Source organism: Cavia porcellus, unplaced genomic scaffold, assembly GCF_034190915.1.
Source record: "Cavia porcellus strain 051 isolate PalLab524CR breed Dunkin Hartley unplaced genomic scaffold, mCavPor4.1 scaffold_6, whole genome shotgun sequence".
Classification (NCBI taxonomy): domain Eukaryota; kingdom Metazoa; phylum Chordata; class Mammalia; order Rodentia; family Caviidae; genus Cavia; species Cavia porcellus.
The window spans coordinates 12,044,800-12,116,888 of NW_026947489.1; the positions used below are offsets into that span (position 1 = coordinate 12,044,800).

Sequence of the window (72,089 nt, forward strand, 5' to 3'; positions counted from 1 at the left end):
ACTAATTTTTCTTTTCTTTTTTATTAACAGATAGAGTTATCAGCTCATCCCATTTTGCACAGGATTTTCTTGGCTTTAGTACTCAAACTTCCATGCCTTAGTAATTCCTTTAGTTTAGGCAATTGGGACACTTTGTCCCCTAAAACCCACTTGACTGTTCCCTGCTCCCTATTAATGCAAGGTGAGTTTTGTTTCAGTTTTTTATCAGTGCCATCATGACAGCACATTTTAGTTAAAAGATAAACTTGCCATGTGGATTAAACTTTGTACCTATGATGGATACAAAGAACACCAAGAAACCCCTCTCAGTCTTTTTATTTTATTTTATATTTTATTTTATTTTGGATTGAGACGAGAAATCCCTCTTAAAGACATCAAAATGTACAACTTATGAAGCCCCTGTTTCTCATATTTCCTCTAAGATTCAGGGAAATGTAAGAATAATAAAAAATTTTACAATTACTACAGAATTTTTTTTCTCACCAAAATCCACAACATAGGCTTTTCCAAAAGTCACCAAAAACTCATCTGGGAACTTATTGAGAAAGAAAGCAGATGAATTAGATGTGATACGAAGGCTGCCAAGTGGCTCTCATTTCCCCAACACCCAAATCCCAGTGATCTGTAATGTATCTGAATTTATTATTAGGATTTTATTATACCATGAGCTAATTTTCCTTTATCTTTCTTTTCTGATGACTTATCTGACTCAAAATTTCTGCTTTCCACAGGAAGAGACACGATCTTAGATTAAGAGGGCTCCAATCAATTGTGTGCTTGGTCTGGTGCTTTGCAAAACCATGATCATGGTCTCATCATTAACGGGGACAGTAAGGCTGATGCATTTTGGCTGTGAGTATTTAAAGAAAATGTATGAAAACTGTGCACCACAGCTCCTGAGAAGAAGTAAGAACTCCAAAATGCATTCACTGAAATGAAAACCACTTTAGATTTCTTCCTCTTTACTAATTTCGTAACAAATCTTGTTCTTGTACTTTAGTGACTTTTTATCTGAGTCAACCAAAATCACAGGAAGACAACGTAGTATGAAGCCTTTCCGAAATGCTGAAGACAGAGATGATTGCCACTTTATGTGGTTACATTACGAAGTCTTTAGGTTTTCTTCTGATCCCTTAAGTGGGGAATGACCTCCATCCTTCTCATTAGAGATAGCAAAAAATAGTGGTAAAGACTGAGCTCTGGCAAAAGGTACCTGTGCTTGAATCCCAGCTCAGCGGTTCTGTAGTCTAATGCTGTGCTTAATACTTAATCCTCTGTAATTCCGTTTCCTCGTCTTCAATAGGATAGCAATGACTGATAAGTTTTTAAAATTGTATTTTCATTATGCATATTATGTAGATGTATTAATGCATGTAAAATAACACCAATTAGGAAACACTGTGAATTCTAATAGGGTTCAGCTATTAAAAATGTCCTAGCCTTCCAGGAGTTCACGTTACTGCTGGTTGTTCTCATGGTTCTGCTTGTAGCCTGAGACATCTTCAGCCATACTCTGCAGCAGGCCGTTCTAGCAGAACACTTAGCTGTCATGAAGATTTTGTGACAGTTAATCATGCTGGTCAACATGATTAAATTAGATTCCTGACGAGGTAATTGGACAATGAGAATGCTGTCCTCATTAGTTAGTCAATTCACTGATGCTCCAAGCTGAGCATGTTGTTGGAGGTTTGCCTCACAGGAGTAGGTAGGTACTAGAGATGCAAGGTGGAAGGCTTTATCTTCCCCTGATGGTCTTCCCCTGTGATCTGTTTCCCAGCTGCCAGGGAAAGAACAACTTTGTCTCATAGCGTCTTCCACAGTGATGCTTCTATCTTGGAAACACTGGATCATAGACTAACACTGAGCCAGCTCATTTCCTTCTTCAAGTTGTGGGTGTCAGGCTTTGCAACAGCAACAACAACAAAAACTGACTAATACAAAAAATGTTTTACTTAAGGAAGACTAGAACCCAGTAAAATAAAGTGTGCTTGGCTTTTGTTGATTATGCGCTCTGAATTTATACTGTGTGTCTCTTAAAAAACTGGTTCATGGAATCATTTAAAGATTTACAATTGGTGTACTCAGCTTTTGTAATTTATTTTCCAATTTATGTACTTTTTCCCTTAACAGTGATGACTTTATTCAGGGCTGGGAGATCTTCTGTGCCAGATGTATACGTTTGCAATTCTCCCTGAAATATTTTTTACATTGCTGAGGTTAATCACTGGCTGAATGCTAGACTACATACAGGCAGTGACTTAACCTGATCATACTACTTTGAGCTTGAGTAGTTAACTATATTAGTTATCCAGGGATATTCAGGAACACTGATGTTAATGAGTGTTCCTGATATGTGTATGTGCATCTTTTAAAATCTCAAACCTTAATGCAAAAATGTTCTCTTTCACCAATAAAACATAATTTCTTGTGTACAAGGTTATCTATTATATTCCCTTTTGCCGTTCCTACAGTCATTCTTACAAGTTAGTTCCTTTATTTGGCCATTATTTCAAGTGCAAGATTTGGAAATATCATTCTCCTTATCAATCACATAAGGATGCTGACTCTGCACATGGGTGTCATACACACATTACATGCCTGGCATACACACAGCCCCCTCAGTCAAGACACCTTGGCTCTTGCTAAATAGGAACACAAACCGTGGCACCTCTTGGTACCATAGAGAAGGTCCTTTGTTCCAGGTCTTTCAATTCATGGCTCTACCAAGTACATGATTTTTAATTTTATGTATCCACTCAACTGTCCACAAGATGCCCAGAAATTTGGTTTAACATTATTTTGTGGGTTCCCATGTCATGTTTCTGGATGAGATCAATATTTGAATTGGTTGGCTGAATAAAGCACATAGCCTCCTCTGTACAGTGTGTGCCTCTCTCAGTCCAAGTCTAACTCAGAAGATCTTCATCTTGAAGATAGAGAGAATTCCTTCTTACTCCTCTTACTATATCTAGGCGTGGATTGGGATTTATATATTTGGCTCTCTTGGGTCTCTAACTGGTCGAGGTCAGAATATAAATGTCTCAGTTTTCACAATCATTAGCCAATTTCTACAGTAGAGAAGAAGGAGGAGGAGAGGAAGAGGAAGATGAGAAAGAGAAGAAATAAGAGAAGATAGAAAGATTTTAGATAGGTAGCTAGCTAGATAGATAGACAGACAACCTATTTTCCCTAAATATGCACATGTGTGTGTGTGTGTGTTTGTTGTCCTAGAGAATCCAACTAATAGAGCCGCTGGCCTTGCATTTCTCGCCCTTTTTCACCTTGCATTCATTTAGTCCCTGCATGCTTCTCAGTATTTTAAGTTCACTTAGCTGAATCCAGGAGCTCCATTCAGACAGCGTAGGACTGATTCTAATTCTAGGTAGGACTAACTTGTATCACTATTAACTTCCTCCTCAGCCTCTGGTCTTAGTCCTCAGTCCCAGAGGTTAAGTGTCTCTTCCACGGCCATTCTTGTCCTCTTCTTTGATTATTCTTCCTCCTTTAACTTGTGTCATCATTTTCTGACATTGCTTCCCCCACATATCCCATACTGCCTCCGAAAGCTCTCATAAGAAGTTGTTGCAAAATGGAAGTCATGATAAAATAATCAGTACATAAGCCAGAAAATGCTACAGTTAATAGTTACTGATATGGAGTACAGGCTTGAGAGAAGCAGCAACAACAAAATAGCAAGCAACACCACAAACATGATTAAGATGAAGAAGGCTGCAGACAGACATGGCCCAGCTTAGTAAGATTCAGTGTACCTGCTGAAGGAGAGAAAGAGTTGGACAAGCAGTCTTGATTGAAAATAATTTGACTTTTTAACAACTGACATATAATCAATGAAATAGAATAAACTGAAAAAACTTCAAATGAAATGAATTACATATTAGATCCGAACATTTATTTTTTCAGTTAACATAGTTTTATACTTTTTAAATCATACAAAGCATGTTCTTTATGTCATTTGCATATCATTTTTATCTGTGATAACATGCAGTGCTATCAAAGATCAACTTCTTGTGAAAGAGAAATCTACAGTCAAGGAGAAGCCAGAGTTCTCTCATGCCTAAAATATGCTAAATGTCCTACCACTGAGGGCATTTCTGTTGTTATTTATTCATAAGGGATTAAAATCCAAAAATAACAACAAGAAAATAAAAACTATTAGATGTCCTGCACAAGATCTTTCCAGATAAACTCGATAGTAACTGTACAATTTTCATACAGAAAACACCAAGAGTCTCAATATACTCTGCCCTATACCTATGAAGCATGATAAAATGTAGAGTGAATATTTACATTTTTAAAATATTTATTAGGGTACAAAATATATTGCCTCAAATTACTCTGCCTCCCACCCCTACTGACAGGTTGTGCGGTAGTCCTGAAGTCCTCTTTCGTGTTTTAACCAGGCCTGATCAAAAGTACAGTGGACACTGTTGCTCAGTACAGTCTAACAGAAAGGCAGGCTTGTAAAAACGTTACAGCATGTCCTCAGCCCCCTTAGTCACCCTGTGGGGAACTGTGCAATGCCTGGCTCTTCCCCATGTCCAAATGACAGTGCAAGACAATATTCTCAATCAACTCAGGGCAAGAAGGCAGCCAGGAGAGCACAACTAAGGACAGAAAAGAGGACACCCACAACTGTCTCGGAAGATGTCGGGAAGGACGAGAAGATACAGGGGAGTATTTTCAGGGGGATTGGTGAAAACACGTCTTGTACTATCACTAAAAATGTAAACTTTCCTTGTATTTTTAATCACACCTTTTATTTTAAAAAAGAATTGGCCCTAACCTGCTTCTCTAGCTCAGTGCTTCCCAGTGCAGGATTAGAGAGTTATTTCAGTGGATATCAGGCACTGTCTGGAGACATTTTTGGTTGTCACAGCTAGAGTGGGGGAAGTGCTAGTGACATCTTGTGGGTACCATCCAGGAATGCTGCAATATATCCTTTAAGGAAAAGGACACCCCCCAACAAACTTTCCAGCCCCAAATGGGAGAAGTGCCAAAACTAGGAAGCCCTGAGCATTCTGAGCACCCGGTAAGATGATTTTCATGGAGGCAGAATATGCAGTTTATTTTTAATTGATTGACAGTGGCTGAAACAAAATACAACTTTTCTTCCCTCTCATTTAACCTTTAAGAATTAACACCTTCAGGCATATAACAGACAGAAGGTTAGTCTCTTTCTTTCTTTCTTTCTTTCTTTCTTTCTTTCTTTCTTTCTTTCCTTCCTTCCTTCCTTCCTTCCTTCCTTCTTTCTTTCTTTCTTTCTTTCTCTCTCTCTCTCTCTCTCTCTCTCTCTCTCTCTCTCTCTCTTTCTTTCTTTCTTTCTTTTTCTGCAACATACCTTGATACTTTTGGTTTATTTAATGAACAAACCTTATTATAACAAGAGAAAATGAAGCATCTATTAACAGAAGTAGCACTGAATGTAGGCTCTTGGTAGATTCTGATTTTAGGTATTGGCTGTGTATCCATGAGAAAGGCAGGAGAATTCTGTGTGTTTTAGTAGCTTTCATTGCTAAAATGATGGTCTGATATTATATTTGTTCTTATTTCAGTACTAAGAGTAAGTCTTGGGTCAAAGGACTGTAGCAACCTCCCTGTATCCCACATCAGACAATTGAGACTGAAACAAATGAGCCCAAGTCCTCGCAGCCCTATAGTGCGATCAATAAAGTTCACAGAGACTCAGTCATCTCAATAGTCCTCACTAAGATGAAACTTCAGTCTATTGAAGGGGTTTTTGCCTCATTATTATGATCGCTAGTTTTTATGGACATCTCAATGTGACCACAAATATCAGACACGGATAACTTACACTCAAACTGTTCACTTTTCCCTGTTTTTACTTTGAAAAATGACCACAGCCAGGTGTGGAGGTGAGCCCACAGGCATATCATGACCCTATCCTGAAAATATAGGTCTTTCATTCTCTTGGCCGCAAGAGATGAATTTTACTTCCTTACACCTTCACCTTCTGAGCAGCCTCAGAAATACATCTGTTTTCGATAAGTTGAGGGGGGAAGCACAAATGTTTTATTATGCCTTACATAATCTAATACGTTACATTGCTTATGGGCTGTGTACTTTGTTTAAAAAAAAAAAAGTTCAGAAGTCTCTGGAGGTACAGAGGCACAGACAGACCTAGAAAAGAAAGCTAGGTGTACAAGAGATGCCAGGGCAACCTAAGACCCTCAAGCCGCCAGACTCAGGAGTTCAGTGGACTCCTTTCAAAGCTGACAAGTGATCACTTAATCCTCTAATAAACTTTATTTATGGAGGAGCACTTGAGATCGCAGGCCACCTGTGCACATCTGCTTGGAAGAGCCAGCCGGGTCTTGGATGGCAGCCGTGTTTCTTAATCACTCAGTTAAATCAAAGCGTAAGATGTGGACTCAGGCCCCTCGCAGAGCATGCTCTGGACACAATCAGGCACTCTCTCATGACTGTATCAGGTTCCTCTGCAAATGAGAAGCCCACCACCATCACAACCTCTAGTGTAATTACATGCAGGAGAGATGCCCCTCTTAATGCCTTGCTTGTCACTTAGCAGGATCCTGAGTACTACTGTGGTCCAGTAAAGAGCTTTACCTTAGCATTCAACTTTACCAAAGAGTAAGTAGTATACAGTGGCCATGTCCTCGATAATATTAAATTGCCTGGGTGCTACTCAAAAGAAAAGACATCTTTTCAAACACGTTCTGGAATGATTTTTTGGGAAAATACTATTGTAAGAAAGAAATGCAAACTGATAGAAATTTAATCATAAGATTCGTAAGACTCAATCAAACAATTCACTCAGGAGGAACACTGAGTGACTATGAATATATAAAAATATTATCAGGCACATCAAGTTGAATAGGAGGAATAAAATAAAAATCTAAATAAGCACTTTTTATACCCATATCAGGTGTGGAAAAAATTAACAAATCTGATGATATCAGTAAGGATATGAATAAAAGTTATTACCCATTGCTGGTGATCTAAATCAATTTAAGCTATTTGAAAAATGATTTATGAATATGTATAAAATTAAAAATGTTTGGTTTTATCACCTAGCAATTTTCTTTCTTTATTATATATATTACAGAAACTCTTGTAGTACATAATTACTACAAGACATGAGAAACTACTTTTAGAGGACGTTTTCTTCTTTATGATTGTTTTCAATCATGAAATAGAAAACAAAATCATATTCATCTGCAGAAAGTGGAAAAGAGTCAAGTGTGGTGGCACAGGTCTGTAATCCAGCACTCAGGAGGCTGATGCAGGCAGATCACTGGGAGTTCAAAAACAGCTTAGGACATATAGTGAGTTCACGACCAGCCTGAATGACACAGCAAAACTCTGTCTCAAAAACAAACCAGCAAACTAAATATAAATAAAAAGAGTTATGCTGTAGGGGCTTCCCAGAATGAGATACCTTTATCCGTGGGAATGAATTCATCACAAATACTAACAAGTACTAACATCGCTGCACCTCCAAGCTGCGAAAGCAAACACCAGTTCAGTAGGCATTTTACATGTCATATGTAATCTGTGCTTGTATGTGTATACAAACATATACATACATATTATGTCTCTGTGTTCACTAGAGCATGTACACATGATACTTATGTGTGTGTCCAACATGTGTGTGTGTGTGCATATTCTGTATCAGTCCTTAGAAAATAGAGAAGAATAGTTGAATCAATGTGCTGAAATACATGGTCTGCAGTGTATTCCTCTCCCTCTGGAAAAGTCAGCCCTCGGACTGTGTGCAAGACAGTGAAGGAGAGAGAAAGACAGAGACAGAGAGAGAAAGGTAGAGAGAAAGAGGGAGAGAGAGACAGAGAGAGGGGGAGAGAGAGAGACAGAGAGACAGAGACAGAGAGACAGAGAGAGAATTATAAATTTATAGCTATTTCTATGATCTGGACATGGAAAAATCACAAGAGAAAGTAGCTAAATCACTGTTTCAGCCACACTGCAACCAATAGTTGAATGTCCATCCTGTCTGCCTGCTCCTCAGTTTTCAAAATATGCAACATTAAGTCCAAAATAAGGTATCGATTTGCTACCAAGAAATTCTAAGTCTGGAGAGCACATTAGCCAGCACCCATCACCTGAGCTTTAACATGAATCATCGGTCTCCTGATTTGTGTACTTTAGGGAGTCCTGATGACACCCAGCTCTGTTAGTAACCACACCTTTCTGACACTGAAATTCAGGCATGTTATTCTGAAATGTTTCACAGACATTGTTTTCCACTCAGCCCAAGCATGGAAGTCTTTGTCAGCTTTCTAATCTGTGACTCTAGAAGTGTGATCCCATAGGACAGATAATAGTGCTACAGCTTTTATCTGAACACATACATATGTGTGTCCTTTTTAAATGATAAATGCAGTAATGCATATGTAATAAATTCTAAGAATTACTTATGGTTTTGAGTATCAAGAATGTTCTTATGCCCTTGGTTTGATTTAAGCCACTCTCTTTGTCATGAATGGCTCCCATTACATCACTTACCTCTGTGGTTGCTTCCAGCTGGAAAGTGGGTGGGTAGAATTATTGAAAAAGGCAAATTATCAAAATAAAGAGTACAAAAATACATTTGTTTGACCTTTGGATTTTCTTGATTTAATCCTGGACTGAAAAAACAAGAAGGTTACTGAAAAAGCAATTCAAATATGATGCCGTAGGGAAGTCAACAATTTAATGATCAGAGCAACAGTTATAAAAAGAATACTGACTACTCCATCTCTGCTATACTAGTGGATTTGTAAGTGCGAGAGAACACAGGTAAACCACTTCCAAAGCATAAAAATGTAGACATGCTTTAGAAGTTATGGTAAACTTTAGTTTTCATTTGTGGATGGAAAGCTATAGTTTTCAACAGAATCCCCGGCGTTATTAGCCAATTTTTGAATTCATTCTATACTATGAGAAATAAATAATTATGAGATTCTTATTTATAATTTAAACCTAAAGTTGACAGCTTAACTCAAGTACTATTTTGTGCATTAATAATTAATAATGGAACTTGCATAGTTAACACAAAAGGAGTGCAGTGAATATCTAATATTATTAGGTCTCCTCAATGAAAGAGAAATGATGTAATACAGCTTCTATAGGAAATGATGAGACAGAATATGGAGGTGAGTAGCACTGATGGGTAGAAAGGAAGGAGAATTAGATTGGGTAAAATGCCGAGGACGTTAGTGATCGAGAGCAAAGACTCAGGCAATTACGGACAAGAATATATGCAAGTACTCCACATGAGGCTGTCAGCTACAAGAGACTGTGTGCAATCTGGATTTTGTTCACAGGACTGTGCTACATGGAAGTATTCAAAAACACTTTTTCAAAGAGTGAGGGAGATAGCAAAGGGTACCAGGTAAGTTATCTAAGAAAGAATAATATAACATGTCTTAAAAATCAAGTTAGGACCAGATTGTGTAGTTTAAAAGCCAGGATAAGCACTGAAGCCTTTATTTTTATATTCAAGTTGGGTGGATCTGTATGAATTGCTTTGATAAGTAGCAGATATCTCTTACTGAACCACACATTGAACAGAAAACAACTGTCAACTCTGGATAACTTATTACAAAGCAAATAGAGACAGCCACTTGCCCGAAGTTGATACTTGCAATCTAAGGCAATAGTTCTACATGTTTATTTCACTTTAAAAGTTTATTTTCTGAAAGATAGGTCCTATGATGCAATCACATCTTCAATTTTAATGTTCTAAAGATGAGAAGACCGAGTTCAGGACGCCTATCACCATGGAAAGTAAAGAAGAAATCCCAGAAATGCAAAAGTAAAAGCAATTGTTGAATTCTGTGACTCAACTCTACGGGAATCTCTGGATGACTCCCGAGATCCACATCTGCAATGCGAGCTGCAGGCAGAGCATCCAACCTGGGTGGCACAGACCTGAAAATGAACACTGACCACCAAGGTGGAAGAGTTTGCACTTTAAACCTGGCCACACTAATGGCTATTCTTCACATTCAGAATTCTTTGAAAGAGAGTAACAGAATCTAGAAAGCCTATAGGATATTATTTAAAATGTTTGAGTTAATCTGAGAATTATAAAAATTTTTCTTTTTTTTTTTTTTTTTTGTCTTTTTCATTTTTATCAGTACTAGGGATCGAACTCACAACCGCCTGCTTGCAAGGCAGGTGCTTATGCCGCTGAGCTAAATCCCCAGCCCTGACAAATATAAAAATTACCAGAAGAAAATAGACATAGGATGAAGAGAATTAGAGAAGGAATTCAGTAAATACGAAAATAGTAAAAATTACAAAGAGAATACAAATAGAAATAATATGAACATCAAAGGAACAGTGCTTCAGAATCTTGTGGAAAATATAAAAAGTTCTAAAATATACATAATTGATGATCCCCAAGAAAAGTGATATAGAATTGAATAGAAAATTATAAAAATACATATTTACTAAAGTATTTCAAAGCCAAACAATTGTAGTTGTAATAAATTTAATGATTTGTACATATAATAAACATAAAAAACAGCAAATGTGCTTATATTTGCATTAAATAGTTAAAAACTGAAAAAAAATACAAGTTATGAACATGACTAAGAAAAATGGCTACACTACTCAGAGAAAGACTCCAATGATAATTACTTACTATCAGAAACAATAAAATCAGCAGCTCATTGAAAAGAAAAGTTTGTGCTAGTAAGTGTAAGATATCATTCCTATGTCTTGTACTCTGAATAACTACTATGAAGACAAAAATATACCATGTATTAATTATTGTAACTGTCCTATTCTAACCTGTTTTGAAACTGTTTTATTGTTATTTTTATTTTTTCTTTAAAAGGAAATAATAAAGTCCAGATTAACATCGATACATTGTTAAATAAACTCTTAAAAAGTATATATATATATATATATATATATATATATATATATATTTCTATATATATAATAATGATGAAATGTAGTTAGTGGAAATATTATTATTATTATCGTTATTATTATTATTTTGTCTTTTTCGTTTTTATCGGTACCAGGGATCAAACTCACAACTGCCTGCTTGCAAGGCAGGCACATATGCCACTGAGCTAAATCTCCAGCCCCGGAAATATTATTTTTAAAAGTTAAAGAAAATAGATATTTTCAAATAACTAAATACTAAGAATTGGACTCTGAAGTTTGTAAAAATTTTCAAGTATAAGTGAAATTATATTCAATAGAAAAATTGAATATTTATGATTGAAAAATCACTGGAAATGTATACAAGGAAATGGTAAGTTTACAGAATAAGGAGACTTAATAATAAAGTTTTGTTGTGGAGCTCATTTTTAGTTTATTAATATATGAAACAACCCATGAAAATATAAAGGAAATTTAAATGATGTGTTTCATACACATCACTAAATAAAAGTAGTAAAATAGTAACGTATAATGAAGTTAAAATTCTGATTTGGAGGAATATCTGGGTTGTAATTGTATGTAAATCAAGTTATGGATACACTTTACAAAATCAACTTACAAGTGTGTGTGTAAAATTTAAGTTTCATGTGGAAAACACTTAAAGAATTTGGTTTACTGCTATGTCCTGGTAAAATACGTGAAAAAATAGACGAATACAACTGATAGGGATGTTAAAGGAAGGCTTTTGAACAAACATGGAGGCCAAATAACTGAGGATGAAATACTTTAGGGAAGAAAAGCAACATCAGCTACTAGGTTTGTATCAGCAAGGTTCAGACACAGCTGGAGGATTCAGAGGGCCTTTATGATGAAACCATGTCTGTTTTTGTAACCAAAGCATCAGGCTATAAAGTTCCAGAACTTTCTTGAATATTTTCACGAGTATTTGGCAATCATCAGACAGGAATATCTCCAAAAAAAAGGCCAAAGGCTTATAACCCAAATTACTGTTTCAGAGGACCTGAAAGAATCAGAGTTAATGAAGTGGAAGGTGAGTCCAAGGTCAGAAGGCAGCCTGTAACATCAAGTGCTGAGACCTCACATGTATGTTTAAGAGAAAGTTTCAAGTGTGATTCCTTATGCGTGATATTGACTAAATGAGTAGATTGAATGCGTGCAATGTGAGGAAGTCATATTGCAGAGTCTCCAAGCTGAGGTTACTCACATGTGATTATTGAATCCTTAAAGGAATCCACTATTACTATATGAACGTTTAATTCTTAAAGTAATAATCAAATACTTTTCCTTATTCTACCCAGAGGTGGCTCCAAATACTAAGAAAGAAGGATTGTACTAATGATAAAGCCAGGACTCTGTTCCATAATGGAAAGGACAGGTCTTCCCAGAGAAAACTCAGGGGCCAGTCCAGGGACTTTCCTTCCAGTCAAGAGGATTTGCAGTGCCCGTAGAGCAGTATTAGATCATTACCGTGAGTCTCTGCCTTAGGTGCCATGTCGATTTTTCTCTTTTTTTCCCATTAGAAGTTGATATTAAGGCGACTATGATGTTTAGGTCATTGAAACCCAAGGAATCACACCTGGTTTCGGTAAGGAAAACTCTATAGTTTGAGGCTTTAAAATAAATGAAATATTTGATGCAATGAAATTCTCCTTGAGTTGAGGTCAATGTTGGTCAAACTTGGAGCCCATGTATTGGTTGCCAAGAAAGGCAGACTGGGATGGAAGGCTGGTTTTTCTCTCAGATTTGACCACTATTTTCTACAGAAAAGGATGCTGAGGTCTGAGAGCTTTCCCTCTTCCTGGTCTATTATCTCCTTTGGGTGACGTTCAAATCTCAGGACTACTAATACTAAAAGAGCTGCATCCTCCCTGCTTGACATTTATATCTGAACTGAGCAAAAGGACTCTCCACTCTTGCCAACACTTTGGCTCTTAGTTTGTAGATTGCAGCGTAGCATTTAAATCTCTTCCCACATCACGATATTTCTCTCTCTACACTGTAGATCTATACCCTGCATATTCTGCAAACAGCTCATTCTTCCCCAGTCCCTGAAAGCTATAATGACTTTTTGAAAACTTTTATAGTCTGTCAATGTGCTGTGTATTTCTCTTCTCATTTTGTGCACAAAATCCAGCTCATTCACCTACTACTTGAGTTTACATTTATATTTGCATAAATAATGAATCACAACACACTATTTTATAAATAATGAATCACAACAAATAGTTATGATCACAACTACATTTTTGCCATTAAACTATCTATTGTGGATACTTTCCACATAGCTTGTTATTTTAACTAGCTTCTTAATATTGTGTATGATTAATGCTCTATAGTTTTAGGCCATTCTTGTGGACAAAATATCTCCTTTCAGGAGTCTCCCCCAACTCTCTGCTCTCATGTACTTCCACACCTTATACATTTTTAGCTACAGACATGCTGGCACAGTGTTCTACACTGGATTCTGATTTATGCTGTGTGAAGTTGCAATTCCCTGCAAGTAGGGAGTGTAACTTAATTTTCTTTTATCCTTACATAATCTAGGACAACAGCTACAAAGTGCTAAATGTGTCAGAAGTTTTTAATGCATCTGTATCTTGGTAGTGTCTAATACAGTGCCTGGCACACAGGAAGTGCTTAAAGCATATTTATCTGCATAGCATGGCTCGGGAAACAATGTCTCAATTAAACTTGATACTCCTATCTGGGAAAATACTTTAATCTCAAATGGCAATATTTGAATTAAATTGTGGCATATTTTAATCTCCTTTCTCTTTGCTCTTTCTATAAGACTGCTACAGAAGAGAAGATTGCTGTGTGTGATGTTTTCACAATATTATCTGTTAATAGAACGTAAAGAAAAAAATGAAAGCAAGGTAAAAATCCTATAAGTGATTTTTGTGAGGTTGGGAAACTACATTAAAGCAGAAAATCAATCTTGTAAATTAATTCTCAGGTGTTAGCAATAGGGGAAAGATTGTCTCAGAGTTCAGAACTCGCCCACAAGTGGGAGGGGGGTAGTGGCAGAGGCGACACTTTAAGAATACTAGAAAGGATTTTATAACAAATTAGGTTCCAGATGGAACTGCTCCTGATGGTATAGGCCATGATTATGCACAGCAATGGAATGCTGGCCTGCATTAATAATAAAGATCAGCGTCTCCTTCGAAGGAAAAAGAGTCTTCCTTTAATTAACTTAATTTTTTTTATCAAATTGACTGAAAAGTCTTATCTTTCTTATTTATTTACTTTCAAGTATTGTATGCATGGATCCAGACCAGCTTTTTTCTTTCCAGTTGTTGGTACTTGCTTTGTGGTTGAAAACTACCAGAACAAAAAAGCAGATTAAGACAGAGAATGCAATGAGAAAGGAAAAGAAAATCTATACAATCTATTAAATGAAAAAATATCTTGTCCTCTTACAGGCAAGGTAACAGCACCACATTTCCTTTCACAAATTCACAGAAAAGCAACTATATTTTAGCAAATGGCTTACCTTTTAGAAGTGATTTGATACTTCTGCATATTAGACTCAAAAACTGTTCTGGCGGCTCAGTGTGGACTGTTTTTGCCAGCTCCTTCGGTGTGCATGTGCACATACATAGGTCAGCCTACTTCCTAACTGCAGCTGTGTGTGCACGGGTTTCCACTTTCAGCCCCGCACTGATGTCACTGGTCAGGGGACAGTCATGGAGAATTCTCATGAGATTAAGAAGCTCTTGCTGTCATTTGAGCTTGAATTAAAGCCATAGCAATATGTAAGATCATCAAGAGGAAAAAGAAAGGGAAGAAAATATTAGATGCTTCAGCATGTACTGTATTTTCAAACAATTCTAAAGTGAGGTTCACTTCATACATTTCATTCCCTGTAATGTATCAATGGTCTACCATGTGTTAGATCTAAAGTGCTCTCCCATCTGTTCAGCAGCGGGTTTTTCTAAGGATGATTGGATGACGACGCCAACAATACCTACAAGAAGATGAACCAATGTGAGTTCACTGCTGCACACGCTGTTAGGAAACGGGCCCTGGAGGGGAGAAGTGAGTTCCTGAAGCCTGACCTCCAAGCATTCCTTCTGTGTCCAGCTCCATTGTCTCTGCCTCTGTGTCCTGTCTGTCTCTCTGTTTCTTTGTATCTTTCTGTCTGTGTCTCTATCTGTCTATCTCTGCCTCTCTCTTTCTCTCTCTCTCTCTCTCTCTCTCTCTCTCTCTCTCTCTCTCTCTCTCTCTTACTCTCATCTCACTTCTTTGCTGCCATGTGTTGAAAAGACCTCTGCCAGGTCTTTCTGCCATGTTTGTGCTTGGAGCAAACCAATCATGAGCTGCATTTATTGAAAATGTCAGCCAAATAAAACCTTCCTTTTTATGTGGTTGTCAAGTATTTTGTCTAGTGATAGTAAACTGAGTAATATATAGATATATAGTTGTAATATATATTTATATATTTGTAATTATCAGTGAGTATAAATTATTTACCTACTTTGGGTTACAGATGACAATTGTAATCATTATATAATATTTGTGTATAAAATACTAAAAATTACTTGTAACTGATGCAATAGACAATAATTATGTTGGAAGGCCCTAGCTTCAGAATAAAAGTAGTTATTCCTTAAGTATTCACCCATTTCATTCACTTGCTCTCAGAGGTTAGTTTCAGGTGGAGACACATTTATAACCTTTTGGGGGTTGAGCCTTATAGGAAATTTGATAAATGATAGGGACCTTCTTAGAAAAATCATACTTACGTGTGATATTTCTCATATTTTAAGGGGTTTTTGAATTGCTAAATTTTCAGTTACGAAGGGAAACAGCCTGCGGCAGATCTCAGAAGATGAGAACTCTAACATGAGAGCACAGACCTAAAGGACATGAAGTGTTCTATACCAGCGAAGTAGAAGGACTCGGTGTAGTTAATCTGGACTTCCCATTTGTATCCAAATCCATAGTCAGGGCAGTTAAACATGGTTAAATCCTCTCCTTTCAAGTATTCCAATAAGTTTTGCTAATGAGTATTCATTGTAATGAACATGGAGATTAATGAAAAATAATATAAAACATAAACAAAAATGGAAAGTGAAAGAGTCAAAGCTATTTTGGATGACAGTTGGTAATCTTCTATTAAATATTTATGGCAGTTGTGGTGGTACATACCAGTAATTTTAACACTCTGGAAGGCTGAGGTAGGATAATCACAGTTTGCAGCTATCCTAGACAACTTACTGACTTTGTAAGAGCTTGTCTCAAAATAACCAATTTGGGAATGCATCTTAGAATAAAAGCCTTGGGTTGTGTACTTGGGTACTGCAAAGAGAAAAATATGATGCAAGCCAAAATCTCACTAGCCATGTGGCCTTGGTACTGGCAGACCACATATTTCTGGGGAGACCATGGTGGAGCTTTGTGTATCATTAATTAATATCAGTCCAGAACTTGTGACCCTGCAAATTCTGATTATTTATTTACCGGTGCATGACACCCTGACTAATAGTTTTAGAATTCTCTGGAGAGGCCTGAGAGAAAGTGTTATGGTTAAATTATTGCAGTTTAGCACAATCTTCTCTAATGTGTGGCTGATTCCCTTCTCTCTTCCCTTTATACAAATTTACTCTTTTTCTCTGAAACTGCCCAAGTCTAAGGAAGTTAGTGATGTCCCATGTCTGTCTACGATGGTGATTCATTTACACTTCTTTCCACCAGAAGAAGTTTTCCAGTTTTACATATAAAGTAAAGCAGGAGTCTGGGAATTTAGCTCAGCAGCATAAGTGCCTGCTTTGCAAGCATGTAGTTGTGAGTTCGATCCCCAGTACCAAAAAAATAAGATAAAATAGAAAATAAAGTAAAGCAGGAATAAGATGTACAACTTTTTAATTTATAAAGATGCCTTGATCAATTAGCCAATGCCTAAGGTCTCTGTGTGTCAAGTATTTTTGATGACCCCATACTTCTGTTGTCCTTTAGGGTTACCACAAACATCTTGTCTCTGGTGACCCAGTGCTTTCATTTGACCCCTGCAACCTCGTTTCCATCATTGTCATCGAACTCTGGAACCTAATGTGATGACAGCATCAGCAGCTCTTGTTTTGGGGAGGCAAGAAGAGACCCCACAGAATTCATGATAACATCATCCTGCTTACAAGTGCATTTCTCACAACTCCAGGGAAAAATGTTCTCAGGTTCTTCAGAAGAACATTTTTATGGGATGGGAAAATGAATTTCACATAATAAACCCATTAGCATTCCAACTTCACTCAGTACTACTTACAATTTCATATGTCATTCAAACAAGGAAACCATAATTCTCTCTCCGTCACTCTACTGGTACAGCCATATCTACAAACGTGAGTCAGTCTGATTCGATTTCTTTTCAGTTTTACTCAGAATGTTCATAATTCATTCCCACATGTGTACTTGAAGGTCTATCATTATACAATGATTTGGACATTAAACAAATGTATTTGCTCTCCTAAGACCAACAGAACATGTCTGGTTACAGAAAGAGGCATAACGAGCGTGAACTAAACTAGCACAAGAGAGGTTCACTTGTCTTCTTCAAGACACTCACCAAAGAGCAAGTTGCTACAGATTTTTGAAGGAAATGAGGAATGATCTCAGGAGTCAGGAGAGGAAAGGTTTTTTCTACTGTAACTGGAAAGTTGGTAGATTGAGAGAGTCAAAGAAGCTTTACTGAATTTGGTATACATGCTGTTATTGCAGTTATCAATGTCGCCCCTCATTAAATCAGTTTCATGATGCCGATGTAAGTTGTTGTATGACTGTGAAGCACACTTGAAAAGTAATTCAGCTACCATAGACTTCAGGCTTGTTTTCATGAACCTTGTTTCTTTGCATCTCCAAGTTCTTCTCTCCAGGTGGAAATAATCAACAAACCTGGCTCACCCACATTATCAATGAAGTGTGCAATAGCAGCGGATGAATGATAATTTCAATTTGTATCTTCTATAATCACTTAAAATTAGCATACATATATGACAATGTAGGGAATCCCACAGAAGAGGCTGTTTCTTTCATCACTGGGGAAGGATTTATTAATTTGGTAAAACCAAAGGTGATGCTTGAGATATTACTGTGACCAAGTGGTGAACTTATACAGCAACCTGTTCTTACGCCAAAATGGTGTCAGTTAGATGGTACTGAGAGGGTAAAACACAGTGGGACGGAAGGCGAATGAAACTTATAACAGGGACTGGAACATGTACAACTGTGGAGGAATCTATAGAAAGACACTTCTGAAAGGTTTTAGAGGAGAAAAATGTCACCAATTCAGAACTTCGAAGAGAGGCTAAAGAAGTCTAGGAAAGCCTTTTTTGGGCTCTGCATCTTGTGATGCCTCTGAAGTCAGCACTGTGGAGATTTCCTGGACAACTCTCTCTGAACGAAGAACTATGATCTCCATTTTGAGGAAACATGGCCCTGTCCCCATGTGCTAATATGTGCAGAGCTGGCTAAGCCATTTTCTTTCCCTCTCAATTGTCTCTCAGCAGTATAATTAGGGCTTGCTCACGTGCTGATGCATAATCCCTGAATCTAGAGCAGCCACTGTCTCCCCACCCATGAATTCCGGAAAGAGGATTGAGCCCCACAGAATGAACAGCCCTGGCTCCCAGGCTGTCAACCTGGAAGAGCCTCAAGATAAGAGGCCTTGATTTCCCAGGGCAGAGAAGTTTGCTTGTCAGAGCTGTAGCACTGGCCCCCAACATATTAAATGCTACTTCAATTGTGTTATGCAGATTGGTCTTCCTGCATATCCTTCTCTCTGCCTATTGCAGAGATGTTTTCAGGCCTCCTACCCAGCCCAGCTCATAGTAATCACATATTTCCTGCCATTTTTTCAAGTATCCTCAAACCACTCTTTTCATGAATTAATAAAATCCAGGCTAGTCCCTGGGTCAAGGCTCGCGTTCCCATGAACCTTCTTCCAGGCTAATCTTAGCACCCTTTGGCTCCCCATAACTATAAATATGTCTTAGTGTCTTTATTTTTGCCTTGGGTTGTGCTGCAAGTGGTAGATTGGAATTAACATGCTAGAATTCTTATGATGTTTCCATGGGATTATAAATATGCATGTCCCAGAACATGATGAGCATGAAAAAAGCACAAATCATGGTGAGAGGTTGGAAGATTTAAGAAAATTTGCAAGCAAATAAAGCATAATCTAGAATCTGTGAGGATAAAGCGCACCCCCAAAATGCAACTGGATTACACTTTGTTGTTCTTTGCATTTAAACCTGATGGTGCAGATGACTTGAAAGATGTGCTGATTCCCCTTGCTATCACAAAATTCCTCTCCAGGAACTTGGAAGTTGAAATGACCTATCTGATGGGAACAGAAAGAACTTGAGTACTGCCTTATACCAATGAAGCTGATAGAAGACAAAGGCTCTGCAGTGACTTCTCACCCGTGTCAGCTGAACCTTAAGTTCTACTTCCAGTTCTCCTGTAAAAATCATCCAAGAGCTGAAATAGTCATTACAGGAGGCTGAGGATTGAAAATATTGGCAAGATGTTTGTACAAATTATGGAACTTATGTTAGAAGAACTTATGTTATCTTATACATGATAATGAGTATAGTTCTATTATATACTGGAAACTTGCTAAGAGAGTAGATTTTAACTATTCTCCCCATAAAAAAGAAGCATATGAGTAGTGCATATGTTAATTAAATTTTTTAACCATTTCACTACACACACACACACACACACACTCACACACACACACAATGTATCAGGCTGCACACTATAAATATACACAACTTTAATGTATCAATTAGAAATCAATCTAAAATTAAATATAAACTAAAATAACCCCTTAATTTGGAAGTTTATAGAGCATCAACTACAGTAAAAAACAATAAATCTCTTCATTCCAAATTTCAAACATTTTTACAAGGTAGGAAATTCTAGGAAATCTTGCTATCATGCTTTAATTTTAGCAATAGCTGGTAGACAGGATTGGCACATTCTATAATCCTAGGCCAAAGCCTAAGTTAGACTGAGTTCATGCTTAGGAAATTAAAATTTATAGACTTCCATAAACTAAACATAGCTCTCCAAAGCTTATTGAACAGTACTATGTGTCAAGTATTCTGATACCTGTTGGGAAACAGATATATGTGTGTCGGTTACTATTCTTGTCATTTACTTAATATTCTTTGGACAACTTATTTCATTATTTATTAAAACTGTAAATAGATGTGCTGTACTAATGTCAGAAAGTCTCTATTCAGCTTGAGTCTAGTCCTCATGACCTGAAGACATAATAACCCAATGATCTTTTTATCCCCTGCATGATTCATATACAAGATTCACGTTCCTTGATGTTTCTAACCTGTCCTTGGAATCTTTGTAAGGATTTTAAATCCATGTATTTTCACTGCATCTGAAACATTTGCATATTTCTTTCAGTGGGTTTTTCAGTATTAAGTCATCCTTCCTAACATCCTCTCCACTTGCAGATCTATTTTTCAGGAAAGAATCTAGTTCAGCACAATGCTCCTACCATACACCATCAGAACAAACTATCAAAGAATTGAAAAAAGCATGGAGAATATTAAAGCCTTAGAATGATGAATAATATAACATCATAATTTCCAAACTTCATATTACAACCCTGAAAAGGGCACAGTCATCGAATAAGATCTTAAATTTTGCTCACCTCTGTTACTAAAAAAGATGAAGAGGTAAAGAATGCATATTGAATATATTTCCAGGTGGAAATATTCTTTAAGGATAAATCAGTACTGTAGGATAAAAGTCTGGAGGCAAATAGATATACAAATTTGAGAGAGATCTTAATTTTTTGTCAAAAACATTTAAAAGCACTTTTTATGGCCGTGATCTCTTAGAAAATATGTTATATCTATCTTTTTCAAAGTCACTACCACAGGACTAGCTTATCGCTTTTTTTCTTCAATTCTTGTTGCTTGTGTGACACCTGCTCAGGCCTTTAATGTAGAAAGCCCTGCAGAATGCAGTCAGACAAGATTAAAGGTCTCACCTGATGTGGAATGAAGGAGAATTATACAGTTTGCAAGAGAAAAGATAATAAAGCAGTGAGTCTATACACATACTTTGATGAATTATATAGAGGCAATTTTCTGACATTAGTAATGTAGGGCAGAAGACAATGTTTCTGATATATAGATGTAAATTCATCATCCAGACTCCATTAAAGAGAACTACAAAAGATCTGTTGATTTGAGCATTGCTTACCATAGCTCTTGGGTAATGATAGCAAACCTCTTGCATGAAACTTGGGCATCTCAATGGATGAAAGCTCATTTGGATGAAAATGTCTTATTTTCAGCAATGCTAAAAATATTAACCAGCATAGAGCAAAGCTCAGTCACCTGAATTTGTGAGTATCACACCAGATCAATGATTCGGCACTACATGCTAAAATGAATATTTCACAAATATTACTTATAATCATTGAATTGTTATATAATGAAAGGCAATGGTTACATCTTAAACAAAGAAATATTCATTGAAAATGTCCCTCTAGAAGCTCTGAATCTCTCCCCTCTTTATACTTCATTCTCAAAAATGATAATTGTGGATAAAGTATCTTTAATAATTATGATGCCAGGAAATATTTTGATATAGGAACAATGGCATGTATTTTTTTAAAATTGTGCTTATTATCAGGAAAAAATAGCACCATCTGTGAGGTTTTCTATACTTTTGTTTTACATTTTTGTGACTTTTATTATCTTATCTTGCATAACATAAGAACTTACCTCTATATGCAATAAGTTTTTTTTTTTCCAGAATCTCAGCACCTTTTACTTCCCTTCCTATTCAACTTCTTCAAAATTTTTGAGGGTTTTTCATTAAATAGGAATGCACCATGAATCTGTATCAGCCTGTTACATTAATTACTTTATACAAAGTCAATGTCAAAGTAAGGATTCCAGGTTGAAACTTCCCCCGTGTGTCTCAATTGTGTCTTGCTAACTGGCAGGCATTGTAAACTAGCAATATATGTACAGATGTTACTGTTCTCTTGTTCAAATCTGCCATGAATGAAAGCATCGTAAATTGCTTTGCATTCACAGAGTAGGGACCACCATTCTTCTGCTCCATCTAACTTTGGGGCCCCTATTCCTTTGTGGGAGTAGAGATTGTGAAGCTCCTGTACCCTTATCTGAGAATGATGAGAAAACAGTCCCCTTTTGCCTGGTAAAATGCCCATGTGGACACACAGAGTAATGCATTTGAAAACAATATCAGGGAGCACAAAGGGTGCTAGTGGCCACTCATTAACACCCAGGGATCCACAAATCTCACATTAATAATCCCTTTATTTATAGAGTAAGCAAATACTGTGGAACACCTTTCTCTTCAAATATAGCCTACTCTGAAAAAGATGTCTAAGGATGCTCCCAAACTTACAGTGACTTAATATATGACTTTTCAATCTTACTGTGGTAGGAAAGTTACGTGCATTCAGTAGAAAAATATTTTAAGTTTTGATCTTTTTCCCAGAGTACAAATCTTTAGACCAAAACTGTTCTGAAGAGTAGCAACAAGCCAAGCCAAAGCTCCAGAGTCAACTGCATAATCAGCAGAGTAAGCAATAGATAACTCTAGCATATTGTGTTGCTAAGTCTTGATGTTTGATAAATTAGACATGCAGTTTGACTTGACAATATTTTAATTTACATTGGATTTACCAGGCATAGGCTTGTCATAGGCTGAAGATTGTCTATAAATGTACATATATATATATATATATATATATATATGCATGCATATGTACATATGTATGTATATATTAGATAGTAATTAAAATTACTATAAATATATAATGTAAGTGTGAAATAGCTTAAAAATGAATGAAATCATTGAAAAATTTAAGTGATTAGGAGCTCAATGCTAAATTGTAGTAAATCAATAACAAATCTTAGGTCCTAATCTTGTCTCACCGAAATCGATAACTCAGCCCAAGGACAAATCATTCTTCATTGTTTTGAATCAGATGTGGAGATGATTAATTTCTTAACATTTAGCAGCATCATTCCGGGTCTCCAGATCCTTGCCAGCCCCTTCTCACCTGGGCTCACATACAGCCTCTACTTCCCTGTGCAGAGTCAAAATTCACTTTTTCCCGGGCATCAACATATGAAAGAAATTTCAGAATATTTGAAATGCATCCCAGTTGAAAAATTCATACCTCTGTTGATGTTTTAAAATGATATTGTCCCACACCATGTTGTCACCTCGTTTTCTTTCCTGAATCCCACAGGTGGGTTTCTTTTTCTCAGAAGCCTTTTATTGCTTCTTTCCCGTCAATCTTGGTTTCATCATCATTGAGAGTTTAGTACTTAGCTCCTCATTTTGCAAAATGTTCTGCTGATATATCCCATTAGTTAATGATTTTGATCCTGCATCTCTGTCTTACAAACAGCAAAATGTACATATGTCTGTAAAATACGTATTCATTGTGGCTGTGTATGGCTCTTTAATCTAAAACATCCTCAAATATATAAATGCCAAACTAGTGAATAAAATTGCATAGAGGTGGTACCCAGGGTAATGTAGATTAAAACAACAATTAGATATCAATTCATGCCTACTGGAATGATTGTAAAAAAAATTACAATTATTATCCAAGATACGAATAAATTTGAATCCTCATATATCATCTTAAAAATATAAAGTGAGTAGACTACTTTGGAAAACAATCTGGAATTCATCAAAAATTAAAATGCTATCACTTCTAAACATAAGAACAGAAAATACAATAGAATAGAAACCAGATAAATGAGTGCACACATACAAATTTTTACAAGAATGTTTATACCAATATATTTAATAGATAAAAATCACCAATTTTACCAATTGATGAAAAGGTAAACAACATAAAATCTATCTATAAAAAGGATATAATTGGCAAAATAATTAATAAAATATTGATTTATATATGTTACAATGTGGATGAACACAAAACATGAGAAACGGGAGAAACCAATAATAAAAAGCCACATACTGTGTAATTTCACTTACATAAAATTTATAGCATAAACATATCAATAAAAACAATAAGTAGAGAAAGAAAGTACGTTTGATATTACTTGAGTCTATGCCAGAATTTCAGTCGGGAACTGGAGAAAATAGAGAGTTATAACAAATGAGTAGGATATTTCTTTGGGGGGGCGGTGAAAGTTATCTAAAATTGATAATCATGGTAGTTGTACTATTCTGTGATCACACTTAAAATACTGAGTTGTACACTTTAAATGAATGAATTGAGTAATGTGTCAACTTTCTGTCAAAACAATGGTTATACTAAAATAAATTAAAATAGTCAAGATTCCTCTGACCCTTCACTAAATAGGTTACCATAGACATAGACAATTTTAGTATAGTGTATAAACTGCAGGCTTCACTTATATTTAACACTTATATTTAACAGATGCTTCTTGATGTGGTAATCTTCAGGTGAGATCTCAAAGGATAGTAATTTTGTCTTATTTATAAAATATTTTTCATTAAGAGAGTGTGGTAATACAAATTTTTGAAACTAATCAGCTTATTAATCAAATATCTAAGGTTTTCCTAGAATTTGTCAAAAACTAAAACGTGTTTCTGTTTTAATATTTAGATCTTTGATCCATTTAAACTTTAGTTTAGTTCATGGTTTGAGGGTTCCTGTTGCATGAAGTATTGTTTTGCATCCCTTGACTTACAGTCTGTGGGTATCCTTTTGGGTTAGATGAGTTTCTTGTAGACAATATATGGTTGGATTTTGTTTCTTTATCCATTCTGTCAGTCTGTTTCTTTTAATTGGTGCCTTGAGACCATTTACATTAGTGGTTATAACTGTTATATATTGGTTTATTGTTGACATGTTATCTTTCTGCTGTTGCATCTTTATCTTTCTATTCTGCTTAATTGTCTGCTTTGTTTAGTGGTTTTTTCTTAAATGTATCTAGGCTGTCTTTCAGTATTCTTGGCAGGGTTGGCTTGGTGATCATGTAGTTTTTCAGCTGTTCTTTGTCATGGAAGTATCTTATTTCTCCATCCATTTTGAAAGACAGTTTTGCAGAGTACATCAGTCTAGGTTGGAAATCATTTTCCTTTAGGATCTGAAATACTTCACTACGTGCTCTTCTTGACTTGTTTGTGCTGAGAAGTCTGCTGTGATTCTGATAGTTTTTCTTTTATAGAGGATCTGTCTTTTCTCTCTGACAGCTTTTAATATTCTATTCTTTTGTTCAATTTCTGGGATGGCCATTATTATATGCCTGGTTGTAGTTTTATTTTGGTTATGGCTATTTGGAGTTCTATATGCTTCATTGATCTTGATATCAGTTTCCAATCTCATGTTTGGGAAATTTCCAGCTATTACTTCTCTAAATATCCTCTTGACATCCTTTACGTTGTTCCCTTGTTTTTCATTTATCCCTATCAAACTTATGTTGTTCCTCTTTGCGTCATCTTGCAGGTGTTGAATTGTTATTTCCTGATTTGTGTTATTTTAAAAAGATCTTTCCTTTTCTGTTCACTGGCTTCAATCTTGTCTTCAAGGTCTGAAATTCTATCTTCACTTCATTGAGGTGGTTTTTACAACTTTCAATGGAGTTTTTGATTTCCTGTATATCTCTTTGCATCTCCTTTATATATTCTGTTTGTTTCTTATATTGTTCAACCAGGGATTCTATATTTTTGTTTAGTTCCTCCAATTTTTTAACTGTGTCTTCTTTAGACATGTTTAGCATCTCCTTCATTTCTTTTATCATTTCTTGTTTTACCTGAGAGATTATTTCTAGTTTGAATTCCTTTAAGACTTCCCAGAGTTGCTTCTTTATTTCAGTTAGTATTATTTCAGATATTTCAGGTATGCGGCATATATTTTCTTCTATGCACATGGTTCCTAGTCTTTCTTGGGATGGGCTGGATGTTTGAGATTGCATTTTGGTCTTTCGTTTTGTCATTTTCCTATATTTTGGAGCTTCAAGGGTTCCAAGTGAGGGAGAGAGGTCAGCCAGGCTGGGATGGGTTCTGGCTTGGCCTACTCACTGTTCCAGCAGGAAGCTGTGTTCTGTCCCTCAGGCAAGGGAGAGAGGTCCACCAGGCTGGGACGGGATTCCCTGTCCCCTCCTGACTCACTGATCCCAACAGGAAGCCTGGCCTGGCCCCTAGTCAAGGAAAAGAGCTCCGCAGGGCTGGGGTGGGGTTCCACGCCTCCACTGAACTTACTGGTCCCAACAGGAAGCCTTTTTCCATTTTTGCCATCCTCTTCAATCTTCTTTTTTAGACTAGTATAATTTTCAGCATATAGGTCTTTTAAATTCTTTGTTAGATTGATTCCTATATATTTAATTTTTTGAATGTTACTGCAAAAGGTGTTATTTCCATTGTTTCTCTCTCAGTGAATTTTCTGTTTATGTACAAGAATGCTGTTGATTAAGTATTGAATTTGTATCCAGCTACACTGCTGAATTTAATGCATTAACTCTAGTAATCTTTTGATGAAGTCTTTGGGGTCTCTTATGTAGAGTATCATGTCATCTGCAAATAGTGATAATTTAACTTCTTCCATTCCTATTTTATTTCTTTTATTTCTCTCTCTTGTCTAACTGCTCTGGTCAACATTTTCAGAACTGTATTAATAGGAGTGGTGATAGTGGATATCCTTGTCTTGTTCCTGACTTTAGAGTGAAAGCTTCCAGTTTTTGTCCATTTAGTATGATGTTGGCTGTTGGTTTGTCATAGATGGCTTTTATCAGATTGAGATAGAGCTCATTTATTCCAATTTTCTGTAGGGTATTTTTTATCAATAATCAAGTGTTGGATTTTATTAAAAGCTTTTTCTGTATCTATTGAGATGATCACACGATTTTTTGTCTTTGTCTCTGTTGGTGTGAAATATTAAAATAGAGACTAAATCTACTGGATGACAAAGTAAGTAGAAACCTTGAAGGTATAGGTGTAGGCAATGAGTTCATGAAAAAATGCAAACTGCATGGGAATTACTTCAAAGAATCAACAACTGAGTTCTAATTTTATTAAAAAGTTTTGCACTTTGCAAGAAATCACCAACAGAGAGAAAAGAAAACCAACAGAATAGGAATGAATTTTTGTCAGCTATTCCCCAAATGACTTATACCTAGAATATATAAACAATTGAATAACATCAGACCCCTCGTCCAAAAATGGGTTTCTGAGATGAGTCACACTCCTCAAATGAAGAAATACAAATTAGAAATAAATACGTGAAGAAATGTTCAGCATTGCTGGTGATCCAAGAAATGCAAATTATAACAGCATTGAGATTCTATCTCACTCTAGAAAGATTAGCTTCTCTGGTCAAGAAATTAACAGACAACACATGTTGGCTGGGCTGTGTGGAAAAAAGAATGCTTCTCCATTGTTGCTGTGAGTGCAGACTGGCACAGCATTGTGGAAACCAGTATAGAGATTCCTCAAAAACCTAGGAATACAATTCCCATTAAATCCAGTTATTTCCATTTCCCAAAATCTGAAAACTTTTATATGTGCACCCATGTTTATAGCAGTGCAATTTGTATTAGCTAAATCTTGGAGACAACCCAAATTCCCATCAACCACATAGTAGATGAAAAAGATGTGGTATTTTTATACAATGAATATTACTCAGCTCTAAAAATGGATGATCTTGAGGACTTCATAGGTAAATGGAGGCTATTTGAGACTGCCCTTATAAATGAAATAAATAATCATATTTATAAATATCACATTGTATCTCTAGTGTAAAAAGTAATAAGAACTTTAGCAGTAATAAAATGCAAAATGTGTAATTGTTATTGAAAAAAAGAGAGGAAAAGAAAGTGCTCTAAAGGATATAATTACATATATGTTTAAGTGTGTAAGATAGATGACCATATTACTATGTTTTTGTTGGATTGTTGAACAGAACTGTTTGCAGTCTCACTGTCTGAACGTCCACTTTGCATGCTTTAATTTTGTAACTTGAACAACTATTTCTAAGAGGGCAATATGTAATTTATCAACTAGTGATTTCTTACTGTTTAATTTTTTGGAAATTTTATATTATTTCTACCCTTTTTCTGTTTTGCTTTTCTTCACTTTAAATAAAAAAAAGATGTGTTATTGTTATACAATGGAATATTACTCAGCTATAAATCAGAATAGTTTTGAGCCTTTATAGGTAAGTGGAGGCAACTTGAAACCATACTCATAATTGAAATAAATCAAACTCACATTTGTAATATCATATTGTTTCCATAGTGTAAATAAGTAAGATTCAAAGTACATAATAGATACTGTGATATTGAAAGGCAAAGAAAGTGCTCCAAAGGAAAGAACAACTGGGATATGAGAAAGGAGAGAAGAAAGAAGGAAAAAGTATATATATATATATATATATATATATATATATATATGCAAGTATATATGTATGTATGTATATACAGATAGATGGTTATACTGCAAAGCTCTATTATTTTATCCAAAAAAATTTGTGCTTTTGTTGTTTGTTTCATCATTTTTATGCCTAAATCTTGTAACCTGAACTACCCTTCTAAAATAACATTATGTAATATATTAATTAGTGTTATATTCCTAATTCTTTTGAAATTCTACATCATTTGTATCCTTTTTTTTTGCTTTGCTTTTTAAAAATAAAATAATATTAAATTAACAAATGTAAATTGTAGCTTGTTTAAATTATTAATCGTTTCTATTGTGGTAAAGTATGTCTCACATAGAATTTACCATTTTGTGTGTCCGGTTTGTGGCATTACAGATATTCATATTGCGACACACCCATCACCATCATGTATGCACAAAATTCTCTCTCTTGAAAATCGAAAATCTTTGCACCTGTTGATCAATAGCGCTCTGTTGTCTTCTGCTCTTAGTTCTTTGCACAATCCTTTCATTTTATGTTTCTATAACTTTTCCTACTTTAACTGCTTAATTTAAACCAAATCATATACTATTTTTCCTTTTCTAACCGCCTTACTTCACTTAGTATATTTATGCTCTCAAATTTCATCAGCATTGTAGTGTGCAAAAGAATTTCTCTTTTACTGTATGTTTCTTTTCTTTTAAATTTTTGTTTATTTACTTATTTTGATACTTGGAATTGAACCAAGCGAGTATTGTACTACATCCTTGGCCTTTTAAATTTCATTTTGCCACTGGGTCTTTCTGTGTTTCCAACGTGGGCTTCAAATGTGTGATTTCCTTTCCTCGTTTTGCTACATAGACGTGATTCCAGGTATGTACCACTGCAACCAACCAGAATCACTTCTTTTTTTAAGGACTCAACAACATAATCTCTTGTTTATCCATCCATTCTTTGATGTAATCTTAAGTTACTTCTGTCTTTTTATATCTAGAAGTAGAATATCTGGGACATATAGTAATTTTATTTTTTTAGTTTTTGAGGAATCAGCACACTAATTTCCATAACACCTATTGTTTACATTTCTACCAGCAAAGTGTAAACCTATTTATTTATCCACATTCTTGCCAACATTTGTTATTTTATGTCATTTTTAAAAACACTAACAGACACCTTAATTGTGGTAAGTTTTAGCATGGTTTGATCTTTGCTTCTCTAAGATTAGTGCTTTGATCATTTTCTTGTGTCCTTATTAGTCATTCGCATATCTTTGAAGAAATGTCTAATGGAATCCTTTTCCCACAAAGCAGATCAGAGACTTAAATGTAATAGGTAAACCTCCAAAACTCTTAGAAGAAAACACGGGAAATGGAAGTTACTATATCTGGAAGTGAGTCCTTGTATATGACACCAGAGGGATAGGCATCCAAAGGACAAAACAGACAAATTAGATGTCATGGAAAATCTGTAAATGTGTACATCAAAGAGAATATGGACATCAGCAACTTAAAGGTAACCAGCAGAATAAGAAAGGTATTTGCAAATCACATCTCTGAGGAGAAGTTTGCATCCAAAACTTGGAAAGCACTTCTAAAACCCAACAATAAAATTGCTTCAAACATCAGAGGTAAAGATAATCATTAGAACACTACTTGAGTTTCATCTTTCAGAGTATTCAGGTATTTTCATGGTTAATATTATCTCTGACATTTAAAATCCCTTTTAAAAATCCTTTTTATGCGACATATACCTGACCTGATACATACTGGTAAGATCTGAGCTCTTCAGGCTCAAAGTATTAAAAATGTACTATACCTAAATGAAGGGAATTTATTTCCTTTCAGGTTATTGTCTCTTCCATTTTGCATATTTGTCTAACGTAATATAGTCAGATTTTGAAATACAGCTGGTATTGTTATTAGTTAGGTTTTTGTCTTCAAAGCAGTGAATAAGGAGAGAACCTGGCAAGTCCAAGCAAAATCTACTCCATTTAGTCTTCTAAGTGTGTGGGGATAAGGACAAATTATTGATTCCTAAATATGTTGATCAGCTTTCATTTGCAGACCAATTGCCTGATAGACACAGCTTAAAGGAGTAAGGGATTATTTTGTCTCCCCGTTTTAGGGGTTTCAGTCCACAGCCTGCTGGCTCCAAGGCAGAAGCTTCCTGTTGGAAAGGCCTGGCCGAGGGGAGCTGCTCTCCTTCCGCACCTCTTCCCCGTAGGTAGGAAGCTGAGTAAAATGTCTGTCTTATGCAGACAGTGGTTCCTCCTACTAAAGCAACTTGAATGTCGATGTATATTATTATTGTGTGAATCATTAAGCAAAATTGGAAGGGAAAGCAATGGAGCAATATAAAGGATAAATTTACCCCTGTAGTTCCCTTCCTTCATGACCAGGTGAGGGTTTGGCATATCAAGACTAAGGCCACATTTTGATGCTTTCTCTCATAAATGCTTTTGAATCGTAAAATACAGGGAATCAGTAGCTTCTCTTAATAGAAATTTTCTGTCAATAAAACTAAATAGAGATGAAATAAAAAAGCTGATATTTCACAATTATTAGAGCTATTTTTTTCTTTTCATCTATTAAGAAATGAATGAATCTGATCATTTATCTAATAATGTTTTTATTTTCATCTTTAACTGTTTAAAATCCCCGCACGAGTTAAGAAGAGGTTCAAAAATGTCTCACCATTGTCTCCTTAAATTGTTACAAACAAGATAAGCCAATTTCACATAAATGTGAAATGTCACAGTTATTACATTTCTCAAATAATTATAGCGTTGACAACCATAATTATTTACTCATGGCAGAACAACTTGTGGCTGTGTTGGTGCAAAAGATGAGACTTATTCTAAGAAGAATTAAAGATGAAGTGAGTTTCCTGGTGGAAGATTCTTTTGCCATCAATCTGGTATTAATTTCCTGTTCAAAAAGTGCTATATTGTCAACGTGACACTTTAATCAGCCATGAATCTGGCTGGGAATCTGGCTGACTTCACAGTCAATGTCAGTGTATTTCATGGCATCTGACTGCTTTCAGAAGTGTGTAAGGAGGGTCAATCCATTTCATCAGTTTGTTTCATCCAAAGGAGAGGGCAACCTGAGAACTTTGCTTACATTGTAAGAATTGCCTTAGGTTGACATGGATTCTCTGCTTGTGCAAGGAGATACTCAAGTGCTGGAGTGCAACCAAATTATCCTTTGTCCAAAAGTTCATGCAGCCACAAACAGAAAAATGTGCTGTAAGTGAAAGCAACCAAAAGAGGATCTACTCAATTTTCATGGTAAAGATGAGACGATTCCATCATAAATGCCTGACACAACAGGATCACAGAGATGAGCTGCAATGCATACCGTTGAAAAGTAACGCTTCCTTTCCACTATATAATTGTGGCAGTAAAGATATTTATGACTCTGAAGTTTAATGGTTATTTTCATAGTACTGTCACATAATTAACTACAATAGAATACTTAGGTCTTTTATCTCAACAGATTTTATAGCTATAGGACTATCAAATAAATATGAAGTGACTGCATTCGTCCCTTCTATTCTTTTTCTTCAGAATTATTGAAAGGAATTTTTATCTAATGATTTTGCTTGTTTTTACTTTTCTTTAATCTCATTCTGTAATGAGGAGGTGGTTTCCTGATCCTTGTACAGTTCATCTACAGAGAAAAAAGCTCTTCATTTTAAAACTGATTATATAATTGGGTAGAAATATTCTTATATTTGCTTTATTTCCTTTCTTAAGTACTTATATTCTAACAGCAGATGTTAAAACATTAGGGTATAGAGAGTTATCAATAAAGTACATTTCTTTATAAGTCAGTTTCTGAATACAGACTTCCTTCCTGCTCAGATTCTGCACTGTTCTTTTAGTCTGAGATATTCACTTGCACCTCTTCACCCACATTAGAAATGTTCACAACAAACAACCAGTGCCCACCTTTAGATTTTGCCCTGTCATCCTTCTGCTCTTGTTTGAGATCGAGCCTGTTTATTGGAGAAATCCAGAAAGCCTGCTCTTTAAGTTCTGTGCTATTTGTTGCATAGGCTTGAATCTTTCTTTCTCTTAAAGACCTGGCTGAAGTCTTCTGGTTTTATATTGACCTACTAGAAAGCACTTAGCCAGAATTTCTGCTCCAAACCACTATTCAGATATTTTCCAGAGTCTCTGAATGTTGAAGGTATACATCTCAGAAATAGGGTGCTTTTACTAAAACCACCTTGGTGATGTCACCACCACTTTTTTCTTGCGAAGAGAAATTCCTGTAAATATATTTTAATATTTTTTAACTGGACCAAGATATTTTATCAACCTTTAAGAGTGTAACTTCTCTGAAATGCTAAGTGAAATCTCATACATGCAGAACACCCAATGTATTTTTTTAAAACCCTCATGTCATTGAAATTGTTTTGTTTGATTATGACTTTCACTTTATAAATGAAATGGCATTTTTACCAAGAAATGAGAATTATGTAAAATATTTTGTACTATAACATTTTAAGGCCATTTGAAGATATAATTTTAAAATCTGTTATGTAAAATCCACTAATGATTCTGCTAATCATATCACCTACATCTTGTCACAGAAACTAAAGATAGATATTATTAATTGATTATCACAATACACCATCAACTACAAAAATAATTTTTATTAAAATTACTGGCAAAAATGAATATTAGTCTGAAAGTAAAAACCACGACATTGATTCTGCAAGCTATGTGTGTATGGAACCGGTACAAAGGATGCATCAGTTTCTCACTGTTTTATACACAGTGCCTGGTGATACATCAGAACTTAATATCTTTGACTTGTAGCAGCAAAATATTCTACTAAAAAGTAGCATAGACTTCACTTGGCTATTTGAATGGCTGATTATTCAGTTGCATAGATTGCCCATCCCCCACTCCAGTTCTCAATGTGTTATGAATACAATTATTTCCTATTTAGCTACTCTATGGCCAACAGTGTCTTGAATCTTGAGAAAAATTTCCTGTGGTTTCTGTGACTTTACAAAAGTAATTTAATTAACTCAGGACTTGACCTCCACGCTAGAGCAGTGAGATTAAATTGAAGCCAATTACCATCTGAAATTCTCTTACAATCCCCTACAGAGTCCAGGTTTGCTGGTGTCCATATTCTTCTCTGGGCCAAAGATGGGGTGAGTTTCTTACTGCTCGATGCATATAAAGCATTGTTCAGTGTGATGAGCACATCAGCGCAGTGTGCCTGGTACACTAGCATCTCCCAGCTGAGGCAGTGGGTCCGTGTCTCTAAGTGGAGGTTGTGAACTTTTTCTTGGACAGACTTGAAAATGAGGCTACATCTTGTAGAGAAAAGTAGGTTTATTATTTATTTAAGAGTCCTATATTTATGATGAATGAGAGCACTTGATATGTTCCTCCGGTTAGGATATGGAACAAAAATTAGGTAAGGAGTTAATAAACAAAAGATTATCTGTATTTATTATCTTCAGAAAGGAGGTTATTTAATGTTTTCATCTCTAAATATTATGTTCTAACCAAGGCATTTAGAACTAACTGTAAGCATGACAAATAAATTTATCTTTTATATTATATTACAATGGTTGGAATTGAGACATATTGTATGGCTTATAGAATTCTTCTAATAAACATTGTCTGTCCAACATCTGGTACATTTTGAACACAAATGAATTACAGGCATTAAAATAAAATGTACTACTGAGCTTAGTTGTAAGTAGGTCTCATGCAAATTTACTGATTATCTTTATTCTAAAATCCAACAGTACCCAGCCTACTCTGAATAGATGTTCCTTGTGACAAACTCTCAGGCACATTGTGTGCATTTGGGGCCACTTTCATGATTCCTTTTCAGAAAAGCAAAGGCACTGTGGAAATTCAAGGTCATCTTTTATTGTAGTTGTTATTACTGATTACTGCACAAACCTAATAAACATCGGTATTTTATTTTAACCGATTTTTTTATTTAATCAAGTCATCCAAATTAACTTTGTGTTTTAACATCTGTGCTTGAAATCTTTCTTATTTGTGTTAGCCCTCTTTTCTCTTCCAGAATGAGGGAAAAACAGTGAAGTGTTTTAAATGACTCGTTATTTTATAAGAGCTGTACTTTTTCTTCTGAATGAAATTAAGTAAGGAAAAGAAATTTGAAATAGAAGACAAATGTTCCCTAGTCTGTCTTTAAATCCTTTGCGCTCATGAACATTTCCCATTGTGTGACTTCCTTCCCTACACTGTACAAGGGGAGGAGCATTCCTGGTCCTGTCCACCTTTCCAAGCTGCTAAGAGACTCCTGTCTCCAGAGACACTGGCATGCACTTTGGATAGCATATAGCATGTTAGAAGTACTGAAGAGTCTGTGGTTACCGAAAGAAAACTGAACTAAATACACATCAACCTGAAATTACACCCTGAAGAGGTTTTGAGGTTGATTTATTTTCACAGTTAACTAGAGCATTACATTTTAAATAAGTTTCATATGTTAAGTAAAAGGATAATTCAAAAATCATATTGCCAATAATCAAGGATTTACTTAACGTTCTAGTTTTTAAATGTTTTTATTGGTCACCATAAAGTGAAGATATTTTATGTGCTGAATGTCACATTATGCAAAGCATCTGAAGGTCCCATTCCTGATAGGAGATTAGCAAGACTCCTAGTTCCTTATCAACAGTTTAGAACATTCACCTGGTTTTTATTTCCTTGTAAAGAGAGAAATCTTTTAAAGTTGTTATACAGTTTTTCTCACTTTTCAAATAAGTGTTCTAGCTTTTCAATATTAAAATATTAAAATAAATCGTAAAATAGTGAAATATAATTTAACAAAAGAAAAAAATGAACTCTGAGAAATTACTCACGGTCAGACATGATATTAATTAAAAGAAACTAATTTGCATAGCTGACTTTCTCTCTAGAAAGACAAAAAATAAGTGAAAAAGCAAAAAATGAAATGAGTGAGTAGCTGCAGCAGAATTATGAATACTGTACTACGAGATGGTGCACAAGAAGTGACTTCAGTGGCAATGACAGAAAAATTCATCATAAAGAAGATATTTGGAGGACAAAATAACATTTGACAGCTGTGAAAAGGAAGACCATATCCAGAACTAATTTCCATCTGGATAGAAGAATAATCATAAAGATTTGAACAACTTGTCATGAAAACTGTGGCAGCTCTGTCTTATCAGAAGTGTGAGGGTGAAGCAATTGCATGATGAAAACATTCTGGGCCCGTAGTGTGAAAGATTTGGTAAGCCAGTCTTAGAAGTGGAGCTCAGAAGACCAATGGTGATGTGAAAACACTCAGGTTGTAAAGTATGAGGGCAATAGGGTCTATTTTAGAAAATTATACAACACACACTATTGATGGCAGGGTAGAGCAGTGAACAAAAAAGAAAATCTCGTGAGAAAAAATCTACATAGGAACAAGTGTCCGTTAAGAAACCTCGAAGGGTTACAGATAAGTTAAATGTCAGTGAGCTTAATTTACCAATTAAAAGAGAGAAATTGTTGAAGGGGATAAAAAGATGTAATTGTATGTTGTATTCAAGACTTTAATGTTCCTGTTTTGCAATCAGGCGGTCGTGAGTTCAGTCCCTGGTACTGATAAAAAAAAAAAAAAATAATGTTAAGAAAAAAATGGCTGTATTGAAAAGGAAAGCATAAAGAAAGTTGTATCATTCTAGTGCTAATCAAAATAAAGCAGGAATATTAGATTAATTTCAGACAGAGCTGAATAAAGAACAAAGAATGTTTATTAATAATAAGGTTTTGCATTATATAATGATAAAATGGTTAGTAATTCAGGAAGACATCTCAATTACCAAATTGCATACCCCTAAAAGTAAAATATCAAAATATATATGAGACTGATACAACTATGAAAAGAAACAGATAAAAACAAAAAGTCAAAGGTTTTAAAACCACTCTGTTTGTAGTCAGGGGTAGTACACAGAACAATTAGGATCAAGACATGGAGTTTATAATATTATTTTTATAATGGTCACTGGGAGTTAACACAGGAAAATGCAGGAAATCTATCCACAACACCAAAGGCATAGAATATTTAGTCAAGAGCCTAAACCCCACAGCAATGTCCCACATGAGTCCAGATAAAAATCCAGAGCTCGGGACAATGCCTCCCAGGAGTCCAAATGGAGGTCCAGAGCCCACAAGAAGGACTCACGTCAGTCTCTTTTACGAATCCGCGTGGGGAAGACCCAAGGGTCAGCGGTGGAAGCTAGAAAGTCTATGCCAGCAGGATGAAGGAGCTGTGCTGGTGGGATGAGGGTTCTATGCTGGAGCTGAGAAGTCACACTCACAACAAAGACCAGGGCTATCCTGAAAGGCACCACAGCCGTCGTCACTGACACGAAGGCCCCAAGCTCCTCCGATGACAAGCACAGTCGGGTACATGCCAGGAGGCAGTGTGAGGAGTTCATCCTGGAGACCAAGCAGCACATGTCTTCCCCTCCGGAGCCAGGAAGCAATACTTGATGTGAGGACCAAGGCTTCTCCAGGAGAACCATCAAGCTCAGACAGCAACTTGTAGGAGAACCCACAATGCCTCCTTAACGCCTCAACCCTCAACACCTCCCTTCTTCTCCACCTATTTATCCTGGCAGCTTTCCTCAGGTGGAGCATCTTTGCTCAATGCCATGCTGATGTAATCCAGTTGGTGCTAAGTTGACCACCAGTTCTTAATCCATAACACATTCTATCTAAGTGTATAGATCCAAGAGTCAGAAAATTGATACAGGAATAAATGAATTCGATGGCACTATCAACTGCATTATCAACTGACTGGATTTAATTTGTATCAGTTGGTTACTTCATCCAGTATCAGCAGCTTATATGGCATCTCAAGTTCTTCTGGAATGTTCACCAGTGCTAGGCTCATTCTGAGCCTTAAAACACAAGTGAACATATCTGCAGAAATCTTACAATGTTTACTCTTAGATCACAAATGAAGTGAATCAGGAAGTAATCACAGAAATATAGCTAGAAAATCCCAAAATAATGAATGCAAAATGATATCCTTCTAAATAACATATAACCAAAGAAGAAATCTCAAGTGTTATGAAAGTATTTTAAGAACTTTCTAAGAAATTGAGAGTAAAAGGTTGGTAACCTGGGATTTTTTTATGGGGAGTGGGAAGAAATTGTTCAAAGGTCACAGATTTTTGTTAATAAAATGAGTAAGAAAAAACTCATGAATATTAGGATGATGATGATTAACAACATTTTATGTACACTTAAAAGTAGCAAAGAGACCATAAGTAGTCCCTATGCACAAAAAATAGAACCATGTGAGGTGACCAATCTGTTAATTAGCATGATTTGGGTAACCATTTCACAAGCTATAAATGAGCAAAACATTATGTAGTACAGCCTGACTATATACAACATTTTAAGTTACATGTCTATAAAGCTAGAAAATATTTAAAATGTATAAAAGCTAGAAAATATTAGTATTTAATAGAAATGGAAATATGATTTAACATTTGTTGCGTATAATGAAAACATTGCATGGGCAGAAATTTATACACTTCATCCTTCTCCTAGTTAAGGGGAAGATCTTGGATCTGTATGCAAGGCATTAATTCTAGTAAATTAGGAAGTAAAGAGAACAACAGTGAAAACAGTAGCAGAACACACAAAGTTTACCATAATGGTAAAGTGTATTTCAGCATTATGCATCTGACAAGATCTTGGTATCCAGAATGTGTAACAGACTCCAAAAATTCAATAGTAAAATAGTAATAACAATTATAATAAAGGATCCCAACTGAAATGGGCACGAACTGTAAATAAATATTTCTCAGAAGATGATATGTAATGAAAATATGCCCATCATCTCTTCTCACCAGAGACGTGTAAATCAGAAACACAGTGAGATGTCATTACCTCTCAGTAAGACAGTGAATGTCAAAAAAGATTAGATGTAACAAGTGGGGTGAGGATATGGAGAAAAGGGGTCCTTAACACAATTATGATGGGAAGGTGAAAATGGTAATTATAGACAAGTTGTTCGTGGGTAGGGACAAATGTATATCAGAACCTCCTGTGCTTTCTGATCAATTTTACCATGAACACAAAACTGCTCTACAAAATAAACCTAGTAATTGAAAAGAAGAAATAAAGAATTTGTTCGTGCACCACTGTTCTAGTTACGATAATATTATTTTATTCTAACAAATGCAAGTAATCAGGGCCATATACAGAGAAAGGGCTGCTAACCACAGCATCTTGCATTTCACTTCTGAGGAAAGTCCCTAGTACTACTGACACTTAAATAAGTGACAGATACCCACTCATTTTCAAACTCTTCAAATTAGCACCTTTCTCCAATTACAGGCCTCTAAGACAATTGGTTCCAAAAAGAAACACAGTCAAAATAGTCAATATGAGTTCAATAGGCTATAAACACGTGTGTTCCAAATTGCTGGATTTTAGGTCATTATATTTTTCCAGACATCTGATGTCCCCCTTTGAAGTACTCACAGAGGGTCAGAAGCAGTTTAAGCATCAAAGCTTCATGAATTAAACAGTTTCCTCATGAGCAGAGGATGGCAGCTAGCCTGAAGAAATACAGTTGGGAGGAATTCTGGCTAACCTTCAACTAGAATGCATTCCATACCAGGGAGAACAATATCCCACAGTCACCCAGTCACCCAGGACTGACCTCCAGACCCTGAGTACAACTGGCCCTTTAGAAGTAGAATGCTCACCTCCTCAACTCAACTGTTGATTTCAACTATTTCTTTTCTCTTACTGATGGTTTTACAAGAAGTCATGGAGGCTGAGAGGCTGAAGATAAATGGGGAAGAAAAAACCCTGGACAATTTTCCTAAATGACCACACATATACACTATAAAACCTTGTGAAATCTATTATGTACATTATTTTCCTCAAAATTAGTTGACCTCAAAACATTTTCCTCCCTCCTGGTGGTAAGTGTGGTTCGTCACAGCGCGGAATGTCTTCAATATGAGCCTTAGTTTTGCTTGTTCACCTTAGAATATCTTGTAATGTTCATTAAACACACATGATTGTGCCCAGTTATAAACACAATGGAGTGAAATCCATTTGTATTTTTATGTTTTAGTTTGGTAAATGTTGATATCTCCTGCCAAGTGGTGATAATCATGGAGGGAAAAACCAAAAGTACTTAAAATGAATTAAGTACATTCATAATTTTTTCATGTCCACACTAAATTTGTAATCCACTATAAAATATCTTCCTAATTCCTGCACTAGTTTCTCAATACCTTCCGGAGTTTTGCATACTACCATTTGGACATTTTCTCTTTCCATGAAGTTATTTTTTTCTCTAATCAATTTTTCCTCTTTCTCACATTTTAGCACTAACTTCTACAAGACATCCTGTGGAGCAGAAAAGGCAGCAGGATTGGACTAAGGTGGAGATGGCTTCTCCACTGGCTATGTACTTTGAGACTCCCTGGGAAAACTTCTGGATGTCATGTTTTTTTTGCTTGTTTTTTAAAGACTGTTGTGAAGATTATGTTATGCAAAGACTACTATATGTTACTCAATGACTACTGTGTTTATTACTACATGGTTTATCCCTTACCTGATATTTTACTTCTCAAAATAGTCAACAAATGTCCACCTGGCTACAATTTGATTACCTCCACTGCTAAAATACCCACCTCTGCAGCAGCTCAGTAATTAATATCTTTACAAAAATGTATTATTTTATTGAATTAAACTGTTTTCTTAACTTCTGCCAATTTTTCAAGGTTTTTGAAGCAATAGAATAAATTCATTGGAGATAGATGATAGGTAGATAGAAAGATAAAAATAATGTTTTAAAAATTGGGTTTTGTGCATTAAAATGTCTAAATATTTATACTTTAATTTTTATTTTAAAAAGAGTAAAACCAAGCAAAATAAAACAGAACAGAGCCAATCAAAACAAACCAGTATAAGTGACACAGTACTTCAAAACAACAGGAAATCAGTGATGGTTACCATAATGCCTCCTGCTGTCTTCAAAATAGCTGCAGATACCTTCAGACATGGTAAAAATCAAAGGAAACACAACAGAATAGAACCAATAAAGACAAATAATGAATACAATAAAGGACTTCAAAATAAGATAAAGATAAATCCAAAATGGCTACCATAATATATCTTGTTACCTTTGAAATAGCTGCCCATGATATCAGATATAATAGAATACAAAAAAAAAAAAAACCCCAAAAAAAACAAAAAACAGAATAAAACCCAACCCAACAAAACAATAAAAATGATACAGAACTTCAAAACAATATGATTGTGATTAACAAGGGCCACCATGCTCAGAAGGAGAAATCCCCTGTAGATGCTACACTGCGTATTGTTATCCTCTGAATAGTTGATCAGACTACCAGCTTTAGACCTGCAAAGTCAGTGAAACACTAAACAGTACAGGCATTAAGCTGTATTTTACCTCAATAGCTATCATCACAGCCTGTGTTTCTCTGGATCAGCTGTCACTTATGTCAGGGGTTGGGGTGGGAGTAGGGGTTGCCTCTTCTTGTTTCTCAGCCCCCTTGCTGGAAAGGGGCTGGCATCTGGCTCTGCTCCCAGCATATTTAGCATGGCGCTGGTTCACAGGGAGGGCTTGCTTCTTGGTGACTTCGTGTTCTCTTCTCCCACAGTGCGCAAATGGCACTGACTCATGGGCATAGACTGGCATTTGGTTGTCCTCTCAGCAGCCCACACATAGCACTGGTTCACGGGGAAGACTTGCTTTTTGATGACTTTATTCTCTTCCCCTGCAGTCCATAAATAGCCTTGTTTTTCTTTTTTATTTTAGAGTAGTTTTAGATTTGAATAAAAGTTTCAAAATTTTCACCAAGTGTCTCCTATGCTTGACATCTTTTGTTACTATGGCACGTTTTTCACAATACAATAAGTATAATGAATACATTATTATTAATCAAAGTCTATACTTTATTTGAAATATCTATACATTTCCCCTTATGACATTTTTCTACTGAATTTTCTCTAGCCTGCCACATCATATTTATGCATTATTCCTGTTTAGTCTCCTCGAGATGTGACAGTTTCTCAGGCATGCCCGGTTTGGGATGATTTTGAACAGTGCTGATCAGGGATGTTATGGGATATTCCTCAGCATGAGTTTGTCTAAAGACTTTCTCATGGCCGGAGTGAAGCAATACGTTTTTTGTGGGGAGAGCTTCAGGTAAAGCTACCTTTTCATCACTTTGTATCAAAGTTACACGCTCTCAGGATGGTTCACAATTACTGAAGGTGACCTGAGTTTCATGGCTGAAGTTTTCCGATATATACAGTAAAGTTACTTTTTTCTTCCTTTTTCATAAATGACTCTTTGGAGCACAGTCTTTATGTGCAGTACAGGCTTAAAGGTTGGGAGTTTGCTCTACCTTCTCGAGGGGAGAAAGCATGAAAGATCACTTATCCTGCTATGCTGGAAATTGTCTCTTCTCCCATTTATTTATTTGGTTAAGTGAGTGGATGTGTTTTCCCTTCTGTTGATTCTTGACTACATTTAGCAGTTCTTGAGTTCCTCTGTGGCTTGTGGGAATTGTTGCCTAATGTCATTGACCATGTATATTGCTTTGCTTTTGTTATTTTAAGTTGGCTTCACAGAAGAGGAAGAGACAGGAATGTATTTGTTTTTTCACTCTTAAATATGCATTCCTTAGAAAGAACAAAGGGAATCTCTCAGTAGCCAATAAGGGGCTCCAAGGGTGGGTACCACAGAAACATCCAGATCTAGGGACTTACATGTAGCCTGTGGCCAGTGATTTTCGTGGCTGCACAAGGGGCAGTTTGTCATTGTCTTGTGGCATTTTCAATCTTGGCAGGTATCTGAAAATGAAGCCATGCAGTTGCTATTGTTGCTACATAGACCTTGACCTCAGGAAAGCATAAATGTCGTTTGTCCTTTGAGCACCAATTAAGACTTTGTGGATGGAACTTTTAGAAGATGGGTTGGAAAGATGCCCTTGGGTCACTAGGGGCTGTGCCCTTAAAGAGAATTGTGGGACCCCAGTTTCTTCCTCTTCTGGCCATGAAGTGAAGTAAGCAGTTCATTTCACCATGCACTCCCTACCATGGTTCCCTGGCACTCTAATCAGAGGTGCAAAGCAAAGTATATGCGCAGTCCTTTGTTGGAGTATCTAAAATTGTGAGCCAAAATAAAATTTTATTTGCCATAAGTTAAAAAAAATAAACAGGCATTTCTTCAGTTACTTATGTTTTTAGTGATGGCAATCTATCAAATCCTAAAATGAATACAGAGTTGATGTAGAAGACTTCACAAACACAGATGCAACTAGAACTCAACTTGGCATGCGAGCAGGTTTTGGGTGGAGTATGGGAAAGGAGAAGACAGTTTTTGGAAACCGGAAAGTATACGTCCGGAGTTGCATTGAATTGAAAGCAGGTGTGATCATTTGCACGGAAGATGCACCAGTGAGCAGCGAGGAGTGAGTGTGTTCACAGAACAAGGCAGTAATGCATATATTTTATGGCTACAGAAGTAAATTTGGCTTTGGGGATAACTGTACCTGCACAATCCCGGATCCTCGTTGACACTGTCGTTATGATTATTATCCCAAGTAATTGCTATCCTACATCAAGCCTACGAAGGCCTGTTATGAATGTTTTTTCAGCTAAATTTGAATATTTGAAATGTTTTCATGAACTGTGCTTACATTTTATTTAACAAATGCTAAATTCCAATGCACATAGTGTTTTATTCTTCTTCTCTCTATGAAAAAATACATTTGGAACCCTTTTTGATGACATTAGTATGAATATGAATGTTACTTTTTAATCACTGGGTTAATAGTTAACAGTGCAGATGGACCTTAGATTTTTTGTTGCCCTTATTAAAAAGCTAGATAGTTTCCAATGCCTTTCCATTACAAATGTAAAATACAGTTTTATTATGTATTCTTAATCAAGAATAATGCCTAGTAATGGAACAATTCACATATTTTAACTTCCATTGAAATAGAATTATATTAATTGTGCCACATTATCAGAGCAAGTAGATATCAATTACCACACACTATACTTACTCTGTGTGAAATTATTATAAGAATTATGTTACTATTGTTATTACCCTTTATGTTTGATTCATGATGTTCGCCATTCTTTCTAGATGCTATTTGACTGTGGTTTTTTCTCATAAACTACCTGCTCATACCCTTTGTCATTTTTCTATTGAGTTATATGTTCTTATATTACAAAAATAAATCGGTATTAATTATTATTCTTTTCTTGCAATAGATGTCCTTAAATTGAGGTCAAAATATCTGAAGCTTCTTTGTGACTGTGTACCATGAAAAAAGTATCCTTGTCTTTTTAAGATCAAATTTCAAATTTTATCTATTATTCTGATTTAACATAGAAAGTCTTTATGTGAGAATTAAACAATATTTTAGAAATTACTTTGTTAAGTTTAAATTTCTTTTCTAGAATTCAGTTGGGTGTGAGGAATGAGACGATGTAATTTTTCTATTTATTCTGCCTTCACCACTCGCTGGTAATGGTCCCTCTTTTTTTACCTAAATTCATGAATAAGGGAATTGACTTGATATTTCTGGTCATTGATCATTGAGATGTCTTACCTTTCTCAAAATGGAACCATGTTCATAAATCAAGACATGCAAGAGGGGGTGACCGTGTCATTCATTGATAAAGTGCTTCCCTAGAACATGCAAAGCCCTAGGTTGACACTCAGAACTGAATGAACAAACAAAATATAAAGCAGCAAAAGGACATGCAACAAAATTTTAGAACAGAAATATACAATTTCTAATGAAAATGGGTCATAAAATTTTGATATATAATTGTAATGTAAAGTTGTAGAGCAATATTAATAAATCTTATTACTAAGAGAATAAGTCATCTGCCTCCATCCATATTGGATCCAGTGTAAACAAAGGGAAATAGATACATAAAGTAGATACATGAGTCATTCATATCCTAAAATTGCAAATACGTCTTTTTAAATGTCCATGGACTCAAGTGCTACTCCCTCATTTTATATCATGGAGCAAAGTATATGTTCACAGATTCTAAAAGGGAAAATTGTACAAATTAATAACAAGATCACAGTAAGACAAACCTGTAATAGAAAGTAACAAAACTGAAATAGAAAATACACCAAATGATCTTAATTTACAATAAAATCTCACTCTGTGATGCCTAGTACCTTGTACATATGCATGTACACACACTCACAAGCATTTTATATAGCTCAGGAGGGGGTTAAATTGTATTGTAGTATTAAAGTTAAAGTAACAGTGATCAAAAACAACAATGGCTATATCTCATTCACAGCACGAAATACCACACATTAACATATGATTTGGAATACAAGTGCACACCATGCTCACTAGGAAGCAATGCCATTTAGCACCCACTGTGTAAAGACCACCCAAGAGCCACAGGAAGGGAAAAAAAAAAAAAAAAAACAACAAACAAACAAAAAAAAAAAAAACAAAAAAAAAAAACAGGAATCACAATCTATCTAAAGTGTGTCCATAAATAACACATTTCACTTTTCCTTACATTTCTCTATCCAAATCAAGTCACATAACCACTCACATTTTTAAGAAGCTTAAGTATATGATTCTAAAATTATTCTAGAAAAACAGAGGATTTTTAAGAATTCAAAAACCATTAGCTAAGATACCATAATGGTAGATAGAAGCCACTGAACAAGTTTGAAAAAACAAAGGATGTGTTCAGAGTCTGGATGCTGATATAAAGTATGGATTCTGTGTGATAAGCAAACAGGTTGACCATTGGAGTGTGGATTTGATACTAGGGGAGGCTTTCCCTTTGTGGGACCTGGAGCTCCATGAACCTTCTGCCACGTTTTGCTGCGAACAAAAATCTCTTTACAAACAGTCTATTGACTATAATATATATATATATATATATATATATATATATATATATATATAAAAGATCTTAAGGATCAGTGAGACAGTGAGAAATATCTGACATTATATCAACAGAATCCTAGAATGAGAAAGGAGATGCTAAAGTTACAAATACTAGACGGATTGCATCCAAATTTTGATAAAAAAACAAGAACTTAAAAATTCAAGAGTTGAAGTGAAGCCCAGACAGAAGAAGCCTAAGGAATATAGGCCCAGACACATTATAAGTGAGTATCTGAAATATGACAGCAAAAAATTAAAATTAGTTGAAAACTATTATACAGAAAGATCGCCATATAGGAGGTAAAAATTTGAAACAATAGCAAACCTTTTCAGAAAATAGAGAATGGAAGAAAGTGGTATACACTTTTATATTCAAAATAAATGTTCTGTGAATACAGTATTTCACATCTATAATAAAATATACCGTAAGAAAAAGAAAACTAAAGATATTGTTAGAACAGAATGTAACTATAAGTAATTATCATCAGCAGCCTTTCTCTGAAACAATGACGAAACCTAATTTTTTTTTGACAAAAAGGAGATGATAACTGGAAAACTAGAAACATCCAGAATAAAGAAAAATCAATGTACATATCAAGGAAGACTAAATGCACAAACTTTTATTTAATGTTTGTTAACACATACAAAATAATGTGTATGACATATAATAAGTATACATATGTATATATGAATGGTCTGAATGATAGAGATTATTCTTATCTAGAGTGTTTAATTTTATTTTATGTTAAAAATAAAACCTATAGAAATTCTGTGCATTTTAATACATGTAGAATAATATTCAACAGGACTAATACATATAAGTAAATATATATAAATGTGTGTGTATATCAATGTGAGACTACTGAAACATATTCAAATAACTCACGGGGAATCAGAGAAACATAGAGGAAAAATACTTGACCATGAACAGAAAATATACAAATGATAAATTTAAACCTCAATGTAATAATAATTACATGAAGCACACATGATCTTGTCATACCAGTTACAAGACAGAGTTTTCAAAAAGCACCTATATGGAATGTATGAGAAACTCCTTCCAGTATCAATGGAAATTGTTACAAATGTAAAAATGATGGAGAAATATGTGTTATTCAAACTCTAATTTTAAAAGAGCTCAGAAAAGCAATAATATAAGCGAAAGTGGAGTTTATATAAAAATATAGTTGGGACAAAAGGAAGTGAGCTGAAGAGAAATGGGTGGATTCCCCAGGTGCACACTGCAAGCTCTTCCACGCTGTCACCCCACAGCAATGCATACAACACAGAGCATTGCTGCTAGAAGAAGCCACGCACAGTCCTACTGGAAAACAGTCAACACAGATACAGAGAAACACACGGCACCAACACTCAGTGAATCTAGTCAGTACTTTTAGAACACTATAGATTTTATTCTAAAGTTGATATGAAATACTCAACAGAGTGCCTATAAGACCTATTTTTTCATATTTAAATTACAAGAACTAAGATTTCACAAAGTAACATAACTATGTTCTGTGACCATAGCATATTTAAAGTAAAAACCAATTAAAAAAGTGGAAAAATCTTCAAACAGATGAAAATTTAATAACACATGAGAAAGAACCCATCAGCCAAAGATAGTCTCAAAGAAAATTAGCAAAATACATATTAAAAATTAAACAAAGACGAGATCAAATTCCATTAAATTATACACACATGCACATCCACAAATGAATACATTTAAGCATTTATGAATGTAGAATAAATCCTGTAATATAGCATATTTATTAATACTAGGTTATATAAATATCTTGATAATATTAACTGAAATCATGAGTTGAAAATGTTACCATTAAGGAAAGACAGAGAAGCACTTTAGAGGTTGCTACATTTTTTTGCAATTCAAATTGTCTCTATGATTATGCAATTTAATTCCTACCTCAAAAATTAAAAATGAAAGAATGGGAAAAGAATGGGAAGCGTAACTCAGTGAGAAGAGCCTAAATTTAATTCCCAGCAGTAAAGACTCTCTGCCTATCTACCTCAGTATATAGTACAAAATTAAATATGATTACATATATAATTAAAATATATTAAATTTCATGGGATACAGTAAAGCAGTATTTAGAGGGTGAGTTAAAAATAATCTGCTTATATTTGAGCACAAGAAAATTTAAAATCAATAGTCTAGATTCTAAAATTTTTATTTTCAAGAAACTAATAAAAGATTTTTTAAAAATCCCAAGTAAGTAGAAGGAAAGAAATAAGATTATGACAGAAATCAATAGAATTAAAAAAAAGAAAAGTGATTAAAAAAATAAACCAACTAATACCTGATACTTTGAAAATGTAATTAAGATAAGCTTCTAGTAAGAATAATCAAGAAAAACAGAACACAAGGAACACAAATATCTGAAAAAAAACATGTATGTCACTACAGAACTTAACATATTAATAGGAGAATAAAAGAATATGATAAATGTATATAAGTGAAACACCTCAGATTCCTTGAAAACAACAAATTATCATAACCAATATAAAATAGGTAAGTTAAATTCTCTTATGACCAATAAAGTTATTCAATCTATTACTGAAAACTTTCTAAGTAAGAAATATTCAGGTCCAGATGATTTTTACATGTAAATGAACCCAAGTATTTAAATAAGAAATAATCTTTATTTTATAAGTTTTCAGAGAATAGAAGAAAATAAATTTCAAATTATTTTAGTGGACCACTATTTCTTTGATATTTCAATCAGACAAAAACAGCATCAAAAATAGAACAATTAAAAAGGGGAAAAACAAGCTATGAACCAATATCCTATGCACATATACAACAAAATTCTGCACAAAATCTGTGAAACATTGTATGCAAACACATACAAAATTTATGGTGATAACCAAACAATTTTTGCTTTGGAAATGGTGTTAAATTAGCATTTGAAAATTAATCAATGTATTCAAACATCTCCACAGTTTAAAAAAGAAAAATTATGTGATTATTTGATGTGAGGCAAAGAAAACTGAACAAAATTCAAAATGTATACATGTGAAGAAATCTCACGGAATAGGAACAGAGGGACATTTTTTCAGCCTTCAAGAGTATCCTCAGCCTAAAATTAATACTGTACTTGACAGGGAATAATTTACTGTCTTTCCCCAGAGATCTGAAAGAACGTGGAGGAGATGAACAAACTTGCTTCCATTCAACCACGTAGTGAGGTTTATAGCAAATATAAGAAGACACGGAACAGCATTCAGATGAGGCATAAGGGAATAAACCTATCTCTGTCGTTGAAGGCCTGATTCTGTTTTCAGAGTAGAAACTCACCAGAAACTAATGACAAAACTCCTAGAGATAATAACTGCAGCAAGATCAAAGGATATGACTTTTACCCATAAAAACAAGTTATTTTTTTTTTCTGTAAATTGCTCGGGAACATGTAGATCTAAAATTTTTTGAAAGCCTACATTTTTAAAATAGGCATCAGAAAAATGAAAGCTTTGGGTGTAAATCTAATTAAACGTATACAACATCTGTAAGCCAAAGTTTAAAAATACGTGAGTTCATTCCTGAGTTGTCCACTGTGGCTGGAGATGACTCTGGACCTGGCACTGGGCCTTCCCTCGTGTTGAGGTCCCCAAGTGCCTGTCTTTGCTCACCCCTAGAAGGCCTGACCGTCTCGGGGCCTCAAATTCAAGGCAGCATCTGCCTTCCTGGGCCTGCCCAATGGAAAAGTAGTACAAGAAGAAGCAGTGGAACATATTAAGTACAAAATGAAATAGACTTCGTGAACAAGCCAGTGAAGAGATATTGAAAGTAATACAGAAAAAAACGAAACTCTTCCAACTGTTTTTCAGAAAAGACCAGAACGGACTGCCAAAGTCCCCAATTTCTGGGTAACGACATCTGTTAACCATGTACAAGTGCCTCCTCTGCATGGGGCGGAAGATGAAGAAGTATTGTATTATTTGACTGGAGTAGAAGTGACAGAATTTGATGATACAAAATCAGATTACAGAATAGGTTTTATTTGAATGAAAATCTTTACTGGGAAAATAAAGTTTTCCACCAATGAATTTCATCTGAACGAGAGTGGTGACCAACTTCAAAACCACTGAAATCAAATAGAAATCTGGAGAGGATTTGATGGAATGTGCAAGTTAAATGCAGAACAAAGCCAGTAGGAAGAGGCAGTGAGAAGGACCTGAGAGCTTCCTTTCGTGGTTTACTGACCATTCGGATGTGGGTGAGGATGAATTAGAAAAGGTGATCAAAGATTTGGCTGAATCCATTGCAGTGCCACTCGGTTTCTGATATGGATGCCGAGGAGGGGGGAAGAAAAGAAGAAGATGATGATGAAGAAGAAGGATTGGAAGACATTGATGAGGAGGAAGATGATAAAGAAGATGATGAAAAGGAGGAAGGAGAGGAGGATGCAGAGGATTGAACACTGGTGGCTTCCAAACTTCTTCTTTGTTTCCTTCTTTCTTTCTCTCTTTTTAATTCTCTCCAGGTTCCAGGAGCAAGTTGCAATCCCTTTTTCACCTCTTGTTCTCAGTCACCCTGTTCTCGAGGTCTGTCTTCACATACACCATGGGTCACACTTACTTTGTGGGGAGAAGCCTTGAGCAGAACACAGTAGGACAAGGGTCTCTACAACGTACTTTCGGTTCTAAATTCATTTCAGCCCCCTCCTTTCTACACACAAACGTTTTGGCATCAACACCTCCGTGCTCAGTGGGAAAAAAGAAAACCCTCCACTCCCTTCTCTCTGCTTGGAGCCGGAGAATGCTAAGCCCCTGTGTAGCAGTGCATAGACTTCTAGCTTGTTTCCTCCTTCCTCTGTATATTAGGCTCAGAGATTGCACTCTGGCTCGATCTGAATTTGGACAGTTAGCATTTACCAACAGTACCTGTCTGCTTTCTCTTGTTTAAAAATAGATTTTAAAAATCTTTTTAAAGATGGGGTATAGAAGGTCAGCAAAGGGTGGGCTTGAGATATTGGGTGGGTTAAGTGGGCATTTAATGACATGGCTTCTTCAGCATGTTCACAGTTGTGATGTGAACAGACATCCTTGCAGTCTAAGATGACATTCTAAAATAAAATTATCTCCTAATGAAAAAATAAAAACTACAAAAGATTACGAGTGAAAGATATAGAGGGAAAAACTGAAAAATGCATTACATTTATGATTTTGAAGATCTGGTACAGTAAAATATCAATTATCCTCCCCAAATTTATCTATTAGTTTAATTCAATTCTTATATAAGTCCCAGCACATTTTCTTTTTATTTAAAAGAAAAAAAGAAACAATAAAACAATGATATAAAGTTTTAATACAAGGTTCAATAAGGGTTCAATACAAGTAACAATGGTTAGTACATTGTGTATTATTATCTTCAAAGTAGTTACTGATATCACAAGATACAGGCAAGAAATATTGATCAAATAATATCGGTAAAACCTTTCTTTGCAATGAACTAATAGCAATTAGTAGAATAACTATTTTTCCCTTCCTTCTCTTTCTGCTTCCCAGCATGATATTTATAGATACTATGAAGCTGTTTTGAAAATCTATATATGAAAGATAAAGGAGTAGATTTGATAAAATAACACTTAGATTTAAAAGTTTTTATATGTCTATAGCAATTAAGAAGCAATTTAGTAAAAGGAAAGGCATGCTATGCATTAATGGAAAAGACGAGAAAGCTAGAAATAGATCCATGTCATTACAGTTTTGCACTTCTTTTATAAAGTCATAATACAACTTAATGCAAAAAGTTTGTATTTCAACTCAACGCATTACAAAAAAAAAAAAAAGGATATACATCAGGGAAAAACTTAACCTCACATAATACACCACAGTTTATTCAATGTATATCATAGTTCTAAGTGGAAAGCAAAATAGTCTAAAAGATTTACAAGAAGAAAACGAGAAAATCTTTGTGACTCACGAGCAAGTGACATTCCTAGGCATGGACAAGTGATGAGGAAAACACTTTAAAGAGTCCTTTGCTGTGGAAGGTACAAAATGGCACATAAGCATTTGAATAGAAATACACATATAAAACGTGGTTAAAATGACAGGCTGGCAAGGCCATATTATCTAGGAATGCAGAGAAAATGATCTCTCCTCCATTGCCAGTTAGTTGAGTATGGTAGAAACAGTGGAAACTCATTTGGTAATTTCTAATAGAGTAAAACATACACCTATCATATATGCCAGCAAATGCTCTGAGGATTGAATCTGGATAAAGGAAAGTATGTTCACAAAATAATATTCAGAACAATGTTCATAGAAGTTTTATTTGTAATAGCCTCCAATTAGAAACAATCAGAATGCCCTTCATGGGTAGGCTGTACAATGCTCCCTAAGGATACAAGTTACTAATTTCTGGAGCAGATAAATATTATCTTATTTAAAAACATGATCTTAAGGATCTAGAGATAGGATATTATCTTTGATTATCCAGAAGGGCCTTAAAATGTGATCATGTATATTTTGATAAGAAGGAACCAGTATCAGAGTAGATCCAAAGAGATGCTGAAGGGAAAATACAGGCAGACAATGGGGGGAATGCAACTATAAATCAAGAAAATCTAGTGGTAGCCCCCAGAATCTAGAAAAGGGATGGAGCATTCTCCCTTCTTGGGTGTGAAGCAGGAACACAGATCTAGATTTCTGTTGATCCCTGATTTCTGCCCAGTTATACTGATGTTGGCTGCTAGAATTCTGAGCTGTTATAATATGCATTTCTGTTAATTTAAGTCATGAAATAAGTGCATGGTAATTATTTATAACAACCACAGATATTACTACGCCAGGTGCATAAATCAACTGATACATCTACTTGATGGGACATATTCTGCAAAGAAAAGGAAAAACACCTGAAATATGCATAAATTGGGTGGACATCAAAGGTATTAGGTTGAGTAAAAGAAACCACCATTAAAAGATCATATAGTGTATTAATCCTCTTTTCCCCTCCTTCCTTTTGTAAACGGCAAAATTACAGTTGTGGAAAATCTTGTAAGGCTGTTCTCGGAGTGAAGTTTGTGTGACACATGACATAAGCTGTAAATGAGGGAAGTTGTTTGTGGCTCATACACCATTTTCACCCTGACTGCCGTTGTGCTTCACAAATGTATGCATGTAAAAAAACATAAACATACACCAAAACTATATTAAAGATGAGAAAATTCAGTATCAAATTTCTTATTTTTGTATTTATACTATTGTTGCATATGGTATTATCAAAGAAAGAAACTAGGCCTAGGGTACATGAAAATTCCATTATATTTGAAGCTTCAAAGTATAAAATTATTGCAAAATAAAATCTTAAAATGAAAATTATAGTTAACATTTAGGAAGGTTTGCTTTATTGGTGTGCTTTGCTATTAATCTTTTTAACTTAAAGAGCTAAGAACTATTTTTTCATTCATTTTGAGGACAGAGAGTTCAGTCAATTTCAGAAGTTAGGGCGTGGTAGAACCAGCAGGAACCTCAGGCAGTGTGGGTCAGAGTCTATCTTCACAGCCATTACTCTTGTAGGGAGAAAGAGTGGCTGAAATTGTAACAGAAAAATAGCAGTAACTGGAAGCAATCTGTGTGTCCATTTATCAGAGACACAAAAAAATGTTGAACTCATGATTTATGACACTGCCTGATTTAAAAGCAAACAAACTAGTAAGATATGGGAAGAATTCCATGATATGAAGTGAAAAACAGGACAAAGCATAACAGTCGATGTATAGTCATTTGTATGGATGAGAAGACAGCAAAAAGCAACAAAGACGTTTGTCGTTTCAGATGACTGTGTGTGCAGGCACATAAGCATAGTGCAAGAGCTTATCCCGATATGTCAGTTTAATTGCATTAAGAAATACCTACACTGAAAAAAAAAAAAAAAAAAAAAAAAAGAAATGCCTAGGCTGCAAATAGTGCACACTCCTGAGTGTGTTTATTTGAGGAAAGAAAAACAAACGTGGACACTGTTTAAACTAGCCTATAATTGGGTATCTTCATCCAACAGTGGCCTTGTAGTGAGATTATTATAAAGACTCTATTTTCATTGAATCATCTTTGTTTATTAATTCAACAAATATGTATTGACAGAGCCTATATTTCAGTAGTAATGACAGGTGTAAAATCATAATTTAGAATCTAAAATTGTAACTATGTAGAGAGCTCTGAAGGGATTGAACACTGCACACTAAGAAGCACAGAAGTTTTGAACGGTTTTGTGTCAGAAGCTGGAATGGAAGTGCAGCTATTCTGAGACTTCAGGAATAAGAAGGAACTTCCTGGGCTGACGTCTGAATAAGGGGCAAATGCTTCACCGAGGAAGCATATACAGAGGTCTTGATGAAGAGGAAGAAGGGAAGTAAGAAGTATTGAAAAGAAGCCAATATAAACGAAGGAGCTGGCTGATATTGGTAAAAGAGAAAAATACATAGGGAAAGCCATGTAAGAATTTAGAAGTTATAATGACAATAACCTTCATCTTGGAGAGATTTTGAGGAGTAAGATCTGTGTTCTATGAGCTGTCAAGTTCAAAAGGAAAGACAAGTTGACAAGGAGAAAGTATTTGCATATATAGAACATGTAGATGGATTCGAGGTTCTGTGTCCAAGTCAGAGAACAGAGTGTGGATTGGGACCAAAGGCTTAGCAAGAGATCAGACACGTGGAGAAGAGAAGCAGGAGGATCGTGTAGGACTGCCAGATATGTGTGGTGAGCCACACAGCAGACAATGTAGCTCCATTCCATGTGCATCCTCATAGTAGTGAAGAACAGGAAGTAAATGGTAGATCAATAAATAGGACATAGATGACAGACATAGATAGGTAGGTAAGATAGATAGATAGATAGATAGATAGATAGATAAAGTTTGGTGCTTTCTCAGGATTGGCATAAGAATGTAACACAAACTGAGAGGCTTCAAGTTTATTGTCTAATAGGGTCATGATTCAATCCATAATGGATAGGTAGATATCAATTGCTGGTTTTTTTATACTTGAGTATTTAATTAGTTCCAAATGTCAACAGTATATACATTTAACTACCACTATAGAAAGTAAATAATTTGTGGATGCTAAAGATACGTAAAATGTGTCTGTTTTCCATATGTTTAAACACTGAATGGGAGAATATGTTTGTACAGTGCAACATGGTTCTTTATCAATATGAAAATGCTCTTGAAATATCACTTATATTGTTTTATTCCTCAATTTTGTAACATTGGCATTAATGCAGAGAAAATTTAACATATTCTTTAAAATGTACCAGAAAAATACACACACACACACACGTACACGCATGCACATGCCACAAATGACCTAACTCTTTTATCTGATCTGAATAATAACTTTAGGGGTTGTACCTCTCCGAGTGTGACTTCCTGAATTTGCAGTCACTGTGGTAAAAAACATTGCTTTAAACCCCATGTAAACTGACCTTCTGGATAAGGCTTCCCTCTGGAAGGTGATAAACAGAGATCCCACTGTGATAATGTCATCATTCAGAGTGCTGAAAATCACTGTACAATGCACTTACAGTGAGGCACCACGACAAGAGGTGTGCTGGAGTGGTCCATCGCCTGGTGACAGCCTGGAGAGCAGCTGGAGAGAGGGAGGCTGGGTGAGTGTTTGTTCGCAGACAAAGCCACTCACTGCTGGCCATCACGTTAAAGGTGTCTGCTCTCACTTGGTGTGTGATGGAACCAAGTGGCATCCCCTACCCATAAGAGCTTTCATTCGTATCAACAAACAATAGTAGCAAGACTGATAAACCAAATCAGAGGAAGATGCATTGGAGCTAAATATTTTCTATAAGTTACAATGAAATGAGAGCAATTTGTTTGCTTTAAGCAAAGCCTATATACAACACACAAATTTATGAAATCAAATTACTGAGGACTCAGGGGAGCAGAGATACATGTGAGAAATATATTTATGAATATGGGTCAGCAACGAACCCAAGGCAGATCAACAGGACTCAGTCGAGTCACATAAGCAAAAGACTTAAGCCTATTTCATCTGGGTGTTTGTTTTGTAATAAAGATGGAAAAATTATAGAATTTCAGTCACTGCTTTGATACAGGGAACTCAATTCATTAATACATTAGACTGTGGATGTCTCTGTGTGTGTGTCTGATTTTCTTCTCTTCATTATATTTTCAAAACTATATATATATATATATATATATATATATATATATATATACACATACACAGAGAGAGTGAATATATAAAATGGGTATAAAATTAATATACAAAATATAAGTTGGTAAGTTCCATAGGGATACCTAGCCATGAAAATCAGAGAAAGAATGAATCATTCATAAATCATTCATTGTTCAGATTGGATTGTTCACATGGAGATGAGGAAAGAGAACATCAGGGCTGAGCAACAGTGGAGAGACCAGGACATGCTACAGGGAAGAGAAATTCAATTTGAGGGCACAGAAATAGAGATGGATTTTGGCTAGAAATTCCATTCATGATTACTCAGAACCAAAAGGTCTGAAACTTTAAAAGTCTCGTAATGACTTGGTCAGTAGTGAGAATGTTATTAAGGTGGTTACGGGGAGCGTGGGGAGCATTTTAGTTTCATGGTGGCAGTGTGATGTTGTTCCAATCCTCGTGATGCAGGTAGACAGTGAATAATGTAGCACTTAACAAAAACTGCAAAGTCAGGGATGCTGGTCATGTTCCCACTTTGACAGGCTTCTTAGAATCTGATTGGCTGGTATTGTCACTGTTCTTGTGTCTCTCATAGCCATAATTTTAAATGACATCACAGCTAAATAAAGACAACAAACAAACCCAGGGTCTTGCTATGTAGTTCAGGCTGGCCTTGAATTTACTGTTGCCCACACTGGCCTCCAACTCCTCTTGTATCAGCTTCCTCAGTGCTGGCGTTACAGGCATGTATCACCACACTTGGTTAATAAACCATTTTGGGGAGCATTTATTTTTAGTTTTGTTATTAGTCTATATTTTCCCTGTCTGGTGAATAGTGTAGAGAAATTTGTAGATCCAATTTTTTCCCCTACAACATGGAATCGCTGTATTTTGAAACTTTAACACTAGAAATTTAAAATCCAAAACTAGTTCATGGCAAATGTCTAAACAATGAGCTACAAAATTTACTGCAACATTGTGTGTTTTATATGGCTAATGAAAATTTACTCATTATACTCATTACTGATGCTTCTATGTGTCAATGATTTTACTGTGTGTTCAGCAATTAGTAAACTAACTTTACATGAACAAAAAGAGTCATGTCAAAAACTATTATTTAAACAATTTTCTTAGTCACTTAGTATTAATTTTAATGCCTCCTCATGTTTAATGTTACAAATATAGAAAATTAATACCAATAACTACTGTGTCATAAGATCTACAACTGCAATAATAACATTACTATTTATTAAACACTACAAATTGGAAGTTCCTTCACTAGGCACTTCAAATCATAAATATGTCATTTAATTCTTATAGTATACCTATGGGGATATGTATGGATTCATAAACTATATACATATACATAGTTCATAAGTTATATTAATGTGCATATGGCATATACATAATGGGGTATGCATACGTGTACAGATATATAGATATCTGTATATAAACATTTCTACAGATAGAACAAAACACACATCCCATGTATGTATATTTATATATGTAAATGTATATAGACAGAGAAAGAGAGATGGTTCCATTTCAAAAATGAGAACACTGACACTTAAAATGATAGTTTCAAAATTACAGGGAGATAACACTTCATCCAAGTTTGAAAAAATAGCTATCATCTAAGCTCTACAGACGAGATTCCAGTTATTAATTCTTTGCAGTGTTTTCTGTGAGATTGGGATTGTGTTTGTGAACTCTTTACCTATGTCTTCAAGATTTCTATCTATTTTCTCTTCTCATCATTAGTGCTTCTGTTTTAATATGTGAATCTTTCATCTATTTGACTTTAGTGCATGGATATACACATGGGTCTAGTTTTATTCTTTAGAATGTAGAAAATCAGTTTTTCCAGCACAATTTATTTAAAAGGCTATCTTTTTTTTTTCCAGTGAATATATTTGCCCCATTTGTGAAAGATAAGATTGCTGTGTAGTGATATGTCTATATCTTCTAATCTGTCTCACTAATCCTCAGGTCTGGTTTTTTTTTTTTTTTTTTTTTTTTTTTTGCCATTACCATACTGATTTTATCATAATAGCTTTGTAGTATCATTTAATATAATTGTGATGCCTCTTTTCTTGCCTTTGTTGCCCAGGAATGGTTTTGCTATTCTGTGTCTCTTCTGTATCCAAATGAATTTTAGGAATGTTTTCTCTCTTTCTGTGAGTTATGCTAATGGCATTTTCATTGACATTGTATTAAATCTGTGTAACAGTTTTCTGAATAGGGCCATTTTCACTCTGTTGGTTCTTCCAATCCATGAGCAATCTTCCTGTGTTTGGATATTCTCTTCAATCTCTTTTTTCAGAGTACTGTAATTTTCAATGTATAAAACTTTTAGGGCTGGGGATTTAGCTCAGCAGCATAAGTGCCTGCCTTGTAAGGGGGTAGTTGTGAGTTTCATCCTGGGTACTGAAACTTTTACTTTCTTTGTTATGTTGATTCCTAAGTATTTCTTTTTTTTTTTTTTTTTGGATGCTATGGTTAAGGGTATGGAAAAAAAGATTTTTTCACATCAAAAGAGATCATAAACAGAATGAAATATCAACCCAGAAGGAGGGAAATTAATTTTACACAGTTGTCTCTTAGGGAAGACAAAGAACTTATATCTAGAATATATAAAGTATTGAAAAAATATGACTCCCTAGACTCAAAGGTCCAATCAAAAAATGGGCATCTGAGATGAATAACCACTTCTCAGATAAAGAAATACAAATGGTAAATATGTGAAAATGTTCAACACCATTGGTTATTCAAGAGATACAAATTAAAATGACTCTGAGGTTCTATCTTACTCCAGAAAGAATTACCACAATCAATGAATTAACTAACAAGAAATACTGGAGCTGTTATGGGGAAAAAGGAGAAACTTCTCCACTATTGGTGGTAGTGTAGACAGGTGCAACCACTGAGGAAATCAGCATTGAGATTCCTCAAAAGTAGGATTAGGAATCCCAAATGTGGGGCTGGAGATTTAGCTCAGCGGCATAAGCACCTGCCTTGCAAGCAGGCAGTTGTGAGTTCGATCCCCCCCCCAAAAAAAAAAGAAATCCCATTTGTAATCCTGTCTATTCTCTTTTCGGGTGTCTTCCCAGAAGAATTAAAAACATTGTACCACAGCAATATGCCCATGCCCACCACAGCAAATTGCCCATGTTTATAGCAGCACTATTTATAATAGTCAAGTCTTGGAAGATGTGCTCTGTTTATACAATAGAGTACTATACATCCACAAAGAAGGATAAACTCGAGATTTTTATAGGTAAATGGATCCAATTTGAGATGATATTTATAAGTATAACAAATCAGACTCGTGTAAGCACCACAATGTCTTCTTGGTGTAAGAGACTGAAAGAGTAAATAAAGTCTAAAATGTACAATAGATATTGTGAGATGAAAAGAAGTTATTCACAAGGAAAGAGGAATTAGGCTGGAATAAAAGGGGAAAGGAAAGAAGCTAAAAAATATAAATAGCTGTATGACTAGTTTCTCTTAGTTCATGGAAGGTAAAAGCTTATGTTACTATCATTTGGAGAATTCCTCATGACTATATCTTGAACTCTGATTATTTTTCTTCTATTATTTTGTTGTAAAATTCTGTTTTACTTTTTTTTCACACAATAAAATGGCCCTAAAGATTACTAGTGCTGGTGAGAATGTGCAGAGAGATACCCACTGTGGGTGTGAAAGTACATTAGCTCAGTCATTAGGGAAAACAGTGACGTACTTTCTCAAAAAGTTACAAGTAGAACTACAATGTGATTCTGCAATCTGTGATTGAGTGTATACCCAGAAGAAAACATGTCAGCATTTCAAACCCCCAACTGTACTCCCCTCTTCAACATCAAAGCATGCTCCACAATAGCCAGAAAATGTAAACAGCCCGAGTGTCCATCAAAAGAAGAACACGTAAAGAAAACACAGCCGATGTATGCAGTGAAATACTATTCAGCCACAAAGAGAAGGTAATTGCTTCTGTCACTTGTGACATTTGTAATCGCATGGATGCAACTGGAGGACAGAATGCTAACAAAAATATTAAAAGGAAAATCAGACCCAGAAAGACAAGTAGCATGCGGTCTCACTCATATGTCAGATCTAAAAATATTGACCCCATAAGAATTGAGAGTAGATTGCGTTTGCCAGAATCCAGATGGGTAGAAGGAAGAAGAGACTGGCTATGTATGGTTGACCAATGTGTGCTAACTTGGCATTAAAGAGGAGAATTCTGGTATGTTGTCCCGTAGGGAGAGTATAGATAATACTAATATGTATCTCAGAAAACTAGAAGAAAGAATCTAGAATAAAGAAATGATAACTGTTTCAGGAGATATATATGGCTCCTTTGATTTAAATATTGCATATTGCACAGTTGTGATGATTTATACATTAGATTTTAAAAGTCTGATTAAACAGTAAATACAGGTGGTGATTAGCTGTCCCAGAATTACCTGTGCTCCTGCCTGGAGTCGGCTTCTCTCTTCTTGTCCAGCATCGCCTCATCCTTCCACTCGGTTTTCTCTTACAAATGCTTTTCACAACACTGTAGTTTCCCTCGTTCTCTTTGATTAATTGTGCAGATGTTCCTTGACTTACAATGAGGTCCGTCTCCATAAACGGCTCATAATTTAAAAATATAGCACGTAAAAAATGTGTTCAGTACAACTAACCTGCCAAATAGAAGACGTGACAGAGCCTGACAGGGAAAATTTAACTTTAAACAAATCATGACAGTAAAAGACACATCATCACTCCACCCTTCCAAATACGCCCTCTCACGTCAAAGCCGCTTAGCCCATCTTTCCCAACACTTTCTGAAGCAGTTCTCCAAGCCTCCTTTTGTGGATGTCTTTAGTGGCACTGCCGTGGTTGCCTGCATGTTCTGAGCTGATTAAAAAGATTGTCCTCTCGTGGTTATTTTCAAGGAAGAGCCAGAAGTCACATGGTGGCAGACCTGGTGAATGAGGTTGATGAGGATGTTCGGTGATTGTTTTATGAGCCTGCTTTCCTTTCAATGGCCCTCAGTAGCAGAATTCAATGTACTTTTGATTCACACTAGTAAGATCACTCACAGAAGAGGACGCCCAGAACTGCTCAGAAAGTGGCATATGTGATGGGGATAAGCATGTTCAAATTGAGGGGGAGTATTTAATACTAATGTGTTTTTTTTATTATAATGAATTTTTAAAATTTAAATATTATCCATATATTTTGGTCATACTTCGTACCATAAGCATGCTTGGAACACTTACATTAGCCTGCAGTTGGACAAAAAATCACCTAGCACAAGGCCTGTTTCTAATATGGTGTTGAATATCTCATGTAATTTATTGACTACTGTACTTAAATTGAAAAAACAGAATCATCGTATGGATATGTTTTCAGAACACTGTAAAGCAGAGGGATCATAAGTCAAACTGTAATAAGCTGGGGACCCTTTCTACTTAATACCACGCTGTAATATTTAATTGCATTTATTTTAATGAGCTTTTCTTCCATTAGAATCTTTTCAAAATCAGAGTCCATATGTGATTCATCTGTGTATTTCTAGTGCATCTATCCGTGGTTCACTATGTATATATTAAATAAGTAAAAGAGTACGGATTGTGGCCAAAGAGTTATCCTACGCAGTAGAGGTTTATAACACCTTCCTGTGTTTTGACACTTTGGGATAGTGTTCTGAGCAGTCCCAAATGATACCAGCGATAGCAAACAAAGAAAGAAAGCGGCAAAGAATGTGCCTGCTGCCAAGCACTCACATGCAAACCATCCCTCAGGCCAACCACGCTCAAGCCTGGGGTACGTGAAGTTGCCTGAGCCTTTTCAGCCCATCTCTAATGGAAATCTAATGGAAATCATAAATTACCAAAACAGGTCCACAGGTGCTGAAATTTACTACTGTGTTGACTGCCGGCAAGGTCTGAAACTGAAGAACAACGCACGATATGCTACAAAAATGAAATATTTATTACATTCATATTCTCCCTCCAGCTTTAAGCCTTTTTCTTGGTGGTAAAATAACAAAGCACCAGAATTTCAAGACAAACCAATTTACACTGGTACTTTTAGAAATTTTGTTAAATAATTCCCTTTAATGGTTCAAAGCTTCTGAGCAAAGTTACAACTTCATGAATTGTGAATAAAACTTAAAGCCAAAGGGAAAAGGGTGGAAATGCTGCATCTCACAAATGAATCTACACTGGACTCATCACAAGATATCATGTACAGTTCACTCCGTCCTCACCAGTTCCTAATCCCTCAGAGCCAGATTAGTAACCAAGAAATTGGAGTACTAGTTATGGGGTCACCTTAGCAAACATAGGCAAAGCCATTGCCCTAAACTGATGCATTAAAAAAAAAAAAAGTGTATCACTTGTTGTAAGATGATCTTGTGTGAGTTTTTAAATAAACACATTAAAGGAACAGGAGATGCTGGAATCCTTCATCAGAGAGCGTAGCAGGTGAGCAGTTCACAGAGGCACAGAAACTTCTCTTCAGATGCCCCCGTGACACAAGCCCAGTGAGTCCTCCTGACTGGATCTAACGCTCTGTTTCCCAAAGGCTATGATGCAAAACTATAGTTATAAATACTGATCAAAATGGGGGTGCTGACAAGACTGTAAATAAATATTAAATATCTGTTTAAACAGAAATCTTCAGTCCAGGCTTCAGTTTGCATTTTTCTGTCTATATCAAGGAAGATTTAGTTTGATAGCATTCTTTTAAATATATAATTATACCTCTTTTTTCCCTTTAAAAAAAAAAACATGGGATAACTTAGGCTCAGAGGCACATTTAGAAACTCTGCCTTGATTTCAAAACATTTTGTGTGACTACCTATTATCTGTTTAAAATAATAGTAGTTGTTTTACAATTTATAAAATGCATACTTGAATACTTTGTAGTGATTTAATATCTCATATACATATGAAGAGCTAAGTAAATAACAATATAAATGGCACAATATAATTGGCAACAACCGTGACTGAATACTAGAGAATATTAACTTAGTGGATACATCTGTGTCTGCTCTCAAGGCAAAGATAGCAGCCTGGGATGGGGAAAAGCCAGGTAACAACCTTCAACCTGCAAACTGGGAAACACAGCTGGTCAGGTTCTAATTTCCTGAACTGGTCCAGGATGGGAGATGTAACCAGATCCAAGACTTATACCTCCGACCCAAACTCTCAGCTGAAGGTCAGGAGCTTCTAAAGAGCTCAGTTAGGCCTACTGTGAACTGGACCTCAACAAAATTATTCACAAGCAGCAGATGGAAACCACATGGCAAGACAATAAATAGTAAAATCAGGTGCTGGGGTTCCGATGGTCTTTTTTGCCCCATTACTTCATATAAACCACTTTGTTAGCATTTTCATAAATGATCTTTCAATACCGTTGTTTTTAATGTTACTAATTTTAATTACTTTGTCCTCAACACTGATACATATATTGGGGAGCCAGAGCAGTCAAAGGAAAGAAAATAAACAGATAACGAAATAATTTAGTTAGTACAGAAGAGTCAAAGTAAGGAGGATTCTGCCCAATTAAGGAACACTAAAAATATTTTTTAAAAAAATAGCAATCAGGAAATAAAGTTATTTAACCAAGTATTTAAAATATACGTTTGAAAATGATACCAGTTATTAATCCCTAAAAAGGAATAAGAAATAAAGTTGACATTATCTATCAACTCAAAGGCTTTTCTAACCTTAGAAACCCAACCTTACACCCGTGCCTTATGGACTTTCAGACTGGGGAAGAGGAATCACGGTGGAAAGTTATATATGTGCACATTCAGTGAAAAATTGAAACATATAAATTGGAAACTTTCGTATTTTATCTACATTTGTGCTGTATTTGAACAGTTATGAAAAACTCATCAATAGCTCAAATGAGTTTAAAGTTCAAGATTACATGAAAATGATAATGCCAATGTATTTTAAATAAACATCGAAAATCTGCTGATACTAATACATTTTTAATGCCACAGAAAGAAATATCTCCAAAGGAAGAAATGTCTGGCCATTGGAAATAAATGAAATGAAGCTGATAAACACGTATAAACCCATGCAAAGATAGTCTTCAATGAAAAATACACTGTGGAAACACCTCAGGGGCTTACGGTAACACGGATGAGCAGAGGAATCCACTCACAATATTTTCTGCTCAGTTTGACTAGAAAATTTGAGCTATAAGTGACAGTGAAGGAAATCTGAAAGAACTAAGATAATTTTCCAAATTTCAAAAATGAGGTTGCATCCATGGACGTAGAGTCCCTGAAGCTGTTCAGTGACAGTGACCCTGGACTCCCATTGTGCCAGGAATAATTCTATCAGCAATCTGAACATCTTATCTCTCCTCTATTCTGTGTGGCAGATCTGCGACTTTAGGTTGATAGTGTTACCCCTGCAAATATATTTGCCATTCTTTACAATCTGGCTCTAACTGTGGTCAGCTAACTGCTAACTCCATTGTCTAAAGTGCTTTCAAATTAATGTTTCCTTGTAATTTTTGAATTTTTAAACATTGAAGAGCTTATTATATTGTACCCATTTTCCAGTAAAGATAGTTGTAATTGCAGTGGATAAGTACTATCTGGACACTTTGTAGTCATTTCTATTTCTTTAAACATTCTTAATGACATTTCTACTAATAGAGATGTCATTTTAAGAATTCTTGTAGTTTTATTAAACTAGATTCTTCTTCAAGAATCATTTAGTATAACCTTAAATTCTGCTTCTCAAGGAGTAGAAGTTTGGATTCCTTCACCATATATGACACACTAAGACAAAAATAGTCTCTGTACTTACAAGACTACGCTGTTGTACATTCAAACAACTTTCTCAGAAGTAGAATATAAAATGAATTTTTAAAACATATCAGTATATTATTTCCACTTAAAGAATCTATATGCAATTAGATTTATCAGCTAATTGGTTTTCTAAAATAAAAGAAGGAGTTTGAGTTTGGGTTAAATTAGTTACGCTATCATATATCATTAAATTTGAGGAATTTGTAATTTTGAAACAAAACTAGAAGAGAAGGCTAGTTCTATATTTTTATCTTTCATTAACTCTTGTGGAATTTCAAGGAATCTCACACATCAAGAATGAGTTTTTTTTTTTTTTTTACAGTTCATAATTATTTTTCCAAATAACTTCATTTAAAGGTATTGAAAGAGAAAATTAATTTGGAAACAGTCTTGTCTTATTTACCTTCTTGTCACTGAGATATTATGTCTGACACCCACTAGCTAAAGGAAGAAAGGTTTATTTTGTCTCAGTTTGTAGAGGTTTCAGTCCATACGTGGCTCAAAGGCAGGGTAGCATGGCAAAGAGGCACAGCAGGGGAGAGACAGCTCATGGCTTGGCAAGTAGGAAGCAGTGTAAGATCAAAGAATGAGTAGGCAGGTGAACCCCTCCGGGTCATGCCCACGGTGAGCCACGTCTTCCCACCAGGCTTCGCCAGGCACATCACATTCAGCAGACTAATCCACTGTCACTTCCCAAGAGGCCACCTATGAGCACGAGGCTTTGGGAGACATTTATATATATCCTATAATAACTACTGACCTGAATATGTGACAAATTAAAAACTAAAGAAAGCAAAACATACAATTTTAGAAAAAGTCAACAGGAGTAGTTTCATAAGCAAAATGATATGAGCAGAAACTAAAGATCTGCTATAGAAACACTGAACCACAGGAAACTACAAAATCCCTTGTTAAAAGGCCAGGCAAAATAAACTGTAGCCTGGATGAATTCAAAACAAAGAAAGTAGATAGGAAACATTACTTTATTTCACCTGCATCAAGCCTCTCCTACCTACAGAGATCACAAGGGATGGAAAAACTCCTGTGGCACCCCTTTATTCAGAGGGAAAGACAGAATGGGATGCGTATCCAGTGCTCAGGAATCTGGGGAAGGGGTGCCCAAGGCCCTGGTTTTGGTCCCGGGTTCCTCAGAGTAATGATAGTGCGCTCGCATGCTTTGGAGGCCAAAGGCCTGCTAAGAGAAAATCGGCTTAGCTTGTGACAGTGCCAAGGAACCTGCATTTGTACAGAGACCAGAGAATAGAAGCCCGTGAACTACTACAAAAGAATCCAGAAATCCTGTCTGATTCAGAAATGGCATGCAGAAGCTCAGAGCAAACACATACCCACAAAGACTGTGAGGCTTTCATAATCTCAAAACAGCAACAACTACCAAATCACCCAACTAAGCAAGCATGAGAAACAATGGGGGTATGGCCCAACTACAGGTGTGAAGTCAGTTTTCAGAAACTGACTCTGAAGATATAGGCAGGCATGAATCATATACCAGTGAATTCAAACTGATAAAGTTAAGGAAGACCACTGTGCTGCTAGAGAACATGATAGCCAACCAAACAATATCAGAGAAAAGATGCACGAACATGAGACTATCAACAGAGAATCAGAAATTAAACATATCTGTGATCTATGTGTCTCAATATCAGATAAATGCCATATATAAGCCATATATATATATATATATATATATATATACACACACACACACACACACACACACACACACACACACACACACACATATATCCGACAAATGACACACACACCAGATAAATTCTGGAACTAAAAAAAAAGCATTAAAATAACTGAATTGAAATTCACTTGGGAAGATCGAAGTAGACTTGACAAGCAGCAAAACTAACGAACTCACAAGGAATTCATTTGAGACTATAAAATTGGAAAAAATCAAAAACAATTTTAAAAAATCAAGGAGACTATTATAACAGTTATAAACACATGGGTCAATATAAATAATATACAGTTCTCAGAAGAACACACAAAATTAAGGGCAAGGAACTAATTTGAAGATATAATGGTTAAAATTATGCCAAACTGGAAAAGGAAATAGACATCCAGAGCAAGAAGCTCACAAGATTCAAATAGGATGGGTGCGAATAGGTCCAGGCCAAAACAGAGTATAATCAAACTAAAATACTAAAAATAGTGAAAAGTAGAGAGACATAACTTCTCATATAAAATGTAGATACCATGAGATTATCAGTGGACTTTTCAGCTGGAAAATTCACATGACAAAGGGTAATGGTATAATGTATTCGGAGAGCTAAAATCAGTAAAAATCTTCCTACATAAACAAAAGCTGAAGGGATTCATGCATGCTAGAACTTCCATACCAGTAATGCTACTTGGAGCTTTTCTACTTGAAATGAAAGGGTACTAGATGGTAACATGGAAGGATACAAGGCGTATCACAGGTAAAGGTGATGCACGGCCAGATTCAGAATTCTGTAATAGTGTAATGGTGATGTATAAATAAATTTTAATTCAGTTGCAGAATTTTTGCACTAAAAGCATAAAATAACTACAACTCTAAAATCATGCTAGTGAATTCAAAATACAAATTGTGACATCTATAAAAAAAAGTGTGTGAAGGGAATATGCAAAGAAGTGTTTTTATACATGACGGAAAAATTGTTACAAATTTAAAATCGATTTGCATACCTATATGATGTTTTCTGTGACCCCAATGGTAACCACAAAAATTTATTGAAGATACAAAAAGTAAAATAAAGAAGAACTAAAAACAAGCCACTGCCAATATGTCAACACATTGAAAGTCAAAAACTTAAGAAAAGAGCAACAAAATTACTGTATGATATGCAGAGAATAATTTCTTATACAGCAGTCATCTTCCCGAAGTGGATACAGAGTTAAGGGAAACACAGGTATCAAAATAATATTGCTAAGAGATTTCAGCACTGCACTTTCAAGAGAGATTGATTAACCAAGGAGAATTCTGATTAACAATAAGACAAAGGAATTGAACAGCACTGTTCTGGTTGGACCAACAGATATATACAGAACTCTCTCTCTCTCTCTCTGCAAGCACTATGCACAGTGATAGCAGAGGAAGAAAATAGCAAAACTTAAGGCATCATGTTGAAATCAAAATATATGGACAAGGGCTGGGGATATTGTTCAGTGCCTGCCTGGCAAGCAAAAGGTCCTGAGTTCGATCACTGGTCTTCCTTCAAAAACTATACGTGTATATATACGGACAGACCTATTATAATCGAAGCTATCGTTGGTCAGTAATTTTAGAGACTTTTCAGCATAAAAACTTCAGGACCAGATGGGATGCTAAGAACTGTTTTCCTTTTAATGAAACATACTTTTATCCTATGAATGATATTCCCGTTTCTTCTCTATAATTTTTATTTTCAAAGTTTATAAAATCAGAAAGAACTCCACAACAAGTTAATGTCTTTGTTTTATGGAGGTTAAAAAAAAACACACAACATAAAATTTAGCATCTCAACCAACTTATATCTTATTACTGGAGTGTAGTGTTAGAGCAAATCAATGCAGTCCATAGTAAGGATGAGTTAGATACACACAGCTGGATGGTAGATTGCTAGAATATTTTTAGTCTTGGAAAATCAAAACTCTATTTCAGTGGAAAAGCAGCCCACTTTCCCACTTCCTGGGGGATCTGAAAACCACCATTTTACCCTCTGACAATAGGCATTTGATTATTTGAATACCTCCTAGTATAGAAAAACAATAGGTGATATCATGTAGTAGTTGTGTTTTGTGGCTGACTGTTCTACAATGATCATAAAGTCCCTAACGTTCACCAATGTTGTAGAATACAGTGGAATTTCCTTCTCCATATTTCATTTCATGAATCTACAATATTCCCTTTGTCCCTTTGCGTATTGATGAAAATTGGTCCTGTCCTGTTCTTCACTGCTGAACAGGAACCTAAGGGCATAAACATCTCTTTGACATCCTGTTTCCAATGCTTTTGAATGTATGACAGGAGTAATATTGATGGATTACATTGTAATTCCACATTAAGCTTTTGAGGAAGGGTGAAACTCATTGCTTAAGCACTACGCCCATGTCAAATTTTCAGTGCAGAGTTTGTATGTTCTTATACTTGGACTAACATTTGTGTTCTCGTTGAGCTTTGTTGTAACAGGGGCCATGCTAACAGGTGATGTCCTGTTGATTTTTTTGATTTACATTTCCCTTATGATTAATGATATTGAACATCTTTTGATATCCTTGCTGGAATGTTTGTTCAATACTCTGCCCATATTTAATGAGATTGTCTTTTTTGTTGAAATGTAAAAAATCTTTATATTAACTCTATCAGGAAAAAAACTATGCAAATGGAAGCTGAAAAGCTAAACCCTATGTTTCTTATCTTCCTGTATGCATGAAAGACCCCACCTACAAACTTCTGTAGCAGCTTAGCAGGGAGAGGCCAAATCTTAGTGCTTTTAACTCTTTTGTTCAAAGCAAAGCTATAGAAATGTGAAAGGTTCAGTTGTATAGCATTCGAAGAATCCAGGGGTAGTTGTAGCAGAAGTGACAGTGACAACTTCTAGAGTGCAGATCATACATCTTTCTAGGCGCCATTGGCTGCCATATTTCCAACGTCAACTTCCAAAGATGCTACCTGCTTGATTGCCTCAGAGATTCATACCTTGCTAGCATATCAAATAGTTTGGTGCACTTGGGATCAGCCTGAGGGTTCCAAGCTTGCTTCTCAAGCCCTTTCAAAAGTTTTTACAGTAATCCTTGTGCAAAAAATATTCCAAGTTTCTGTTTTATGCATGAAGATCTTCTACATCTGAACTGTATGTTTAAAAAGAGATTATAATCTGAAATGTTGGACAATACATATTCTCACTGAGTTAGTATATGTGCCTTTGTGTAAAGAACAGACTTCATCCTGTGGTGGTCAAATGTATGCACTGAACAGGGTTTTCTTTCCTGATATGACTTATTTTATAATACTTGTCAAGCTTGGGCATGTATTATATTTTTTTCCACATACTGCATTTTGTAAGAATGTTCCTAAAACATTGTTCAAATGCAAGATATCTTATAAATCATTAATAAACATTTTTAAATAATGCAGCTATCACCATTTTTTTAAAGAATGGTAGCTATCTTAACAAAGAGTTATCAGAAGTTCACCAGAGAGGAAAACTTTTGCTGGTATTTAACGATATCCAAACATACTTTAAAATTAAAATAGTAATATTTTATTTACTTAATGATAGTGTTTTACTGGTAAATGTTGATTTTAAATGTTATCTTTTTCACAGGCAGGAAAGCCCGGATCTGAGATGCCCAATACCAATATTTTAAATGATTTTGAGAAAATCTTGACAAAGACATAAAGAAAATGAGACAATTCATAATGAATTGTTTATATTTTAATTCAAGAGATAAATTGCATGTGGTATCGATTTGCAATTTCTTTTGTAGCAAAGAGTACATAAAGAAATATTCAATTTATTTCTTCAAACAAATAAGAAAACAAGAAATCATTTGGAAGTAAGAAATTTTCATTTTGATTGTGATGTTTCCAACTGTCAATTTTGAAAGTTTTCGAGCAGTGTATTATTATATATAACCTTCCATTTGTGTACATCCGTTTTCTTTCAATTGCTGCGATCAATACAGGAAAAATTGGTGTAAGTAGGATGGCTGAGCTTCATTAGCATTTGATTCTCAGGAAAAACATTCATGTATAATTTTCGTTTGTTTGGAACTTTACTTTTGAAAGGAGAGCATGAAAATGACCAACTTAAAAAGGTTGTAAATGAATTTTGTAGATGCAGAGAAACATAATTCGTGTGCACAAGTGCGGGGACCTATGAGTCGTTGCTGTTTTTCTGTCTTTTTAAATTGAATGAACAAAAGATAAAGTACTGAACACAAAATGTGACCTATGATTTTCCATCTGTAAAGCATCTGATACAGTGAATTTCCAGAGGATATGTTTAAATGGAATAAGTGGCAATGGCAACTGTCTCTAAAGTCAGATCTGTATTTATATTTCAAATTTATCTCTATCAGTTGCATGAGCTAGGCCATAAGACTTAATCCTTTGTGCTTAACTTTCTTCAAATATATAATGGTTCTAGTTGGCTGCCTGCCTTAGAACAGTTGCAAAATTAAATGAGATAAATAATTGAATGTTTAATGTAGTGCCTTAGTGCATAGTTAAATCTGTTATCTATTAGTCATGCTATATTATTGACATAGAAATCAGAAGATGTGCTTGTAAACCACATCCTTAACCAGGATGTAGCTACATGGCAGAGTAATCAGTGGCACTGGAGCTGTAACGAACTGTCCAACATGAACCAACTCTCACCTCAACTAAACTTAATGTTAAATAACTCAAACTCTAATTCACCTATTTATAAGATCTTGGAAAACTTGTTTTTCTTAATAGTAAAAACAAAGGCGATGGTAGCGTTTGTTCTGAATTTGTCATGAAGATTATGTGTACAAATATGTTGAAAGTACTTGGGGCAGTTCCTGGCATGACAGGGCTCCATATAGAGTTATGCTTTCTTAATATCTGATATTGTCATCAGTGACATTTTTCCACTCTTGGAAGCCCTTAGAAATTGACACAGGAAGTGCAACATTTAGACAATTATCTTCTGGAGAGAAGGTTGAAACCTTCAGAATCCAGAACTGTAGGTATTATGGGCAACAAATTCTGAGCAGCCCACCTTTGTTTCTGTGTTTTCCTGCTTTCTTTTTGGGAGACACCGTATGTTCTCAAAAGCCTCCACGGTCCTTCACCCAGTTATAGACACCAGCTTCTCTTTGCTCTTCTTAGTACTCCGTGAAATTAAAATCTCAGCCCAGTGCTCATACAACCCGTAAAGCATGGGTTATTTCCAAGCACAGTGTTTGGATTTATTCCAACAACACAGCGCCATAAAGCACATGTTTGCTGCCGAGGGGAACCCACGAGGAAGTGTGGAATACACTGTATTTGTTTTGACAAGTTTGGCCCCACAGTGTTTGAGAATATGTTATTCTTGCTGTCTCAACCTTGGAGATTGGAACTATTATTAAAGTAACAGCAAAAATCATCTCCCTTTGCAAAAAGCTACAGTGGCTTCTCATTGCTCTCAGGGAGCACTCTCTTAATTTGGCATCTAAGGATTCCTATTCATTAGTTCTAATTTACCCTCCTATTGGCAACAGCATTTGCTACAATATTTTCTAAGCCTTTACTGGAAGTAGATGCATGTAAAACTTAAAATTCTGAAGTCAAACTAGTTAGTAACATACATATATTAAGTTCCTCCAAGTTACTGAGTTCGTACTTTAACATATTAAAAGCTTTGAGAAGTCCAGCATTAAAGAAACTTTCTTGGTTTTATTTAACTCAAAGTCATTGAGTCAAAAGCAAATCAGAAACCTTTTGCCTTTCAAAGCACAAACAACTGAAGAGACACTGTCTTAAAAACAAACTGTAGTCAACAAGACTGACTTATTTCCTGTCTTTCTAAATAACACGTACCTACTAGTCTGTGTGTGTTCATGAGTTCACTGTATTCTCTCAAGCTATCCACATTCCTGCCCCATGGCAGGAATATTTTTCTCCCACATCTTGACAGATCCACACTGTATCATTCCATTTCATCCCAAGTCTAGCAGACAATGACTTTCTTTCTAATCAAGATGGGTTGACCCTTCTGAATATGAACTTCCCACCCTTCATACTTGGTATCACATCATTAAGAACAGATTTTCAAGGAAGGAGGGAGGCGAGGTCTCATAGCTCAGTGGTGGCATA

The 72,089-nt window shown here is 35.4% G+C and overlaps 1 pseudogene; it reads left to right on the top strand.

Moving 5' to 3' along the window:
- Nucleotides 1-9,200: 9,200 nt before the first annotated feature.
- LOC100714239 (protein SET-like) lies at nt 9,201-49,701 on the top strand (annotated as a pseudogene).
- The last annotated feature ends 22,388 nt before the right edge of the window (nt 49,702-72,089 follow it).